Raw genomic sequence first — 72,089 nt, forward strand, 5'->3', positions numbered from 1 at the left:
TTTGTTATGTAATTGGACATGATCCCATTTTCAGAAGTATTAAGCTCCAAAAACATGTAAAATTGATTTTTAACGCTTCTAAGGCTGTGGTATAATCACAGAGACTGAGTAAGCATGACTTTAAAAGTTACATCAGTTAGAAGTTACCACTCTTTGCCTGATTTCCAATAACTGATAGTGCAGTCCTAGTTCCTTGCAAACACGAAGTAAAACAGAGTCATATAAACCATCTTTATGGCTTCAGTTTGCGGTCATAAGGAGTTAGAGCCATGTACACACAGCCAGTTAGTGTCTTTCTGTTGAGTGGTGGTGAAATCCAGAAACAGAGTATAATTTGTTTAGATGCACTTACTTCTAAAATAGGAATTCAACCCATTTTGTAACCTTCTTGGGTATTAAAGCAGCACATAACAGGACTAATCAGAGGACTAATAAAATGAAATACTTAATCAGTGTTATCTGGGTGGTCAGCTTCCGAAAGATCCTTTTTAAATCTCATCTACTTCTAACAAAAACAAGGCCAAATACCTTTGGTTCAGAGTTGGACAAAAAAGAAACACAATTAAAAAGTCACGTTCAGGAGGTTTGTCAGGGCCACTGAGAGGTATTGGGAAGGTCTAGATTCTACTTCTGAGTAGAGCTTGCAAAAAAGTTAATTGCCTTTTTTTTTTTTTTACTTTTCTGTTGAAAGATGAAATGCTGTAGGTGGAGAATGAAGATGCACCCCATTAAAATTATCTTGCTTATAAAAAACCAAATGCTGATGTTGAGCATTAAAGCTCAAAGTATCTGGTGCAAGAAGAGGTTATCTATTGTGCCAGTTTAATTGTCCCAGAAATTCTAGTGGCAAAGGGACTGATGCAATCAGATTTAGAGTTTAACTTGCACTCTAATCCAAATGAGCCAGGTTTCAGCAGATGATGACAATATGTGCAGGAGACAGGGAAGAATAAAGCAACTTGATATAAGAAAGATCAAATGTTGCAAAACCTATTTGAGTGAAACTTAACATCTGCCAACAAAGACTGCCTAAGGAATCAAAGCTCAGAATTGGAAACAGTTATGAGAATGCAGGACAAAAATCAGACACTGGAGGTCATCAGATAAGTTCTCACAGGCAGGTTTGCAAAAGTTGCAGAACACCTCCCCTGTAGGGATGTGCACTGAAATCACAGTATCTGGAGCACTGTTGAGCCTGTGAAGATGAGAAAAAAGGTGCACAAGAGGCTGATTCTAGTTTCACAGCAGTTTCAGTGGCAAGCACCTCAGTAGCCTCAAGCCCTCAGGACAGACACTACCCATGTGAGGCCCAGGGCTCCCAGCCAGCCTGTCAGCTTTACCCTTCTCCCACCTTTAAAATTCAGAGGACATTAATTAATCTTCTCCACCACTTCTCCTGGCACCCTCTTGATAGTTAGGGTAGACACCCTCTTTCTAAGCATTTGAGATCCCAACATGGAGATAGAGCAGTGTCTGAGGGCTGGAGCCTCCACTGATAGATCACCTGGAGAATGAATAGGAATGAGTAACTCGAAGTTAATTAATGATACCTGCAATTGATTGACGCTCACTTTCTGACATCTCTTTTGTTCTTGCTGTTGCCCAGCTGAGCTGTCTCAGTCACGTTGTGTTCTCAGGATTATTGCTTGGAATGCAATTGAAACCACTGAAGCTTGGGAAATCCTGCTTGGCAAGCGCTTTTTTATTTAAAGAAAAGAGAAAAGAAAAAGGACAAGAAAAGAAGAAGGAAAAAAACCTTTTTAGGTTTAAAGGAAGCTTAAGTAAAACAATTCAGAGAATAAAGGGAGGAGGTAATTGGAGTTGGGAGGTGTGTGGAAGTCTTTTTTATCAGGGTTATCAGGACTCTACTGAAGGTTTCACACATGCCTATGATTTTTTCAGGGAGACAGAATTCCTCACAGTTGCAGATATCAGTTTGTGTCTTCGGTATTACGACGGTCCTGGCATAGCCAGGAGCCATGGGTTTGTATCCTATCACAGTCTTTCTTTAGAGTTATCACTCGGTGCCATACCCATCTAGAACAGTTGTTCCTAAAGCAGTTTTCTTTGGAATTTTGGCATTTATATTTGAAAAATGATCCAAACCCTTCAGCTTAGTAACATCCTGACCTTGCTGAGGGCATCGCGTTGTGTCTGACCACTCCCTGAGGTTGCTTTGTGCTTCATTCCCAGTGTGTAAGTGGGGACAGCAATCCCTGCTCAGCCTCTCTGGCCCGCTTAGTTTGCAAACTCCTTGGTGCCAGGATGTTGTTTGTGAGTGCACGGCACCTCTCACAGCGTGGCCCTGAGCTGACAGGGGTCTTGGATACGCCAGTGTACAATAATTAACAGCATGTGACGGCCTGACTCTGCGTGGGACCTGCTTCTCCTCAGATGAGTGACATGTTCATGGCAGGGAGAGGATATCACCATTACCACGATTGACTTGAACTCAGCTGTCCTCTTAATTGCCACTATTATTAGGAAAATCGACCCCTTCCCAGCTTCTTCTGTTCCCCGCCAAAGGAGAAGATCAGCTTGTGTTGTCTGTCGCTGTCCTGGTTGATTTGACAGAAGGTCTCAAAGGTGCAAAGTGTTTCTCAGACCCACCTACTCTGCCCCAAGCAAACTTACAGCTAAACAGCACTGTGGTATTTTACAAATTGTGTTTAGCTTTTAATGATTTGCTATAACATGCTTGATTAAAAACCTGCCTAAATTCCAAACCTAATGAACCTTAAACTTTCACATTAGATACATTAATTATGGTGGTCCCAGTGGCGTGCTAGCACAGGGAAGTTATCCTGCCACATTAATATGAAAATTAAGGGTTGCTGTAAGAACTAAATTAAAAAAATAGACAAATAATAAGAGTCTATTGCTAAAACTGTTGTGCCTCTGAATTAAGTTACTGTCTTTTGTTTTTTCTTTTTAATTAATCAGATGGCTGCAGTGGTAGCAATGTTCCCAAAGGCATTGCTTAAAAAGCCAGGGGCTGATGGGAAGCAACAGAAATAACCGATGACTTTGCCATTGGTGCCTAGGTGCCATGGCAATGATGAACGTGAAGTGGAAAGATAGATAGATCAATTTGCTATTCATTAATATTACAGTGTGGTGTTCTATTTTGATTCATGTCTTTTCGATTTATAAGGAAACACTAATCGGTGCTTACAATCAACGTACTGCACAGAGATAAACACATCGATAGGTGTCGTCGAAGGATCCTGCGTGCTGCCAGCTCCTTCAGCAGCAGGACACCTTGGAGAACTGTCGTTCCTGGGTAAAGGTTGTCACTCCCAGGCTTCAGCCTTACTCACTTGTGCCAATGGAATTATCTAGAGGATTGCTTATGAACCAAATTGCTGAAATAGTGCAAGTTAAAAAAAAAAAAAAAAAAGAGGAAAAAAATGTTCTTGTTCCCTCAGAACTTTCATTTTGAATTTCAACCAGATTGTTGCAATGACTGTTTACGCTGCAGTCCCATAAACATTTGTATTGGCATAACTGAGAGAAACATTGAATAGGGTGAGATGTGGGGTAGGAAGAGCACATTTTGAAAATATTAGCAAGAAAAACCTTAAATATCCTCTTAGCTGCAGCTGTTGCTGCAGTCTCCATCAAGGGAAATTCAGGCCTCACAGAATGAACCCCTGAGTGAATTAAGAGGTGCTTAATGTAGATAGGAAGGGTTACACCCCTTCAACCCTGTATCAACGACTTCTGTCAGCTCCTAGCTTTCCGCTGATGTCTGTATGATCTGGGAGGTGTCCATCCTGGGGCTAACGGAGATGGTAGCCCTCACTTCGAACTCACAGCCACTTGCTCTCACCTGGAGTGAGGCCAGGACACTCCTTTCTCACCAGACCTGACCTGGGCAGCTGGACTTCGCCAGTCCCAGGGGAGGCAGGTCCTGCTGGCCTCAGGCCGTGCTGCTGAAAGGCAGCTAAGGAGCCCCTCTCCGTCCACCACCACCATGTTATAGACGGTCGGGTGGTGTAAATAGAGCCTTGCCAGTCTGTGCTGCCTGAAAACCTGGTTCATGCTGCTTAAAGCACATTGACTTTCACATGCACACTTGCCTGTGCCTAACAAGTGATGGCGGGTGTTTAGAATCCAATTACAGGTGCATTATGGCCCATTCCATGTGAAATTGATTACAAATTCCACTGCAGCCAAGCAAAAGACTGTTAATTAGCTAATTATTGCCCAACATGCGTTCAAAAGGCTCACTCAGTTGCTTGAACTTTCACTTCATATTTCATGCATTTTCTGCATTGAAATTCGGCAGCATAATGGGACACACATTGATTTTGAGCTCTCGCTTTCACTGAGGCTGAAGAGATGCCCAACTGCCAAGCTAATCTTCTGAAGACAAGGGGACTGGTGCCTTGCCCTTTGCACTTCAGCCTCCTTCGGTCCTTGCCAACCTCTTTTCTCTTCTTCCTTTGCACCTGACAAGTGAGGAAATGAAATTTGCCTTAGTTTTTCTCTTTTCTGTCTGTGGCTGCAGCCCTCTTTATTAAACAGTTGAAATCACACCTGCCAGCGGAGCTCCTCTTGACTTAAGCCTTCACTTCTCCAAGGCCCCATTCCTCAATAATGTTGAATTCCCCCTCCTCTGAGATAAACACATGCTGTTTGTAGGCCAGACTGAGCTGATACAAATTTGCATTGCCATCAGGGATAGAACAATTCTGAATTTACTCTATCTGAAAACCCAGCTCGACAAGGACATGAAAGCATTCAGCATCAGTCAGAAGCAAACTTGAACTTCTAGCATGTCAAATTTCCATGAGTTCTCAGTTTTCAGATGTTCCTCCATGCCTGGGGTAGATATCCCCACTGCTGCACATCTGCACAGCTTCACTGGCGTTGATGGCACCACTGCAGTGCCGTGCAGCATTGGGTTTGGCCCCAGCGAGTATCATCTGTCACCGCTCATGCCCTGTCCGAGGGCTCAGGCTGCCTGGGCTGTATCCTCAGCTTGGTGCCCGCTGACTTTGGTAGAGCTGTACAGACCCGCGCTAGGGGCAGGTCTCTCTTTATTCTCTCCAGGGAAGCTGTTTATCACCAGCACTTGGAGATGGCTGGATAGCAGCAGCACCTCTTCTTGCAGTCATGTGAGAATCTCCCACCACCCGGATGTCCTCAGGGCTCACAGTGATTGATACTCTCTTTCCGGGTTACTTTCTTTACTAATGAGTTGTCTCTGGGTTCTGCCACTGATTTGCTGCCAGGGGCTTTTCACAAAACTTCAGTAGTGCTCAGGATCATATATAATGAAACCTCAAACTGAAAGTTTCAGCCTGGAAGTTTCAACATGCCAGAGATCTTGCTTTGTCAAAAACTGGCCTAGTCCAAGTTCATGAAAGATCATGAAGTCACAGTGATGTTACTGACTTTTCATGTGAAATATTTGCTATTCTCTCACTCCTGCTTTGGGGATCCTGTACATAAGGATTCACTGATTAGATTGCTGTTCTCTGGCCTAGATACTGTAAATATTCTCACATTGCTATGGCAGAGACCTGCCTAGTCAGTTTATGCACAAAGGGTAATTTATTCATTAGCTAAATATGTAATTTTTTGGTTTCTTTGTTTAAAAATATTTCCACAGTACTGTCAGAACCCACAACAATGGAGGCTGTGATTCATCACTCACATTCCTCTAACCAAAGAGGACTGAAAAGATTCAGCGAATGAACCCACGCTTCTATCATTCCCTCTCCGAATGAAATCGAAGCAGAAGCACAAAATTAACTCAATGAGCTCTTTAAAACACAAAAAGAGAGGGGGGGAAAAAAAAACCCCATAAATGAGAGACAGGGAAAAAATGAGACCAGAGAAAAATAACAAAACATCAGCCAAGTGCCTAGGGAGATACAGTGACAGCTACACTGAGGGATGGATCCAGCTGAAAGGGGAATTTTCATCTCAGGTTTCTGTAATAGCCAACATTTTTTGAAAGCACAGGAGTGTTGACCCCCCCCGCATCTCCTCCCTAACAATTCAGCACATATTCTAGCAGGAGGTAGCCATTCTCATACAGAAATGGAGTGCAGGCAGAAATCTGTCAGGAACTGATTTGACCGAGTGAGTGGAAGTTTCCGTACAAAGCAGGGAGCAGACAGCTTATTGGGAGCAGACACCTCGTTCCACCTGTGCTGCTGAGGGCCAGTCCCTTACCCAGTGCTAGCTGCCCAAACTGTTCCCTCCGGAAAACCTGAAGCAGAAATTGAGCTGCTCTCTCATTTGTGTGTAGCTGAGCGGTTACAGTGCTTCCTTCAGTTGCCAGAGGTAAACACTCAGTTCCCATCTCAGCCTGACATAGTTCAGACCCTCGCTCATGTGGTGCCTGCACTGAGCATGAGGCTGCACTGAGCATGAGGTTAGATTTTACTGCAAACCCAAGTGCTCTTCGCTCTGCTGAATCTTCACCAAGGATTTGCAGTGGTTCCGAGAGAGACGTGGTGTTGCACCTTCAGTGGGTCCAGAGATAGGGAGTCCTGCATGTTCGTATCTGTTCTCCAGGATTGTCTTTATGTTTTGCGTGGAATGGTGACGAGATAAAACAAGCAGCTTGGGAGCGAGCATCCCTACTGCCTGCTACGTTAGTGTCCTTGACTGGAGCAAAGAGAGTGAAGTGACATGTCCCCTGTCACCCAGGGCAGAAGTGGCATGTAAGAGAAGAGAGAGTGTCCTTCATTTTAAGCAGGGGGTTGAGATAGGGCTGAGACCCCTTCTCTACACATCTCCCCCAGACCTACCCCCAGCCAGAGTCCTGCAGTGTTGGAGTGACAAAGATGTTGTGCAAAGTCAAACCAGGGGGTGTCAAAAATTTTTGGTGACTTCTAATATTCATCCCGATTTAAAAGGACTATCGTGTTACTGTTTCCCATGTCTGAGCAGGAGACTGGGGTCTTTCTAACCGGAAACAATAATCCAGTTCTTCATTGGCAAGAAATGACTGTCACTTCCCCCAAATCCCGACTGTGTCCAAAACGCATTATGTCAAATAGCTAACAGTGTTCTTATGACGAAATGTGTTTTTGTCTAATACCTAGATCATATCTGCCAGCAAAATGAATTCTGTCAAAGTCCCTTGAAGCCCTCTGTGAAATTAAAATATATTTTCCCCACCTGAAGACAGATCTCTTACTCTGATGGCAAAATTCATTTTATATGATCCCTTAAGCTTTTCTCCTGGAAAATCATCGTGTTAAAATTCCAAAGCCACTTTGCAGAGAAATGTAATTTCACCCTCTCTCCATTCTCACTGCTATTGTTAAAGATTTTTTCTTAAAAAAAAAAAAAAAAAAAAAGGCAAGAAAATTCAGGCATAATAACAACGATTTTGCTTCTCAGAACAATTTATATAAAAAAAGACATGGAAAATTACAAAGCCTTTTTTTTAATAGTCCTTGTTCAGGGCAAAAGGGTTAAAGAAGAAGAAAATCTCTGTCAAATAACAGCAGCAATAAGAATGAAATGTAAAAAGTATACGTATATAAGACTGATGCACAGAATATGCATTATTTGACAGGGACAATGTTTAGAAGGATAACAAAGAACAGTAAATTGTTGCAAGGACGAAATGATGTTTCTTTTCCTACGAATGCAAATGCAGAGATGGGCCTCCTACAGAGTCCGCCTCCAGTCATTCAGTACTTACACCTGGTTGTCATACGGATGTCACGGTCAATTATATTTCAAATAATCACTTTCAAATCCAACTCTGGATAGGGATAGCGTTGCAATTCAAATGCACTAGACTGTCAATATTTCACCCCAGTGGGAATTGGAATCCATAGTGAAGGGACGAGTTCATGAACTTGTTGGATAAATGTAGAAATGATGCCACATTGTGAAGCCACTCAGGAACAGATTTTTAAAAGTTTAGGACGTAGTTTGGGGTATTCTCCCTTCCCTTTCACCTGCTTTTCTGTTTGTGAAATGCCACTTCATAAGACAGTTTAAACAAGCATATTCTTTTACTTGGTGGAAAATGGTTAGTAAATGACATTAATTGCTGAAGGGTAAAGATACAGGGTGCAGCAAATACACTTGTATGTGTGCCTGTATTGGCTCTGAGCTGTATTCATTTTGAGAGGATCAAAACAAAGATCAGGGCTCTTTTGTGAAACACTAATACACACAAAGGCTTTGGTTTTGTATCTTTGATTGATTGGTACTGGAATGAAGGAGGAACTTCGTACCTGGAAATTGTGAGCTGTGTCTAGAATTGCAAAGCAAGGGCAGGAACCCAGGAACGCTTTCCCTTGTGCTACACTGCTGAACTAGGGAAGGAGCAGTGAGATGCTCTGAACTGGAGGGTGGTGGGAGATGGCAGGGCTGTACCCTGACCTTCTGTGTGACCTTGGGTCATAAGTGGCCAGTATGTACTTGTGAGAGGTTTTGGGTGCTGACAGAAGTAGTTTTTTTCCCCCAGAATTATGCAGTTGCATGACAATGTCCTGGTATTGTTTCAAGCAGTAGAGACCAAATTCTAGTCTCATAGAGGAGCTTCCATTAAACCAGTGCTCCCTCTCTGTATTCTCAAGTGCTGAAGGGCAGGTAGGGATTTAGCAAGTGATTTCAGTTGATCTGAATTCCCCAGAAGTGATAGGTCTTGCCTGTCCTTTCCTGGGTCTGGGGTTCCCAGCTTTTCTGCTGTGTAGATCTAACTAAACACCAGCACTCCAGGGCCGTGCGTAAGGGAACAGACCAGCTGAAAAACAAGAAAAGAAAAGAAAAAAAAAATTTTTTTCTTTTGGTACAGAATTAGATCAGCTTAAAGTGATTGTCAGATTTCAGTCTGACACCATGACCTGGCCAAAGCTGGGCTAGAACTGCCTCATCTTCCCATCCACTAGGAAAATAAACACAGACTTCTGATAAACTGGGCTGGACAGGTAATGGAGTGAATGAATCCTAGGAAACAGAGAGCACTGTCAGATGTGAGCCTAAACTACCCCAGCCATCCTTAAGCCAGGCTGTAGTGTGCCACAGACATGCTTTTACAGTATGAGAATGCAATAGGTGCACTTTCAGTGACCCCAGAGATCATCTGTGTTAACATCAGCTGGAAATTAGTCAGTGGCTCTTGTTATTAAACTGGTATTATCGTCCCTTCTGCCCCCACATTCCTAACAGCAGAGAGATACCGAGGACTGGATAACTGTTGTCTTTAGACTGCTCATGTTAAGGAAAATATCCTGCTTTCTAAAAGCTGATCATTTAAGCATAATGGGAGTGAAAACAGGGTGAAGTTAAACTGAAGGAATTTGGAACTGGAAATTGATCTACAGTGGATCTGATCTGGGAGAAAAGATCAGGTATTTCTGTTATCCATAATGGATAACTGATAATCTGCATAGTCCTCTGAGTTACCCAGCAAGTTTGTAAGGTAACTGTGAAAACTAAGCTATTTCCTTAAGTATCAAGTTTTGGCCTCTTAACTAAACAACCCATCTGCAGCAGGATTTGACAAGAACTCTGCCCTTGACAGTCTGCAAGTTCAATACCGTTTTATTAATCTTCAAATTCTCCTGCTCTAGATTTAATGATTTCTTAAACTGTGTGTGTGTGCGTGTGTGTGTGTGTGTGTTCGCTTTGCCACTTACACAATGCATAAACATCCTTTCAGTAATTGGTGGTGTGGAGCGCACAGTTGTGAACTGAGCATCACTGTGCTGTGCCGTGAATAGGAAGCTCATGTTCTTCGGCGGGAGGGGGAACAATATACAGTTATTTAGATAAGCATGTGGTAATTGCAGATAATTATGTTCTATATTTGTAGACGGATCAAAATACATTATTAAAAAAAAAATCCTCTCTGCAATTATACACCTACACATGTATCAGAGTTTAATAACTGCATTGCAGGAGCTTTGCCAATACACACATGGAGCAAAGTGTGTAGTAAAGTCAGCATACAAATTAAAAACTAAACACAAGTACAGCTGAGGCTTTGATAGCAGGAGGGCTAAATAAAGTGGTACTTTGGCAAACACTGCTTTTTCCTTCTCAGGATGTCTGTGCACCATGTCATTGCATGGGATTCTGGCCCTACAGGGACAGCTGGCCTGGCGATGGAGGCCAGTTTGAGATTAGCCACGGGTTCAGTTCTGAGGTCTGTGACCAATTTCCTTAATGATACTTCAACATGTAAAGCGAGGGCTGTCTGTTTGAACACAGCCACTCACTTGGGATGAGCTTACTGGGAGTTGGAGGACATTTGAGGCTGTAGGCCCAGTTAGGTCCATCCCAAGTGGCATATGCTGCTGCTCAAGATATAGGGGAGCCAGACCAACAGCCCTGTGCACTCCCCATCCCACCATGGCTGCCACATTTTGCTTGAAGAAAACTAACCAACAGCAAAGCCTGTGTATTTACGTGGGAAACCTTCCATGGGCACCAAATGTCTTTGGCTGGGTTCTGCTGGCAAAACAATGTACACAGCAAGATCTGTGTCATGGGAGATGGGGGTGGTGAGACACCCACAAAATACATACACACACGTGTGTGGACAACAGCTTCTTTGAGGAGAGAGCCCAAATCAGTTAATTTGCCATCTGCTGCAATGTTTGAACTCTGCATCTCTCAGCTTGCTCTCATCTTTGTGCAAAACGTCTTTTTGACTGTTGGGAGGATTATTGTTCCAGGAACCTTTTGGACGAACTCTTGCATTTACACACACAGACATTCCACCACCACCACCACACCCCCTCTTGTCTATTCTGCCTCCGCTTAGGAGAGCATTAACTTTGCACCTTCAGGCCTTTGCAGTATTGCTGTGTACCCCACACGGCTGGATTGCTATCTCCAAAGGAATGGGAAAGGACGAGCTCGTGGTCTGTGAAACAGCGTTTCATTGAGTTTCAATTCCTTTTTATGGGATAATCATGTCTTTGTGACTATTTTACATTTCTGTAGCAGCACAATCTTTATTATTTATGTTCCGATAGGGCCTCAAGGGCCCACATGAGGCTGGGGCCCTGCTGTGGTAGGTGCTGTGCTGGCAGGACATCACACAGTGCTCTGGGAGCAGAGACAGCCTGAGCCACAAGCGCAGGCATGGCCTTGCATGTGGACAGCTGAGATTCACATCTCACCCTCCCCTTCCTAACGGGAACAAGCACAATTCACTTGGGGTTGAATCCCATTATACTCCAGTTTCCATGGGACCATGGTATTCCAGGGGTGCATGTAAGTTATAAGGCCTGGGAAAAGTGGGGATAAAGAAATTTTAATCTGTATTAGCATCCCTCCCTCCCTGCCTCCCTCCCTCCCCACCATCATTAGCACTTTGCCTTGCCCCTGCAGAGCCATCCCAGAACAGCCCTGTAGCTTCTCTCTGCCTCTCTCAGTCTGTACCTCGGGAAAGGAGATAGACATGTCTCAGTGGACATAGAAGAAATACCCCATGCTGAATGGCTGCAAACTGCTCTGTCTCTTGGAGAGGGTTTACCTCCCCAGCGCCTGCCAGTGTGTGCTGGGTGGCCTGTCACCGTGCTGATGCTCAGAGGTAGCACAGGGGCTCCATCACAGCGAGCTCAGCATGAGGATTTATCCTGAATGGTTAATACTTTTCTTCCACTTTGTGGGACATGCTGTTAATAAACCATGTAAATCCAGAGAGCTAGGATTTTGAGGGACTTAGAACTGAAAGAAAGGACTTGTCAGTTTAGCCACTTTTCTTTTTTCTTTCTTCTTCCTGCATCCCATTCTATTACAGCAATAATTAGTATGACAGGAGAAATGGCCTGAATCTATTTGAATGACTCTATCCTGAGCAGCAGTCACCACCATTCCCATCTGATACTTCACAAGCATTATAAAAAATGTTCTTAACAGTGACAGTCACTTCAGGAAAGAGGACAAATCTCAAATAACCCTGTCAATTTTCCTTTTTCCTAGACCAAGTGTTTATTTTGTCTTTTTATGTCTAATCAGCTAGTACGAAAGCAGCTGGGTGGCTGGGTGATGCGGGATTGGGATTATGTGTGAGGGCCAGCAGTGAAGGTACAAAGACTGTAATGTTTATTGCCATCACCAGTAGCAGTGGCTCTGGGTGTGTTAGGCAGCTGGGCAGAGCGAGCTGTGGGGGTATTCTGAAAGCAGGAAGGGAAAAGAGACACAATATCCAGCCTCTGAAAGAATCAGTCTCTCCATTGCCTCTAAAAGGAGCCTAGAAACCTATCATTTAGTCAGGGGTAGTGAATCCCTCCTCACTGCTGGACTGTAGGACCCTGAGGCTGCAGACAGACAGACAGCCAGCTACTTCCAGTCCAGCTGTAGTAGTGCCTGCCTGGAGCAGTCGTCCCTGCCCTTCACCACCCTCCAGCTCCCGATCTCCCTCGGCTCTGCTGGCTCAGACACTCCTGCTAGCAGCCGCCCCCCCGTTTGTCCATGGGTTTCACACTTACATGCCTGGCTGACAGGCCTTGGTTGGCCTGGGGCAGTGCTGGGAACAGTTGCTAGCAGAGTTTTGCTGATAGGCTAGAGAAAAGACTCTGCTGGTGAGGACCTGTCCTGTGCCTGGTGTGGCTGGAGAGCAGCTCTCTGCCTGTGTTTTAGGAGAGTTAAACAGTTGTTTCATGGTGCCACTTCGAAGCCTCAGTGAGCGGATTTCACTAGTTACTATTTATGTAGGAGAAAGGCTGAGATCTCCCTGGGGGTGGATGAGTTGAAGGAAGGGGTGGCTTGTCAGTCCCTTCAATGCCCTTTTCTTCTGGCCTATCTTTGGGATATGACTGATGCAATTTATTTGTTCTGCTAGTCCCTTTAGCACATAAACAGCATTTGCATCTCTCAGAAGGTGATCTCTCAACTACTTTAAAGCTGATTTTTTCACTGGTTTTGATGATAGGAATTTTGACTTAGAATTTCCCGGTGCTAGGACAGTAAAGTCACAGCATGAACAAATATCACTCCTAAGTATTCTGGAGCTGGATTCAAAATAAATGTAATAGATTTAAACTGGTACAGTTATCGCAGCCATGGAAGGCTGTAGGAAGCTGTAAATTACAGTGTTTTTTAGCTCCTCAGATGGGCAAAAATCAAAGTACTGGGTCAGATCAAAGGTCTCTCTAGTTGGTATTCTGCCTCTGGCTGCTGGCCATCAGCAGAGGCATGGGGGAGCACAGACAGAGCAGTACCCGCAGGGCAATAAGCCTGCCCTGTCACCTCCCTCAGCAGTCAGTGCTTCAGGGGTTTTCAGCAGTGAGGGTTACCTCCAGAGTCTGTGGTGTAGCGGCCAGGAATGATCTAGTCTCATGTAACTTCTAGGTTCATGTAACTTCTCTCTTCACTGGTCCAAGTGACGGAGGCATTCCCTTTTCCTGAAGCTTTTTTTTCCAAAAACAGAGGTGAATGTAAAAAGATGGCAGTGGGGTTAAGCTATCCCGTATGAAGTCAGAAGGCCACCCTGGCAAGGTGCTTCTACTCCTGAATTGGTGTAAGTGCCATTGAAGCTTCTTAGATGGGTTCCCTGCTGCTTTCAGTTCTGTGCAGAAGCCTGTGATGTGACTCTGGTCTCGTAACCATGGACCAACTGGAATAAACACCCACAAGGACGGGGGGGGTCAGGTCTGGGCTCTGTCTTCTCTTACAGAGATGGTGTTGTCAGGGGGGCAATGCAGGAATCAAACACTAAAGAACTTCTACTTCTTTCTTCGCTCTTGCCCCTTAGAGAAACTTTATCACAACTCTAGATAGCCTGTTCATTAGCACTGATAACAAATGCATGCTGTTTCTCTTCCCAAGTCACTGCATTATGTGGCAATTACTTACTACGTGTTTCTCCTCCCTTTATATATAATCTCATTTTAATGTGCATGTCACAGTTTTAATAAACTGGAGTTCAAAGGATGAGCAATTATACAAATCTTTCATTTCACACATGAAAAGCATGATTTTAAAGTTGTCAGCAAAAAAAAAAAAAGGCATTTCTTTGATTCACTTCTCAATGCAATTACCTAATGTCTGTTGTGATTTTCAGCAAAGCAGAACTTCAGCTGCTGTAAATCCACAGAGTGTCTTTGATTTCAGTGTCTTACACCAGTTGAAGGTTTGGCTTCCAAGGTGGCTTACTGCAACTTTCAAGATAAGAAATGAGGTTGGAGTTTATCCTTAGCCAAAATGAAAACAGTGACGGATGGTGCCCTGGTTTGGTTTGGTCCTGTGGGATTTTTATCCTTTCTAAGCATTTTGTTTACAGTGTAAAAAAATTAAATTCTTGTGGAGATGTAGGGAAGAAATCATACCTCAGAAGATGAAAAGGTGAGAGAGCTGATTCTCGAGGACTCCATGATTTCTGTGGCTGTTCCCAAACTTGTAAAATGAGGAAAAATGCAAAAACATGAGGGAGGGACAGTATTAGGCATCCAGCTGTAAGTTCAAGCGGGTCCCTCTACCTGATGGCGGTACGGCTGCCTGTATGGGAAGTCAGGGGTAGTTGGGGTACCTGCCGTTCCGTGGTAGGAGCGCTCTTCCCCAGCTCCCGCACTTTGCAATGGAGAGTCATGACCTACGATACAAACCACGCAGCTTTCACCTCCAGGGCTGATTCACAGAATCACAGAATCATCTGGGTTGGAAAAGACCTTGTAGATCATCCAGTCCAACCATGAACCTCACACTGACCGTTCCCAAATCCACCAGATCCCTCAGTGCTATGTCAGCACTATGTCACATCAGCTCTGAGAAACCCGCAGTTCTGTGGAGGTGCTTCCAGGGTTTCAGAGCAGAGTATGCAGCCCCAGCATATCCCTGGGGCAGCTGGTAAAATTTGTTTTTAAGCAGCAGGTTGTATAAAGCCTGTCCTTGGTTGAGATTTTACCAGGTGCCTTCAATCCCATCTGCATTAGAGGCAATGCAAGACTGTAGTGTAAAGTGTCTTGCCTAGTGTCTGGGAAGTCCTTGAGCAATCTGCAGGAGTCTGTTTCGCCCTTCCTCAACCTTCCTGGAGCAGAATGAAGTGACATCCTGGGGGAACAAAATCACAGTGGCGTTAAAGACGTCACTAAAAAATTGGCTGGAGTTGATATATTGAAAACTTCCTGAAGACACAGTACTGTGGAGCTCACTCTGTTAGCATTTGCAAAGTACTTTAAGATCCTCTGATGAAAGGTGATAGTGTAAGTGCAAAGCATCACACATTTTTTGCTATCATGAGTTCCTTGGGGGGTGAAATCCACCATGCACGCATCCTCTTGAAAGCAATTTTGTGAAATTTCCATCCATGTCTGGGGAAGGCATCTAACGTGAAGACTGCAGTGCAGGGCACGGCTGACTTCTCAGAGGCTCGCATGCAATTGCAATATTTTTAATTGTAGCACTCCACTGTTTTTCAAACAGAGCATTTCACTTGACATGATGGGTGGCAGTTCTTAGAGGGCTTTACTTTAGCTGGGATAAGTGACTGGGAAAAAAACCTCAGCACCAACATCTGCGGGAGAGCGGGTAGGGAGGTACGTGATTGGTACAGCAAGCATTTCCCTGTGCATCACGATGAAACTATTTAGTATAACCCTTAGTTAAAAAGTAAATTGGCTAAATGGCTCCACTCACATTATCCCTCTGTAATAAGCATTGTGGCTGATCCTGTAGTGCTCCTCCCCTCCTTTTTTGTTTAAGTAAAGGATGCTACTGTAGAGGCCTAATTTTCATTAAAAAGTTCTGGGGAGAGGGAAAAAAAACTAAAACTAAATATACCCTGCAGAACCTTTTGCTTTCACCCAAAGAAACAATATTTTAAATTATGCAAAATGATTAGAACTTAGTTCTGCATTAGGGGAAATTACAGCACAATGCAGAAAATTGGAGGTGGTGGTATTGATATGGAATTATAAAATAAGACAATACTGCCTGGAGTTCAGTGCTTTTAATTCTCATGTTGCTCTGTTTCTTTTCTGTTTTTCTTTCCCCTTTGTCCTTGCATAAATGTAAGCAGCCTTAGGCTGGGTGGAAAGTTCTGTCCTAAATCAGTTACCTGTGAACAGAAACCAGCCTGGACTCAGGCCGAAAAACTGCCGTGATGTGTGTGGTGCTGCTCTAGACTCTCCATAAGTCATAAAAGCAGATAACCAGAGCCAGTCCTCCGCAGAGACCCACCACAGCCTGGCTCTCAGCCTTGCGGCACGGGTTGTTTTGTTTAATCCGTCCATCAAGTACACAAGGGAGATGCAATTGAACCCTTCACCTGCTTCTCCAAGACAAGAATTTTGTCTCTTCATTCGAGCCATTAGGTCGTAGGCAGGTTTTATTCTCCTGTGCATGAAGGCTAGAAACTCAGCATTACAAAAAGAAAGGCAACACTGACAGCAATCACAGGGTTCCTGGAGCTGCAGCCTCAATTAAAGCACCAAATGCTGCCCGAGCTGACAACACAGGAACTACATCCTCCTGTTTGTCTTCTGCTCCTTAGTTTGGCCAGCAAAAACTCACAAGCTGCTTCTTCAGAACATTAGCTCCAGTTGTGGGGCCTCTCTTGCCACGCACAGAACAGGGTGCTGACCAGTGTGTCTGTGAGCACTTAGCTACTGGACGTGGCAGAGGGAAACCTGCCTGTGCCTGCTGGCGCCAGATGCACGCCCGGGCTCGTTCTCAGTGTGTTGGTACGACACGCGGTCTTCAGATTGAGGAGATAAAGATGGAACAAACAAGTCTGTGAAAGAGGCAGGGGTTTGGGCGGCATCGTAAATCAAGGCAGACTGGACTGCATGCCTGTTTTCCTTTCCCCAGGCCAAAAGATAATGGATTTAGGTCTCTAACATTGTCAACTGTTCTTTCTCCTCTCCTTCACACCATCTCTTTAATTCTTGTATTTATCGATGGCTGTGCTAACACAGATGTACTCTGGTTTTTGAACTGTGCGGATGGTCGGATGACACTTAAATCAATATCATGTGGCAGTTTTATTTTCCCAGCCTTAGACACAATCTGTCCATTGTGCTAATGCTATTTGTGACTTAAATGAACGCAAAAATTTATAGGTGCATCTCAAAAGTGCTGCTTCCTTTAATCATGCCAGATAAAGGAATTCCTGCCTTATGCAAAGCAGGAGTGTCATCTGGTTAATGGGAAGATACTTAGCAGATGCAAGCTGCATGAATCCTTCATTTAAATGACTGCATTTACAGTCCTAATCGGACAAAGGAAACCATAGACTGGCACGAAATAAAGGCTGCCAAAAAGAAAGAGAAAATGTCCTCCATTGGGTACACTCTGGCAGGATGAGGGTAATTTTCATAGTCTGTAGTGTAACAGTGCAATATTTTATTCATTTCTTCTGCCATTGCTCGCTTTACTGCCACAGCCTGACACCACATGGTGGCCTGGCTGTGTAGGGACATCATCAGATGCTGCAAAGATCACGGTGCCAATCACCCTCTCAATAAGAAGTATCAGAGATGTTGTTGGGATTACAGTGGGTGTGTGAACCTTAACTCCGTGACCAAGAGATTTGCAGATTAGTGTGCAAAGTGTGCAGATCTCCTAGGCTCTCTCAGTGGGGAAATGCCCTTAACGTAGCCTCCACTCTCAAACTGCGCAGTCACCAGGAGCTGGGAGACCATCATCTTCCTTCCCAGGAGATTCTAACAAATGCATCAGCAGAGAGATGCTGAGGTACTCACCCCGTGACTGTATAAACTCAACCCTCTCCTGGTGAAGAGCAAGTCTACTTTTGACAGTCTTCCATATTCACTTTTTCTGACAGCCAAGAGAAGGACTGTTTACAAAATGCGAACAGTGTCAGAAAGAACATCCAAATTCACAAGCTGGTTCTGTTTCATAGGATTCAAAATGAATTTGTGAAAGAACCAACATGCTAAAATATTCTGATGATCTTTTTCCTTAAATGGAAAAAATGAGGATATCTCAGGTGTACCAAAAACTGTGTTTTATCAAACACATTTCTTAGAGCCATTCAAGTAATACTTCGGTATATCCAACAGTAGACCCACAGCTACAAATAATTTATGAAATACCTGAGGATAAAAAGTGTTCTATCAGTATGAAGGTACAATGTAAACAATCATTAAGATATATTCACTATTGTGCTGTCTGATCTCCAGACGAGCCACTTTAAAAACACTGAGCCTCTCATCTTCCAGGAAATCAAAAGCTCATTTAAATACCAGGATCCACTGAGAGCAGTTCAAACAACATACATCTCTTGACAAAAAGAGGCTCACTCATCCAACGCAAAAGAATGCAGTTTTATAAAACTACATGTGAATTAAATCCACAATGCAGCATGTGCTCTGTTTGACAAGTGATAATTAACTGCTGACAATATAATTTTAGTTTTGATGCAAACTTGTTTTTCATTAAAAACTAATCAGGGAACATTTCCATGGGGTGGGACGGCCTCCTACAAGGCAGGAGTGTTCATAGTTCAGTGACTCTGTTCACACATTTACCTCCTGCTGAACATGCATCCTACAGGGGAAACCAAAGGGTCAGATCTTCTTCCCAGTGAAGTTGGGAGATTTTTTATCAACTCCAACAGCTTTGGATCTGATGGATGCAATGCCCCAGGCAGTGCTGTTGATAAGGAGGTGCTTTGTCAACTATACTAATTTTCAGAAAATGCAAATTGAGGGACTCAAGACAACTCCCTGGAAGGCAGCCCTTCCCTTGAGAGGGGGAGGTTTAGCTCTTTCCAAGAATGATCATGTGTATCTTGTTTTAGAGTGACCAGGGTACAGTATTACTGTGCTTGTGTCAGAGAATTACACCCGCAGTGTAGTGGGGGCAAAATAAGAAAGAATGAAAGCAGCTGCGTTTCCTTTGAGAGTCTGGGGTACATCTTGGCATGACTTGGTTGACATTCAATGCATAGGTCAGAGCTCCAGCTTCCAGAGAGGAAAACAGACATCCCAAAGACCACTCTGAACCTTCAAATGACTGCAAAGGTCATTATCCTTGGGCTCAGCTTTAATGCTGTAACTTCTCATGGGATGGAGTCCTTCTCTAGGCTGCCTGCCTCAAGGTGGGAGCACTAAGTGTAGAGCTGCCCTCCCTCCCTCCTGAACCTGGTCTTGCTGTTCACGAGGTGTCCTCTGCATCGGAAAACATTGTCCTGCTCTTCTGAAGGATCAGAACAGAATCACAGCACATACAATCCATTCTGCTCGTAGCTGATGATGATGCTCATTCAAAAGTGGAAAGAATACCATTAGGGTGATGTAGAAAGTCAAATTATCCAGATCATAGAGAGAGGCTGTGGCAGAGACTTGAAAAGAATCAAAGACTCATTAACTTGCAGATTTCACCACTAGACACTACTCCTATCTTCTGGGTTTCCCAACGTGCAAGTGTTGCTATAGTAAATTACGATTCTCAAAGGTTAATTTTTAATAAGGCAGCTAATGTATGTTATTTAAACAATTACTATTAAAAACATGTTTGAGGTTTATAACATAATAGGTAATTATCTTTTCCAGAACAGTAACAAGAATGCAGCACATCCTTGTCTTCAGTGATCTGCTGGTATTTGTTTAACCTATAACAACATTCTTATTAAACCTAAATTAAATGGATGTAATTCAAGGTATCACAGCAAATTTCAAGAAAAACAGCTCTGGTTGAACTGAGTTTCTCTCCGTGCTAGTTATAGCTGCCTGTTATGTTAATGTGATTTGACCCAAAAGTCTTGAGGTCCACCAGAGCCTACTCTTCAGCTGCAGAGAGCAGTAGTCAGGCTCAATACCTGTTAGACGTAAAGCTCAAGCCCAAGCCAATGTAATCACCCACTGTCTGTGCAAACAACCAGGTCTCTGCATGAGCCATGGTGATATTTTCCAGAAGTGCAAGAAGTTGTCACCAGCTGCAGGACTTTGATGGATCTCTGAGTGTCTAAATTTTTCTGATCTAGCTATGATGATGGATCATCACTCCATTCAGAGACATCTGGAGGGTGTAATGCTATTGCAGGGAGAGCGAAGCAGTGGCAAAGCCCTTCTCCCATGCCGTGGCATAGAACATCCACCAAACAAGCGGTTGCTGATGAGGGGAAGGAGTCAATTTTTTCCAAGTCCTGCCTCCCACTTGTTTGTCCTGTGGTGACCCCCATCAAAAGCTGTCAGTGAGACCACGACAGTTTAAACTAGCTGATATGGTGTTGCTTTCTCAGTCTGAAGTCTTTCTAAGGTGTTTTTTTTCCCACAATAGTATCTCTTTCATGGGTGATTTGTAATAGAAGTTTCATTAGAAGATCACAAAACACTGGGGAATATGTTAATGTGGTTCAGCGTGTAATCCAGTATAATATTGAAAAGAATTGCATTTTTGTCTACAATTGAGGCTGCAAATGGGAGCTCCTTCGTCTGTATTAATATCCATAGCTGAATTAATATTTCCCTTCTTATAATCTTGTGTAAATTTACCAAAATGTGCATACTGATTAATAACAGCCCCATTTTCTACAGTGTGCATAGGTAGAGTTTTTTTGATCTTTCCTATATATATTTTGAAGAATTTGGGTTACTGTTCGAATCTCAAACAACTAATCAGTTCCCTCACATTTACATGAATCAAAGAGCACTTGTAACTCACAATGTTTAACCTGTTTTTCTCCATATGAACGAGCACTTGGTAGCTGAAAGGGAGTGCTGAGAAGTGTCACAGCTCACTTCTGACCTCACTGTCCATCGGTGGTGTTTCAGTGTCGTCACTGCTGGTTTGCAGTCTGGATCTACCCTGGGCCAGACACTCCAACCAATGTCACATGAGGAGACATGATAAAGATGAAGTCGTGTGCTCTCCTTCCTTAGTCTGTTGTGTGTTAAATTTAAGATATGCACCCACTCCTGTGGCCGTTGTGAGCCTGAGGATGCTAAATTAGCCCACACTGAGTTCTGTACAGACAGCTAGACTACTATCGATTTGTTAGGCTCTGTGACTAGAGAGTAGACATATCCTTTGTCCATAAATGATGAAACACTTTCAGATTCTCAGCTGGAAAGCATCCAAGAAAGACTAAAAGGTTTCTCGGGCATCTTTTTTTGGTACCAGAATTTCCACTCCTCCTTCCTAAACTGCTTCTCGTCTCTCTAATGCAAATCCTATCAATCCACGAACTGTCCAAGCCAACATTCATACAGCTCTTCCGTATTGATTCATCCTTGATACTGTAAGGCAATCCAGTGATATATCAGGTGATCAGGGAAGACTTTATTCTGTCCTTGCTCTAAAAAAGCAGAAGGATGTTTTAAATTTCTCATATTCTGTGGAAAAAACAGTTTGAATTGTAAGCCAAAGATGCTCACTTGACAGATGGTTTCCTGGCTATGTTGCAGTATCTGAGATGTGTTCAAACTCACCAGATTGCATCCTGTTGACTAACAGGTTCCCACTTAGATGCCTTGGGACCAAGAGATACGGAACTTGATATTTAAGGATCTCTGAGCAGAAACAAACCTGCATAAATCTAATTAGCAACAGGCAGGTTCTGCTGATAGAAAAGTCTCTAGCAATTGCAGGGAGCTTGTTTACTGAAAGTTGCACTGCAAGGTCTGAAAGACAAGACTTTTACTGAGGTAGGTCCAGGAAGCATGAGAGCTTAGTGAATGCCAGCGGCCAAGCCCGATGGGAGGTTACTAATGTTCTGAATGCATTTTAGAGGAAAGCCTGGAAGTCTGCAAAGGTAAGGAACAGGTAAAGGAGGCCAGACCAAAACCTTATTGGTATAACCTTAGGTGAGACCTGAAGACAATGCAGTTTGGTTGCGGAGATTAACTGTGCAGATCTTCTGACACAAGGTGGAGAATTTGAAAATACAAGGAAGCAAGGAAGGTTTCTTATGTATCTGTTTTTATACATGTTGAAATACCAGTAAAACTTCCTTATGTGCTTTTTTGTTGTTTAGTTCCTTACCTCTTACACAAAAGTCTCCAGAAAGGTTAAAGCGGAGCACTTTCCTCAATCTCAGTATCCCCTGGAAGGTTACAGCTATGTAGACTGAGGGATGAGGATGTGTAGAGCAGGCAAGAATCAATAACTGAAAGTTAATGAGAACTGAGAATATTTAGGATTGAAAATCCCAGCCCAGACTGGCATGTAAGCAGCAGTTAATTGTATGTCCCTGTCACAAGCTCCCATTGCAATGGGAATTTTTTCTGGTCAAAGCTGCAGCCTGTCTATTAAGTTTTAAAGCTTTGCTACTGTCTAGGCCTCCTTAGCTGCCTACAGAAGTCAAACCTCTCCTTCCATAGGATCCACCAGCAGAGGGGATCACAGTTCTTCCTCTTTCTCATCCTCAATTCAATTAATATGCTTTACAGAGTCAGACAGATTACATGTGTTCTTATCCTGGTTGGCCAGAAGGAAGTTTCCTTCCTCCTTAGGGAGAGATACGTATCTCTGAAGGAAACATGAAACGAGGTCACTTAGCTGCATTCTAAGAAGGTTGCTAAAAGATTTCCAAAACGGATCAGGATTCCATTGGAGACCTGGGAAGTGGCACGAATATTTATGCACAGGAGATCCTTTTCTTTACAATGCTGTGTGCTGGATTGTGACATGCTAATAGCAAGCTTCAGTGCTAAATTAATTGGAACAAAGATCAGTGAGAAAGTCATTCTTGAATTGTAGGAAAGGTTATGTTATCAGAGGAGGTAATTCACAAATTAAAGCCTATTTTTCATGCCAAGATCTCCATCAGACTTTAGTTCTGAGCAAAGGGAAAGTTTCATGTCAAGTTTCAGTATCTTCCCCATGCATTATTCACCCTGTTTCTGAGCCAGCAGTCAGGCCAGCTTCACTAAAGGGACTGATCTGTGGTTAATACGGAATTCTGTAAGAGTATTCCTGAACTCAGGAACTTGGTGGTAAAACTCTGCTATGTCAGACCTTTCATTCTCCAAGAGCCACTGGAAAAAAACAATGTCAAAACACACCCACTGCATCATAACTAGTGGCACCCACTGCATCATAACTAGTGGATCTCAATGTACTTAGCAAAGGTCTTACTCCTTATTTTAATTACAGAAGAGTAGAAGTACAGAGAAATTCAGTGGGAGTCAGGATGCCACGAACAGGTTGATGGCACATCCACAGACAGGACATTTCTCTTGATGCAGAGGTGGTGGTGTCAGCCCGTGTGCTGAAATGTGCGGATACACGCAGTGCAGTGGGAGGTGGGTCTGGCTTCTGACCCCTCGGCGCGAGCGTTCTCAAAGGGTGCAGGAATCTTTGTTTCAGTAAGAAAATAAAGATGGCATTTATCCATGGCAGATTAACTGTAATGATTTTTGTATTTGGCAAATTATATGTGAGTCAATTTAAGAAAAATAGTTTCTGTATCTTTGTGATATAACTGTATTAATATTGATGCTGTTCACCCTATAGAAGCCTTTGGATGCATACTGCAGTTCGGTTTTGCAGACTAAAGCAGCCTCATTTTGCTTGTTTCTCTCCAAATAACCTGACATTTTAAGGAAGAAAATTCACATGCTTAATGATGCAATGAACTGGAAACAAAAAAATACCATTATAAGAGATCCTAAGGGACAGTTTTGTTGCTCCTTATGTCCTCTTCTCGGTACTGTCCACAAATATCCTCTTCATCTGCAGCCAGTCCTCTGTGATCTCTTTCGAGTTTTGGTCCCTTTTTAAAAATTCTTGGCAGGACTTATGCACACATCTGGACGTCCTAAAAGAAACAGCAGGAGATGTACTAGTCAGACAGTTCAGTCTTATTTTAGCTGTCTCAACTTCATCCATACATTTGTTTCTCAGTTTTCTGTTTATGTATTAAAGGAAACTCCTTACAGGCTTGAGGAGTTAATTTTGTTATTTGGGCTATGACATTACAGAAAATACCCCAAATTAATCACAAAGAATAAATTGTGGTATACTAGGAATGAGAAGGTATTGAACAGAACAAATAGAAATCCTTGCAAGTATTGATATAAAACTTATAACTGTTACATTGTTTCTGTAGTGAGGGTGAATTTCTATAGGTTTATAGTTTTGTTTGGTCAGGAAGTGGAGGGAGATTGAACCAAGTACAGAATCAGTGTCTCTCTAAGTCTGAGATATCACTCAGTACAGAAAGCTAATACAGGGCACGCACTTACTTATCATTGCATTACGGTAGCAGAACTAGATCTTGGTTGTCAATGACTAGCTCTGGCACTGAAACAAATCCTAAGGTCTACATCTGAGTTAACTGTTTAGTAGAGCACAAAGGCCCAAGGACAGGATTCCCCTGTTTGAGAGGTGTCTCTTTGACTGAGATGAATCTCACCTGGGGTCCAACTTTGGCTGCCTACTAGTTAGAGAGCTACATCTAAGCTAGTATTCCAGAGCCTGAAATAGGAAATGAGAGACAACAGATGCTTTGCATGGGGAGGGGGGATGGGGGTGGGATGTCTGTGCTACCAGGCAGGAACTATAAATACTTGGTGAAGCCCAGAGTCACTCTCTATCCCTCTACAGGGATCCTGGAGAAACATAATATTCCAGACCAACCACTGAAATAAATTTATATCAACTGAAATTTAGACCCCCTGCAACATCTGCTCCACACTGAAAATTGCTCAGATTTACAATCAGAGCAGTGTAGGAGTAAGGTATGTACTTACTATGGGTGCAGTGCAGATATCAGAGCCTGGAACATCCAAAAGTGAGGCTGAGCCATGGAGTTTTAAAACATCAGAAACATCTTTGTATCAGCTGCTGGCAGTCAATAAACAGGACCAGCTAATGCAGATATTTGTAGTATGTCAGGACTATTCGTTCAGCCCTGGACATGCTGCTGGTGACCCTCCTTCCAGAATCAAGTGGGGAGCAGATTTAGGACCAGGCAGGTTCTTCCAGCAGTTTGGTGCCATCCCATTCTTCCTGTGTCTCCTGACAGGCACACCTGTGTCTGCTAAGGCCTGCTCTGCACAGAATGTGCTTTTTTGCTGGGTTCTGAGATACATTGAGGAAAATGTGTGACCAGGAGAGGCTGCAGGAATCACTCTAGCAGCACCATACTCCTAGCTGCTAATTTTCCAGGGTACTCCTTTAGCCCAGAGAGAGGATTGCTGCAAATCAAGCTGGGAGGGGACACTTTAAGTATGCCCTATTAATCCATCAGATTTTCTAATCTAATCTCTTTATAATGTTAACAGCCTTAAGGGAACACCCTTTTCCATCTGTTGCCTATAATGAAAATCAGAGGGAGCTAGTACAGAGTTTGACATCTCTTGTGTTAGTGTGTAGATCAGGGTCAGTGCATCGGTCTGTGGTGTCCATGTGCGGGTGGATCATCTGCTTTGCATCTAGCCAGGGACGAAGGGGAGCGTGGTGCAAAGTCCCCTCCTGTAACGGGAAGGAATTCAGGAGTATATCCCTGTACATTAGTGATATCCCACTTTCTTCATTTTGGGGAAGGGTTGGGAAAAAATTTCTGTGGCTAATACATAGGTCTGGATTCATTCAATATATCATTGGAATTCCTCTGACCTCCAAAAGATCTTGTAAAGTTTTACTTAGGTCAGAGATTTCATGGGGTTGGGAGAGAAGCATTAGAGGAAGCAGATAGCCGCTGACAGAAATAAGTTGAGATGTGCAGGCAAGGAGAATGTGTTTTATTTTTCTCCATACTGTCAGAAATGATTGCCTTTACTTGGATCAATCGAAGCATACTTCATAACCTGCGCAGAGGAGTTTGTTAGATTTATTTTCTTAGCCTGCTTGTTCAAGCCTGTTATTAATCCCCTCGTCAGTTGAACTCACTGGAAGAAAACATACCTTCTTAAAGAGTTTTTAGGCTGAAAATAAATGCCTCATTAAGTTAAACATATTAACCTGAAAACAGTATTCATGTCAAATAGACTAATGAATGCCATTATGGGAAACACACATTGGAACCTGCAGGAGCTCAGGTGGTGGTTTGGTGCCCTTCACAACACCTGCGCACCCACACACTCCCACCCGTGCTGAGAGGTGAGGAAGGGGAGGGCAAGGCTCAGAGCTGTGCCTTCTTCACATACAGTTAATTCTCATGGCATGTCAGGTGCTAGGCAACTCTTTGCTGAAAGAATCTTTAGGCAGCACAGGTACTTTGTGTGTTAGGATAGCTTTCTCCAGAGACTGGGAGCTACACAGATTTGCCCAGTCTCTTTTGGGCAGTAGGGGAAAATCACCCTGTCATTTGTAAAAGCGGTTTTGCTACTTTTGCCCTTCCTGAGGCAGATGAGCATTCATTAAAAAGGATGTTTCTCACTAGCACATATCCTTGCATAATGCTTCCAAGCCCACCACCCCCCTCCCAGACATGCATTCAAACAAGTGCAAATACTGTTACCACCTGCTCTAGAAGTGTGGTCCTGTGATCCTTGTAGTCATGCAGAGAATGCACAGGCTACATTTAAGCTGCCTTTATGCACGACAACACAGGAGAGGAATCCAAAGCTCAGCCAGGGTAACTGCAGCACCCGTACTACCCGTCCTCAAGCGATTGGCAGGACAGAGCAGAAAAGCACAGCACAGTTCCTGCCTGTGACAGTTGCTTGTAAAAGAATTTTTCTGTGCCTCAGTTTCCCACATTGTTTGGTTAAGGTGCTTAGAATGGGACTAAATCTGTAAACTACCCAGTGAAGGGGCTGGGATCTCACTGAAAATGTCTCAGATTTACCAGATTAAAAGACTTACTGGTGACTGGTTGTTTCCCTGTTCCAGTACAGCTGGGGCGATGGTTCTTGACATGGATTTGCTCCCCCATATGGGAGCTAAGCACCTCACAGGCATAGCTAGTCATATTTTTTAAGAGTTCGAGGAGTGAAGACAAACTCACTTGTGTTTTCCAGAGGTCGGGGACATCACATATGCCCTTGGCTACAGTCCTGAACAGTGTGGTGAGTGACATTAGAAAGCCAGTTTCAGAGCAGGGAAAAGAGCCAGCACAGAGCCCTAGGTTAGTCAGTACACACACAGGTAGCCTTCCCTTCTCTGGAGCTGATGTAGCACATTAATATTCCAGCCACAGCTCCTCCGGCCCATCTTCCCTCCCTAACACTGAGCACTTTTCTTAACCGAAGATCTGATTTGAATGCAGCTCAGAAAAGTCTCGTGTAATTCACCCAAATCAAGATAGAAGTAGCCAGGAGGGGATGAAGAGAATGACAGCAACAATCTCATACTAATGAGCTGTTGTCCTTAGAGGTATTTAATTGAAGGCTTCTACAAAATATGCTTGAAACGTAATGTTTCATATAGGAAAAATGCAAAGCTATGAGTTGGTAAAAGGTTATGTGACATTTTAATAGGGAGGCAGACTGGCCGTGATCCTTCCCCTGAAAGGTATGAATGACAGTCTTCACTTTCCCTTCGTGTCAGAGGGTATGACCCTATAAATTAATAGTGAAGTGGGCTCTGACACAATGTTATGAAGGTCTCTAAAAATCAGCAAGTAGCCACAAGGCACTTTGTGCTCCCTCCAAGTGGTTCAGTCTCTGATCATTCCTCTGCCACAGCAGAGCTCTTCTTGTAAAGGGAAGGGGTCATTAATATGCCTTGCTCTTCCAGGTCCCCACAGAAGCAAATCGACAGAGCCACTTGTCTGAACAAGCTTCAAGCGTCTGGCTTGTGTTTCATGAAAATCTGGGTAATTGGATAGTGGTGGTGCCATACATGCACAGCTCAGCCCAGCTTCACGCCTGCTGTCTCTCCTACCCCTCTCGGCAGTTTCCCTCTCTTTGCTCTGTGTCATGCAGTCAGCAGGAGCTATAAGGAAGCCACAGAGCTGTGAAAATCTGGCCTGAAGTCAAGGACAAATTGCTGTTGATTTTATTCAACGAATCTCTGACCAGTGTGCCAGAACCCAAGCCTGCCCTCTTCCACAGTGCTTTTCCCTCTGGACCATATGTGGAGTGGGATGACCAGAAAGGCTGTGAGGGTTTGGAGCAGACAGAGGGACTCAGACTGACCCGTCTCTAGGGCCAGCAGCAATGTAACTGGCTTCTGCCAACTGGCATGCCAAATTTAAATACTGTCTCTTAGCACAGAGCAGATATATGTATCTCCATATATCACCATATAGATGTCATTGTCTATGCTTATTACCCAGAAAGGGCCAGGGGCCGTTCCCTGGTCTTGACCCCAGCTGAAACATCCATGAGGTCAAACTATCGAGGTCTCCAAACTGGTGGCTGTATCGAAACTGCTGTCAGGGAAGGGGGCAGGACATTAGGTAAAAATGCTTCACTGTGCCATGTCGCAGGAGACTGAAACTGCACTGGGACTGTACGGTTGAGTCACACAGTGCAGTTTCAGTGGTTCAGACCCACACCCTCATACTCGGACTGACGGGTGTTGAGGTGCTGATGCCAGCATCTCACCCCACCTCTCTAGGGAGCTAAACCAAGAGAACAGGGCCGTCACACTCCAGCCCCTTCTGCAGCCATCCCTGGGATATCCACATGGGCAACGGGAGCTCTGCTGGGCTTGTGTGTGTGGTGGGGGTTTTGGCAGTGGAGGAGGGGGGTTACAGTGGTGGCCCCAGGTGAGAAGCTTCTCAAAGCCCTTGCTGGCTCCAAGTTGGACCTGTCTCTGTTCCAAGGCCGAGGCAATTAATGACGGTGGCTGCGCCTCTGTGATAATGTATTTAAGAAGGGGAACCTTGGAGGAATAGTTGTGAGTTGTGAGGAAGAGTTGTGAGAAGAACACGTATGTGAACACGAGGTCAGTGGAAGAAACAGGGGGGGCGTGTGCTGGAGCAGAGCCCCCCTCAGCCCATGTGGAGAGGGCAGGCTGTGCCCTGTGCCCGCGGAGGTCACTGATGGAGCAGGTGCCCTCCTGCAGCCCGTGGGGGACCCCACACCAGAGCAGAGGGCTGCGCCTGGAGAAGGCCAGGACTGTGAGGGAAGAAGCCCTTGTTGTTGTAGTTCGGCGCTGGGAGGACTGCAACATGCAGGGGGGACCCACGCCAGCGCAGAACAGGAAGCTGGAGGGAAGGAGGTAGAGAAATGGGGAGCAAAGCTGAGCCTGCGAAGAAGGAGGGTTGGGGGGAAGGTGTTTTCAAAATGTGGTAATGCTTCTCACTGTCCTACTCTGTCTGTTAAGTGTTGTTGTTGTTAGTGTCTGTATTAGATTGTTCTTCTTCTTCCCTTAACGAGTCTGTCTTTTGCCCCTGACAGTCATGGGTGAGTCATCTCTCTCTGTCCTTACCTCAATTCCCTAGCTTTCTGCTTTATTTTCTCCTTCCCAGCCCTGAGGGGGAAGGGGCGAGTGAGCAGTTGCCTTCTGAGCTCAAACCAGGGCAGGAGCCCTGTTGGCCTCAGTGTCCGGATGAGCGTACACACACGTGTTCATCCCACTGGAGGCATCTCCTCTTGCCAGAAGGCCGAGAGCGGCCAGTCCAGCAGCCAGAGATGCTGGCAGAAGGGACGAGCAGGAGGTGGTTTTGCTGCAGTGTTTCCTTGGTTGCGAAAAGGCATTCACCTGAGCTGCTGAGCTGATAGAGGGCCCAGTGGAGCTGCCTAAAGTGGCAGAACATGACTTTATTACACATTGAGTTACACAACTCTTTGTAGTTAGGCAAAGTATTGCTTTCATCCCACCTTGGTTTAATTTACCCCTCGCTCTCTATGTGATTAGCCATTTATTACTTGCTAATATATCTAATTTCCACAGGCTCTAGGTGATGTTTTTAAAAAAAGCAAAAAAAATTTGAACCTTCCATGCAAAATATCCTTTTGAGAAATGAAATAACTATCTCCAAGGCCTAACTGAATTACACTCTTATCAACTGAAGGGAAATAATCCACTTGAAACATGAAATACAAGTGGAATGAAAAGCCTTTGCAAGTTGCAATGGAAGAAGAACACAGTGTGAGTCTCAAATAGCTCTGCTTTATCCATTTGCGAAAATACATTTTTCTTGGAATCGTTCCTTCTTTCAGTATATAATGAAGTTTCTCAATTACTCACCCTTCCACCCCCCTTCTAATAGAATAAAAGGGAAATAATCTCTCTATTTGCAAAAGTCCTGAGAAGAGAGTTCAGATTGTTTGGAGCTCAGCAGGACAACCTTCTACAGATGTTGATGAGATTTCTTCTTTGTTTTGTGGGAGAACAGTTGTATTTGCTGAATTACGCTTTGGTGTTTAATTCTCATTATTTGGACTTTCCAGCAGAGCTATGTAGAAACCCTCAGTCAAGATATTCTCAAAGCACTGCCCTTCTCCATGATTTTGCTTCTCCTTGTAAATACGAAAAGCCTGAAGGAAGATATGGGTTTATAAGTAAAAGCCACAGTCCACATGGATTCCCTTCTGGGAAGGTTAATTCAGGTTTCTGATTAAAGACTCTGGTTTCTGTCTCTTCCTTTCTCTTTCCTGCTAAAGAGAGTCTTTTATCCTTTGTAATAGAGCTATTGAGTACCGACAGGTTGAATCACTGGAACAACTCTCCTTAGAGCAAATAGAGAGTGAAAGTTAGTCCAGATAATGACTCAAAACTGGGCAAAGATCTGCCCTGCCTGGCCAGCCAGGGCAGAAGAAGTGGCAAAGCCCTTCTCCAAAAATGAGACTTACATCCACTGCTGAGCCCAGTATCCCTGTGCTCCCAGAGTTCATGTTTTAATTAACAGTATAGGAAGCTGAACAGGGTGGGATTTGATGCTCGTCTCCAGATGGCTTTTGTGGTTTGCTTTCCTATTTAATTTCTTTTTGTATTTCATGTAACCAACATGAAGCAGTTTTATCTCATTTTCAGCTTTCAGTCCAGAGATCTGGAGAAACTGAGAATGACATCACTTCTGCAAATAGAAAGTGTAATTCTGTAGCAAAAGGTGGTCAGAATATTTCTTGGTGATAGTGTCAGATTACACCGGGCAGGTAGGAGACACCCCGCAGATATGTGGCACCCAGCAGGTCGGTGACACCCAGCAGGTGTGCAGCACCCTGCGGGTACGTGGCAGCTGGGAGCCATTCACACCCCACCCCGTCCCGGTTCAGCTCACAGAGCTGCAGCCCAGCTGCCCTCCCCAGTAGTCCCTGCACATGCTGCTTTTCTTGCCGCTTGTGACCCTTTTTTAAATTTCTTTCTTTTTAAAAATTAGTATTATTACTTACTATCCATATGAGAACTGCAAAGGTCTTTGTGACCCAGAGTGGAAGGTAGAAACCATCTCCTTGCCGAGTTTTCAGGATGCCGAGATCACAGCACGAATTATACAGGTTTTGTTATTCAGGCAGAAAACGAGGCATAGACTGCAATAAGCCCACCCAAGCATCATTGCAACAGGCGGTAGATCTTGAATTAACAATAACTTGCGTTGGTTTTTATGCCTAGAACAAGGAAACTAAATTCACAGATAAATGAAACTGATTAAACATGCTACTATAAAAATTAAAGCTTTCCTTGTTTCTTTAGGGGTTTTTTTTGATGAGTGAGGGTTTTTTTGTAGCTTTGGTTTGGTTTTGTTTTGGTTTTTGTTCTTTTTCAGTACTGCAGCAAATCTGCAAACAGATTTGCAAACTGCTGCTGTGTTTAACAACAGCACTGTAAACTACAGCGTTGGCCTCGCTTTTAGCCCCACATGTAACAAACTTTTATCACTGGACTTTTAAAAGGCTCCAGAGGAGCATGTGCCAAGAACTGCACACTCCAGCCACCCTCACGGCCAAGTCTCTTACATCAGCAAGGCGTGATAGGTGTAGTTGATGGGAGCCCTCTGGTATCGCACCCCATCTTCCCCTCGGCACTGCAGAAATTGTCCTCGCGTGGACAAGACTGCAAGACTTGCAGTCTGCGAGACCTTTGTGCCCACTGAAGGACTTCCTGAGGCACACGTGAAGAGAACCCTTCTCCAGGGCACACACATCAGGCCGTGGTGGCAGCTGGTTGCATGAAGATTTTAAAGCAACCAGTTAGAGAACTGAGGTCCTGCTGAACCTCCCATACAGCCAAATTCAGTGTTTGGTGTCTGAGGTGTGTGGAGGGGACAGATCATCGGGTTTGCTGTTGTCTGCTCCTGAAGTCAACCATCTCAATGGCCTGGACAGTCCCAGCAGGGAGCAAAGAGCATTAACCCTTACTAAGATGGACTCCACTTAGAATGTCTTATATTGATGCTGCCCAATTGGCTATAAATGGTATTTATCACTTGGGTTTGGGGGATTTTTCTGCTCCCATAAACTGATGCACACACTTTGGGTGTTTGGCACACAACTGCCTTATTCTGTGTAAATATATAGCACATAACTAAGGAGCAGTGGTGAGATCAGTCAGAGCCAAGCCTTCTCTGAGGTAGCTTTAATGAACTGAAGAGCTCCAGTGCTCTCAGATGGCAACTGCTGGTGCACCACAAGACATCTGCTAATGAAATTTTAACAGCTGCAACTGGAATCTAAATGACAGATTCCAAGATGCACCAAATGGAACGTGAATGCATCGTGTGCTCGGGACTCCACGGTCAGCTGTAATTCCTAAGAGCTTTTCTGTTGTAATAAAAAAGTGGTGTTTCAAGGCACCTGGGATTACTAATGAAACCTCTCAACACAAGACCCATTAGACTCATTTACACAGAAGTGGAGTCTGCAAACCAGCGCAGCACATTATCGCAGGGAGGGATGTGTGCACACAGACAGGTTCTGTGTATGATTGCAATGCAAATCAGTGAATAGCTCTGCTCCAAGGAAAAGCAACGGGATATGGGGACGCCACAGGGACTGCTGTGCAGGGAAATTGCATGTCAGGGAAATCAGAACAGATCTCCCAGAAACGCGGAATGGCTGCCTCGTCTTTACTCACATGCACAATAAATAAACGGAGGGCACGGGGAGATTTTAAAAAGCTGTAAACCCATTATCTGCTAATGTTATTAATAGCATTCCTGACAGATGCCTTTAGGCAGCAAGGAAACATTGCTAAGGGCATTCAGCACTTCAGGAGTTGGACATATTTAGGCCATTTAAAACAATCTATTTTGGCACATCTGCTGCAGATGGTCCAGTAGAGAAGGCATTAGTCTGGCAGCCTTGAGGAGTGGTTTTTGTTTGTTCTCTCTTAATTTTGTGATACATGACCTTGGGTTAGTCCTCAGGGTGGTACCTCCATCAACTCTGAATTGAATAGAAGAATGTTTACCAGCATTTATTAACTCTTCAAGATCTAAGTGTCATCGAGATGTTGTTAATGAATGTCACTGTGATAAATTCAACCTATTGCCTATGTGTGTTTTTGCAGCTCTGCCTTTAGAGACTGGAGCTGACAAGGAATTAGACACTGAAGATGTTAAGGCTGACTCAGGGCTCTTTGTACCATGCTCTATTCTGTAATTTAGCTCATGCCTGAAGGCATGAATAAAATCCCCAAACGCTAACAAGCTAATCCAGCCGTGCTGAGAGCAGAGCCCTACTCCAGCACCACTTTCCGAAGGCTGATGGGCTTCCAGTAGCCAGTTGTATCCTCTTCTGCTTTAGGACACTGGCGCACACCCTGCAGCAGTGAAAAAGGTCGATGTTCACAGCTGCCTGGTACTTCTCAGCTCTTCAGGAGATGCCAGTTCCCATCTCTCCTCTCAGAGTGATGGAAGGGAGCCTGTACAGGTACCTGCTGTGCCCCTCGGCACACCTGCAGTGCGAGGTATGACCAGCACTGACCCAGCCTGGGTGGTCACAAGCCTTTCATTGCACTGACTGCTGTGAGAAGGGAGCAGGCTTGTGGACATGTCCGAAGCTGATAGTACATCCATCAACACCCTTTGGTGCTTCTGAAAGTAATACTTTCCCTTTCAAAAGTGTGTAATGAGAATTTACCAGAGTGGATATGCTAGTCCTCAGGTTTGGACTAGAGTTCATGTTTTAATTAGCAGTATAGGAAGCTGAACAAGGTGGGATTTGATGCTCGTCTCCAGATGGCTTTTGTGGTTTGCTTTCCTATTTAATTTCTTTTTGTATTTCATGTAACCAACATGAAGCAGTTTTATCTCATTTTCAGCTTTCAGTCCAGAGATCTGGAGAAACTGAGAATGACATCACTTCTGCAAATAGAAAGTGTAATTCTGTAGCAAAAGGTGGTCAGAATATTTCTTGGTGATAGTGTCAGATGTAGCCATTACAGCTTAAGCTGAAATTGATTGCTTAGCCATTATATAGATGAAGTGCCCCATAGGTCTTTGTAGGTAATTCTGCTTAGATCTATCCTACATCACAAACAACCCATGCACTTCCCAGCAACCAGTATTTTCGCTCTTGGAGGGTTCCAAAAGTTGGGACAGCACCAGATGTTGCAAATTGGATTTGTAGGGAGTAATGGATGTATGACCCCAAAACCGAACACCAGGAAATGCCCGAATCAGTCGAGGCCTCAGAGAGAGACTGCAAAAAAGCAAGACTGAAAGAGCTAGAGAGGGAAAGAGCACAACTGGTAGGGCTCTGTGCTGTGGTACCATTGCCTGCCCTCCCATGTGATTTGGAGGAGACAAAAGCTTCATCTCCCAACTGCAGCCTCGCAGCAATGACACGTGTCAGAGTCTACACACAGATTTGTGCAGGCAGGGTCAGGTTAGGGCAGTGTTATCCCAGGATATCACCTGCATCTACTTTTCCCTGCTGCAGCCACACAAATGGTGGCAACTGGCAGAGAGACTGGAGTGTTGAGTTTTGCCCTAAAATAGTCAGTTCTCCATTTATATTCTGCAGGCAGTAAATTGTACCCAGCTGCTCAACAACATAAACGTTGCCTCTCTGTTCTGCTGCGTGTCACTTATTGCTTTGCATAATGTATTTCTCACTCATTTCCATATTCCTCTCCATTGTAGTGATAAACTAATAAATCTGGGAAATTTGGAAGATGTTTTGTAAAACCCATTTGCTGACTCCAGTATTATTCAGAAGTTGTTTTTTTTTTTTCCTGAAAGAGACAGCAAATAATTGAACAAATAGTTTTCAAGTTCTTTCTATTTGGCATCTTCTGAAGTGGGGGCATTTTTTCACTTCTTTCAAAATGTTTGTGAACATTTTCATTGGCAATTATATGAAGACATCAAAATAATCACTAAAATTTTTACATTTAATGAAAACTTAGTTATAAGCAAACGAAAAATGTCAATAGGATTCTAAATAATAACTCCCAAGAAAAAAAATACACAAATTTAACAGCTGTAAAAAAATAACAGTATTTTCCTCATATTTTTAGAAACAGAGGCACTACTTGTTAAAAAAAAATCAATGAGGGCAACTAGTATTTCAGCTTCTGATTATCTCATTATGTAGCCATTTTTGCAAGTGTAGAGCTGCAAAGTGCCTTCAGTTAATCATGAAAAAATCCAGAAGACTTTTAAAAGCTTCAGGGCTAAATGAAGTCATTATAATTGCAGACAGACCTAATCACTCCCTCAGTTGCTTAGCTGTGGCCAATGTGCAAAGTTTGCAAGCCTAATAGCCTGTCTGCCTGGACGTGTGCTCACTAGCTGGCTGCTCGGGGTCGTTCTCGTGGTTGGCACCACTGACCCGTGGGCCGCCAGCGCTGTGAGCACGAGGGACCGAAGCTTGAGCAAAGGTTCCACCCTCACCACGCTCTTCCTTACAGATCACCAGAGGGCAAGGAAAAGCTGTGCTTTAATTCTCAAAGACTGTACTAGTTTCTCAGTACCTATTCAGTCTTTTAAGACCTGTTATCTATAAATTCTGTTCTTTCTCCAGCAGTATCTCTAAGGATGGCAATCCTCCACCCTATGTCTAGCATGCTTGTCTTTCCTTCTACTGCTCCTTCAACAGCTGTCTGGAAGGAATTAGCTCTGGCTTATGTTATTTCTGTGGTCTTAATTCAGCTGTCTAAACAGGGGAGTTTCTCCTATTTGACACACTCTGGCAAATCCTGCTGGCCTCAGGCTGTGGGTCCTCGTGGTCTCAGGTCTCCCACAGACTCTGCTGTAAGATCTGCCAGATCCTTGCAGTGTCCAGGATAGCCAAAGGCATCTCAACCAGAACTGGATGCCTTCTTTTAGGGAAATGAATCAAGCCCCATTTTTCTCCATTCCCTGTTGCTTCTTGAAGTAGTAGTGACTAGGGAACTGAACATGTGTTCACCCTTCAAGCAACCTCTCTCATTCATCTCCTAGAGCCCAGACTCAAAATAACCTTTCTGAAGGCCCATCTGAGGACGTTCCTCTTGAATGAATTTGGAGCATTTCCTCTAAAGGAAATTCAGGGACAACCAAAATGGACGCAGAGGTTCTCAGGCACTCGCTGGAAATATGGCCCATGTTCTCACACGATGTGAGGCGCCAGACAGGATGAATTACTGCTCAAAATGCATTAAGCCTTTTACGTTCCAAGCGAGTGTACGGTGGGAGCCACTGGTGTTGCTGATTGAAATTCCTGTAACCGTATTAGGGGAGGAAGCGGGTGCCAGACACATGATCATCCATATGCCCAGCTAAATCTACTCAGAATTGATTAAGTTACGCTGAAGGAGACCTAGAAATCAATCTGTTCAGGCTTGCTTGTAGAAAAATGACACACTGGAGGTGACACAACTTAATTCTATTTTCATCACTCTCTCTCATGCGAGCAAGATGGGCACATTGCATCTCACATGTCTTCTCCCCAGGTAATTATATTTGCAAAGATAATAAGCTGTCATAGTAATAACAGTAAAATACTTTTCACCAATCACATGCCTTTCAGGGGCATTTCAGGCAACTTAGACTTTTCAGCCAGATACAAGCAAAATTGAACCAGGGAACAGTTTTTGTGAGGAAAGGAATGCACGTTCCCATTGTATAGATGGTTCACTCCCATTAGCAGTTTGTCCACAGCAGCATTTAAATTGTTCTAATACTTGAAACTTTCTGTGATTTGTACAGTGCTGAGCACGAAAGGATCTTGCCTCAGGACTGCATTTCTAGGATTTGCTGAAATAATGTAATTATTACAAGCTAGATTGATGTAACACTTTTGTCATGGTTTAACCCCAGCCAGCAGCAGAGCGCCATGCAGCCGCTCACTCACTGCTCCCCCCTCCCAGTGGGATGGGGAGGAGAATCGAAAAAAAAGTAAAACTCATGGGTTGAGGTAAGAACAGTTTAAGAAAATGGAATAAAATATAGCAATAGCAATAATAATAAAAAATAATAACAATAGTAATGGAAAGGAATAGAACAAAAAGCGAGAGAAATAAAACCCAAGAAAGGACAAGTGATCTACAGTGCAGTTGCTCGCTGCCTGCTGCCCAAGCAGCGACCTGTCCCTCCTGGCCAACTTCCCCCAGTTTCTATACTGAGCCTGACACGCCATGGTATGGAATATCCCTTTGGCTAGTTCAGGTCAGCTGTCCTGGCCATGCTCCCTCCCAGCTTCTTGTGCACCTCCTTGCTGGCAGAGCATGGGAAACTGAAAAATCCTTAATTTAGGATAAGTGCTCCTTAGCAACAGCTAAAACATCAGTGTGTTATCAACGTTATTCTCACACTGAATCCAAAACACTGCACTGTACCAGCTACTAGTAAGAAAATTAACTCTATCCCAACCAAAATCAGGACAATTTTTTAGATAAACTGCATTATCCAGAATCTGTCCTAAACTGGTCACACTGAAGCCTAAATTTTATTCCATTTTATCTCTCCCTTGATGAAAACATGTTAGTCATAATAAGGTAGCTGTTGTGTTCCAAAATCAGTATTTTAGGTCCTATTCCAGGTGAAACCTGCATAGATAAGAAGCTGATTCCTGATAAAAGAATCCTAATGTGACTTAATTAATTTTTCAAGAGGTTATTCCTGTTGCAGAAGCAAAGGGAGACTCCCTCCTTTACAGACTGCGTCCAAGAACATCAGTGATAGTTGATCTGGAAATAGAAAGTGAAGGACAGATCTTCATCAGTACCAAATCAGCTCTCTGGAGTAGGTCTGCTCACTCCAGCTAAGGACCTGGCAGTCTCAAGTCTTTCAGTATTAACACCACGTGTGTTATGAGAGCAGCTCTGCAAAGAATTGATTTTTTGGCAAGGCTGTACAACAGTAAAAACCATGAGAGAATCACTGGAAACTCAACTTTCTATTTTGCCCCTTCCTTTGTCTCTAAGCGCATGGCTTTCCCTTCCAGGCAATAACTGAGATTAACTCTATGGAGTATTATCTTTCTAATCTGTCTCTCAGTACAAAGTTTTCTTCATCTGGATTTGAATTAATTAAATTGTGTTTTCATTTCAATCATGAATTCTCTTAAATTTGCAGTCCATGAAGATCTCTTTTATCTTTGCCTGCTTATCCTCATTTCCACTCCATTTAAAAAATGAACAAATCAGGAAACATTTTTTCACAGATTTTTTTTTTTTTTAATCAATTCTGTAAAGATTGGGATCTAAGGTTGTATTTAGCATCATAGTGTTCCAGGATTCCTACTAACCAGGGCCTTTGGCAGGCATTTACCTAAATGCAAGTCGAGTGGCTGGGAGTCATCAAGTTTTGTCCAATTGCCGTGGTAACATTTTACAACTGCTGTTTGCTGCTGTTAACAAAAGCTTGCAAGGTGGTGGAGAGTTGTCCTCCATGTGTTTTCTAGCTGTTCTGACTTCATTTGTTGAATTATCCAGTAATTCATTACAAATAAATTTCATTGGGCGTTTTGCCAATATTTTTCATCAAAAATGACATGAAGACAAATACTGTCATTATTTGTCCAGCTGTGCAGCTACATTTATATTCTCTGCAGGACTGAACCCATTATCAGAGCTAAATAACACTGATAATAAAAGGGATATCTCTCCACTACAGTGCATCCAGTGTCAACACATGCACCTAAGCAATATCAAAACCCTTCTGTGTTGATTTAATAACCCTCCACACCCACTTTGTTCAGATGTAGACTTGCTCTATAATCTTCCAATTGAACATTTTTTCAGCAAAAAACAGCCAGTTTTTTTAAAGCAAAACGTTTCACAACAGCATGCTGAATTTGGTGAATTCATATTTGAGGAGGGGAAAAGAAATAGTCAGGCTGTTGCTATAATACATCAATATCCTGTTCCCAGGTTGTCAAAACAAAACATTTTTATTTGTATTTCAAGTGACTTTTTGTTTAGAAGTATCTTTGTTTTACAACATAAATATTCCTTTAAAAATATGTAACCAGCTTGGAACATTTCTCTTTCATAAAACAAAATAGCTTCATTATCCCCAAATGCCTTTTTTTAACACTCGCAGGACTGGCATTTACATTTTTACTTTTACACTCTTCAGCAGCAGAAAACAAACTTGCTAGGAAATGGAATACATGAATTCAGCCCATTTCTTGCAGCTCTGGGGAAATGCCTGCAGAAGAAACTGTAGCAAACACAAGTTGAGTGTTAACACAGCAACTTGCCAGTGCTTTTCCTTCCTGGACTAAGAGGAGTAACAGCTCACAGTTGTTGCCTTGTAGTAGGCTGGCACTGCAGGAGGAGGAGAGGGGCTGACCACAAGCTTGTCCAGCACATGGCAGAATCCACCTCGACTGCTCAGGTCCTGCACTGCCAGAGATGAGAAAGACACAAGACACTGCAGCATCCTTAGTGGTTCTTTGTACCATGAGACTATTCAAGAACCTCTCCAGCCTCTACTCTGATTTACCCCTCTAATTTACAGCTCTGCTTCCTGTGCTCCTCCTCAGCACTGGCAAGCAGAAAAGAGCTGTAAATCAGTTAAGTCCAAGGCTGTCACTCTCCCAGCCCCAGACAAGGACTGCTGTTGCACTTAGGTAACTTGTCTGTGGACGTCTCTTCAGGTAGGGAATTTTGGGAGGTTCATGAGATAATGGGAAATTTTAATATACATAATCCTCAAAAAATAATCACCTTCATTCTAAACTTTAATGGATCTGCTCCCCTACCCCCCACATGAACATCCACCTCCCTAGATCTGTGTGACTCCAAGGACAGGACATTCCAGCTCCTGCCTGGTTACATATGACCAAAGCTGCCTGCTTTGGCTCTGATTCAATCAGCCTCTGAGATTAGACTGAGATTAAATATTTTGTGTGTGTTTTAAGGGGAAAGATTAATTGAACTTTATTATAGGTTTAATGCTTCAGTCTCAATTTGCATTTTAAAAGGCGTGATCTCATCCACTTGCAGAATACTGCTTTTCGTGTTTACCACTTAGAATTGATTCCATGTTTGATAGGTTATAATTAAAGTAGGCACATTAAGGATTTAATAGTGCTTCTTATTGTTAAGAAGGATTAAAGGAGTGTTAGAATTCATACTTAAATTAATGACTTTGATTAAACGAGGGCTTGAGGGGATCCTTTGATACTGACTCCTGTTCTGACCTTGGGAAAGTCACCTGGGCCCAGGACCTGTTCTCAGTAAGGTAAAGCTCCCTCCTAACTAAGCATGTTTTACAGATTTGGATTTAACTCCTTTGCATCTTGGTCAGAGTTCTCTTCCTAAAAGCTGGTGACTAGGAGATTCCCGCTGCGTGAAGCGAGGCCTTTTCCAGCCCCATTAGAACAGTAGTTTGGCAGGATTGAGCCCAGATTCCCACGTTTTGTAAGCCTAACTAACTTCGGATTTCTTACATTGCTCCTGTTTGAAGAAATCTGACCCTCTGTCACAATGCACACATTTCTTTCTGAAAGTCTTTGATCCATATTAACAGTGAATTGCAAATACGTTCTGGCTGCGGAACAGGGACCTGGGTTTTAGGGTCAACGTGCTGGAGATTTCTTGGAGTTTTATCTTGTAAAGTACTAAGTGCATCATCTGACTTGAGCAGCAGTGATGGGAAAGAGTTCATTTGTGTCTTGGTGCCTGATTGCATCATGAATGTGCAACTGTTTCATTAAAATAGGGAAAATTTCAACTTTGCTCCTTTAGAAGAGAGTTCTGTGAACTATGAACCATGAAATATTTCCTTGCTCAGTCATTTCTGGTACATGCTACATTTTCTGCAGGATTCATCCAGAAATGGTGGCAAATCTTCAGCTCTGATGTGGCAGTGTACCACAAAGGGGAAAATCCTGCCTAACACTGAGAGCACTGAAAAGGGAATGTTTTAAATCAGTTCAACAAAAAGCAGTGAAATCTTTCAGCTTGAAATATGTCAACCTGTTTCTCTTCATTTAGAAAATGTCTCACTGAAACGCTTCTGGAGTTTAAGTTCAATAACAAACATTCGCTTTCCATCACAGTTTCGGATGAAAACAAAGTATTGAAACATGGGGATTTGCCACAGAATAGGAATCCCATATTTTGTTCAGCTTTAACCATATGGCTTCTGCTTCATACTCAGAGAATTTGAATTGTGCAATGAGAGAGTAATGAATTAGGAACTGCTACTCCGTAGAGTGAAGAGCAAATGCTCTTCTTTCCCTTGTTATCCCTCTTCTGTAAATGTAGAGGTGAAGAGTGAATGGTGTTCACATCATGAGGACGACATGGTGTGGAGCCGTGGGCTGGCTTTCTGTGCATCAATTTCTATGGCAAAATGAAAATCTAGCCTGTAGAAACAATGACTCAAACAGCTTTTCAGAAATCAGACAAACATCTGTAGCTCTGAGTCACCTCTTGTTTAGGCTGGGGTAAATCAGGAATCATTTTTTGAAATCCATCTTGTATCATTAGTACAAGTCAGAGGTGTCCCCTGGGAAGATCTCTGCTGATTCATACCAGGGTCTTGCTCAGGCCAAGAGCTGGAACAGGGAACTCAGCTGGGGGCAAAGATATATGAGCTGGAGAGGTTTCTTCTGTTGCTGGTCAAGCTGCCCCTGTCCATAGGCTGCCAATCACACACCTTTCAGGCAATTGCCTGAAAAAGGGAAAGCTTTGCTGGTGTGTAAGTGGTAGCTACACGTGATCGAAGATGTGTTTTGGGTCAAAAAACCCCATTTGCCAATCCCCAAGTAACTGATGGTCAGATCAGCTCCCTGGTAGAACACAAATTGCCAGTGCTCTTGCTCCTAGACCAGTATCTTCTCGCACGTGCAGACTAGTCTGTCAGCTACAGTAAATTGGTGCAGACACATGGGAGTTGACTGAGTGATGCTGATTTACATCGCCTGAAGACTGTCATGGTCTGACATCCTTCTTTTTTTCCTTTGAGGGCCATAGGCTGGATGACCGTCTATTACTGTCTGCCATTAAATTATTCATCTCCAATAAGGGTCGAATTAAAATTTCATAAGACAGTTGTATAATACTGGAAGGCAAGCTAATAGCAGAGAATGTCTTTGCTGAGATTTGTAAGGGATGTAGCGTGATCCTTTATCTGTAACCAGTCTTGTTAACTCTACTGATCAATTTTACCATGATCATCTAGTTTGTGGAACTAATCTTTATGTCTCTACCTATGAAAAAAACAGTTGCTTGAGGACTATAGGATTTGTCCCTGTTTTAGTCACAACCTGAGCTATTTGTCACTCATCACAACTGTTCAAGTAGACGAAGAGTGTTATTAAAGTTTCTTGTAAAAAATGCACCATAACCACATATGTATTAAAAGCAGAATGCTAAGCATGGTTATTAATTAACTTATTAAGTTATGGTACAGTTAATTTTTAAAAGATATTTGCCCAGTTTTACCAGTGCTGAATGTAAATATGTCTCTTCTGCAGAGCTACTTAACTTTAATTTTGTACCTAATATACCTTCAGCGTTTATTCAAAATGCAGTCGTTATTAACTTTGATATGAAGTATGCTTTTGGAATTGCAAAGAAAGAAATTCATTTCACCTGCCTACACAAGCCTTCCCAGCTGACTTTGTGCAGATGCTGGGTAGGCACGTCTGGAGTAGGTTAAAAAAAAAGGCAGTTGCCACCTGGCCAAGAGCATAACTTTCAAATGGACATGAAGTGAAACTTCAAAGGAGACATGTGCTGGGGCAGCAGCCAGGTTCAAAACATGCAGACAGGAGCAGCTGCCTGGCCGTGGGTCCGAGGTTGTCCCTGCCCCCAGGGACACGGGCTGTGTTGGAGTAAAACCCAGCAGCACATTCGGACCCAGGAATCGCGAGGTGCTTCTTTTTTCCCCCTAGAAACAAACTGATCCTTTTTATGCCCTAAGCCATGCCAGAGCACCTCCACCTTTTAATGAATGGCACCATTTTCCTTCCAGGTTCTCCACCTATTGGTTGCCAGCAAGAGAGCCCTACAGCAGCATGATCCATTTCTAGTGCCAGCTTTATAGCCTTACAGATAAAACTGGCAAGCCAAAGCAAATACCTGTCAGTACCATAAAACTGTTGACTCTGCAATTCTCCTGAACTGCTGTTTGTGAAGAGAGGGGAAAGAATAGCTCAGGCACTATTTCACAGCCCTGTAGATTCATGAGTTAATATGTAGGATCATGAAATGGAGTCGTAGTAGAGTCCTAAGAAAGACTGTGCAAGAATGGGGGGAGTTGTAACCCTGTCTTTTGACGGAAAGATAGCACAGAAAGGGAAACTCAGCACTAGGACCCATGCCGTAAAGGTTTGCTCCTTCGCTTCATAAATCAAGATGGCTCCAATCTCCATAAAGGAGATGTAGTTCAAATTCAGCCTTTGCCGTGAATTTTTTGCCAGCTTTTCTTTTGATCTAATAATTTCCCCCCAACCCCTCTGTTTGACTGTGTCTCTCAAATCCAACCAATTCCTGTTCAGTGAGGGGACCATTTCTCCGGCACAAAGCTGAGGCTGCCTTAATCCCAGGGAAGCTGGTGATGAGGTGCTGAAAGGAGCCAACAGAGCTTTGTTGGCAATGAGAGTAAAGAACAGGCTTAGTCAGCCTCCTTAGTCATTTACCCTCCCCCTTGCAGCTATTAGCTGCACCTTGGACTCAAAGATGAGATTTTTCTAATGAAATTTTAGATGACAAAGAGCTGGTTGCTTGATTCTGAGTTGGACACCTCTGCATTACTGCCAGTGGGGAGAAACAGGCACCTCCAGGGGTAATTCATAGAATAGAATCATAGAACAGTTTGGGTTGGAAGGGACCTTAAAGATCATCTAGTTCCAACTCCCCTGCCACAGGCAGGGACACCTTCCACTAGCCCAGGTTGCCCAAAGCCCCGTCCAACCTGGCCTTGAACCCTTCCAGGGAGGGGGCAGCCACAGCTTCTCTGGGCAACCTGTGCCAGGGCCTCACCACCCTCACAGGGAAGAATTTCTTCCTTAGATCTAATCTAAATCTCCCCTCTGTCAATTTAAAACCATTACCCCTCACCCTATCCCTACCCCCCCTGATCAAGAGTCTCTCCCCACCTTTTCTGTAGCCCCTTTCAGTCCTGGGAGGCCGCTCTAAGGTCTCCCTGGAGCCTTCTCTTCTCCAGCTGAACCCCCCCAACTCTCTCAGCCTGTCCTCACAGGGGGGTGCTCCAGCCCCCCGAGCATCCTCGAGCAGGTCCGTGTCCTTCTGATGTTGGTGCCCCCAGAGCTGGACCCAGCACTGTAGGGGGGTCTCACGAGAGCGGAGCAGAGGGGGAGAATCCCCCCCCTCGCCCTGCTGCCCACACTGCTCTGGGTGCCGCCCAGCACACGGGTGGCTTTCTGGGCTGTGAGTGCACATTGCTGGCTCACAGTCAGTTTTCCACCCACCAACACCCCCAGGTCCTTCTCCTTGGGGCTGCTCTTAACCCACCCATCACCCAGCCTGGGTTTGTGCTTGGGATTGCCCTGACCCATGTGCAGAACCTTGCATTTGGCCTTGGTGAACTTCATGAGGTTGGCACATCCCACCTCTCCAGCCTGTCCAGGTCCCTCTGGATGACATCCCTTCCCTCCAGCGTGCTGACCACACCACACAGCTCGGTGTCGTTGGTGAACTTGCTGAGGGTGCCTCGATCCCACTGTCCATGTTGCTGACAAAGCTGTTAAACAGTGCCAGTGCCAACCCCAACCCCTGAGGAACAGGACTCATCACCACTCTCCACTTGGACATCGAGACATTGACCACAACTCTTTGAGTGTGACCATCCAGCCAATTCCTTATGCACTGAGTGGTCCATCTGTCAAATCCATGTCTCTCCAGTTTAGAGACAAGGATGTCATGTGAGACAGTGTCAAAAGCTTTCATCTGACCTGCCTTAGATACCTGTCATAGGATGAGATGAATGTCCTGCTGGATATGTCCATGTCCCTCCACTGAGTGCAGGGGGAAGCTTGGGACACCAGCTCAGTTATAAACACCTTCAGTTAGCCAGCTCTGTTAGGTCAGGCTGTTCACAGCCAAACTGCTCAAGGTAGCTGTCAGCGGAAGGGGCCATGGGCTTCATGCAGAATAGAACCACTCCAGTCACAGCAGTGACAGCTTGTGTTCATGGGAAGGTACCAGCCACATTCTCCTTCTCCCATGTCAAATGGCTTTGGAGCTTGTGCTAAGCCAATTCATACATACCTGAGAGTCTGTCTTATGATGATATGCAGTCTGAACTTCAGAGCAGAGTTGAACCTAAACTTGAGAGTGTAGACCCCCAGAGGGGACAAGAAACCTGTAACAGGTACACTGGCTTCACACTGTGCTCTGCACTAGAATTCAGCAGTGAAAACATGAGAAAAAAGAGCTGAGAGGTACGTGGAACTGGGAAGTACACAGAGCATCAGGTTATTTTACGGTGATATTTTTGTTCATTAACTCTCTGATCTTTCCACATGCTGCCATCTGTAGAAAGCACACATTGCACATATGGGATTTTTATTCATGCTGTCGGGGGAGCTAGATTATCTCCTGTTATATCAGCTCCTTCCCTTCAATATTCAGGAAGAAAAACAGCTTTCTGTAGTGCATTCTTGCTGGAGTTTCAAAATAATGTTCCTTTTCCTGTTGTTTTTCTGCATTTCTGTTTCATAAACATTGTTTTTCATCACCCTTATGTTCCCCGTTGCTTCTATCCTGATTCACACCATGTAGGCCCTTGCTGGAACCACTGTTGTCAATAGAGCTGTTCAAATAAAGATAAAACCAATTTGGGAGTGAACATCAGGCCAGACTCTGCTGAGGTAAATCAGAGCTGAGCCAGCCTGTGGATGTGTGCCAGTGGAGAGCCTGGTGCAGCCTGGCTTTGTTACACTTATGTTACCCCCTATTCTAAGGAATTCAAAAGACTGCAGAGACTCTCTGTCCAGATGTAAAAATGAAATGATGATGTGTTTCAGAAGGGACAATTATTCATCCAGGAATGCGACGATTGGTTCAGTGGTGACTACACTCCAAGCTTAAACTGTTCCAGGCATTTAGAAAAGGAGCTGTGGAAATACCAGGCAATGCGAGGGTGAACCTTCTGAGAAGGTGTGTAGCCTACAAGAACTTCCCCATCTTGGAAATTGAAACAGTGATGGGAATGGATTCTTCTGGGCACCTCTGGGAGAAAAGCAGCTAGACTCTCTGAAAGCCATTGTCTGCTTGGGTTTCATCCTCTTCCCACGAGTGTTCAATTGCACTGCTGCGAGGCCAGACCACTTTTCCCACCCAGCAATGACACAGAGGAGCAGTAATCTTGACAAAATCTAAATAGAGGTATTTCTAGTAAACTGGAGCAGAAAACAATGACCAAGACAGCTTTTTCAGAGTCCATAAATTTATGTGCTGATAAATTACTTCAGAAAGTGCATTGCACAGACACAGAATCCTAATTCACAAGGGGGAGCTGATGATAATGACTTCACAGGTTGTTGCTACCGGGGCATAGCCAGTCTATTTTTCTCTTTTATGGCTATCCGTTCTCAGGAATGCATCCATCAGGAAAAAAATCCTTTTTAAACGTTGAATTTATTTGATGGCCAGCCAAGTGCCAGTGCCACATTGGCTGAAGCATGTGGCTCAGTAGCTAATATATAGATTAACAAAAGCTTCCTGCTCTGTTTCTTCCTCTTTGCTGGAGACAACTGGTTGAGCTCTGGACAGCCTGCCATTCATTCATAACATACTTCTTGGCTCACAGGGTGACAAATTCCTTTCTGCTATCCTTCATCCCGGCTCTTCCAAGAATTAGTAGAGAAACTTTCTGGTGCTTGACTATGGTCCTCTTCGAGATAATTTTAGGTGATTAAATGGTAGATGAGCAGTCACTTCTGATTATTCAGACCTTCTGCCACTGCCTTGGATGGTATTCTTCAAAAGATATCCTTGGGGACTGGGAAGAATGTTGGCATTGCTGTTGCATTCACTGCTGGTTTTTCTTAATTAATAGCTCTAGTTTTGGACTCGTCTCCACAAAAAAGCCCTCCAACTTGAGCAAAATGGTGTTTAAGACTCAAGATAGTTTGTTCATCAGCAGGGTGTAATGTCCAAAAGCACTGAGAAAACAGCACTTCTGAGCTGTTAATCAGACGGCTCTGCTGATGCTGTTATTTTGGACTGCTGATCCAACCCCCCAGCAGCACGCAGCAGTGGGTCACCCTGTGTGAAGCCAGCCCAGCTTCACGCCGTGGCATGAGAGAAATACCTTCAGCCCAGCGCTGCAGTGGCCTCTCCTCCCCTTACTGCTAAGAGATGTAACAAGCTGGATGTGCAGCTCTACCAGCTGAATGCATCCAAAATTCATGACTCAAAAACCCTAAAATTGGCTTTAACAAATCATGAGTTTAATTTTTCTTTTATCTGGTTTTTCAGCGGTAGTTTGACATTTTTCTTCTTCACCTTCTCCTTGTGTCTGGTCACCTGTATAAATTTTTCTGCTGATCTGGGTGGGCTGTGAGAAGCTTGTCTTTTATAAAGGAAAGCTGAGGCTTCCATGTACACAGAGAAATGAGGAACTGAGGAATGATGATATGTATCATTATCAGGAGACTTGTAAGAAAATAATGGTAGCTGACAGTGGTAGATTTAAGAAGATGTTTACAAGATAAATAACAGCAACAACGTTATTAGATCCACTGACTTAGAAATAAGAACAGATATATTTTCTCACCCAGGAGATGACACACTTTATGTCAGCTTCCAGTTTCGTGTACACATGGCTACTTGTCAGCACTGGGTGTGAGGTTTATCTCTCTGCCTTCCACCTCTTTGAGCAGGGCTGCTTTGTTTCATGCATTTGCAAGCCAGGCGAAGCATTGGTATTAGCTCCTGCTCCTGCTGCTGCTTGTCAGGATGGGGTGAAGGGTGGGGTGGAGACAGGTGAAGAACAGAGCCAGGGCTGTTGAGCCACAAGCCCAGTTCCTACTGCTCAGTTGGTGGCCAGCCAAGCACAGCCTCCGTAGCGCAGAAAACGGACTGTGGCGCTCCGCTGGCCTGCTCAGCACTTTGTGCTTACGCACAGAACTCTCTGTTAATAGGTCAAGTAGGTCCTAGATCTGTGCCCAAGCCAATGTTCTATTAAATCACAGTTGTATGACAAAATGAAATCGCAGCTCAGCGTGAGCCAGAACTGAATTCTCTTGTTTCAGAAAGATCAGAACCTCAGGCTATTTTTTATCGTTGTTGTTGTTGCTGCTTCTAAAATCTTTGAAGCAAAAGTCAGTGACCCATCATCCTTGTATGAATTCCTTTGCTTGCTGCTGTTCAGTGCTAACATAGGACTGATTTCTCAAGGCCTAAAAATTTCTGAATCATCCTTGTTTTGCCTGCAGCCTGCTCTTCTCCCCAAAAAACTGTCAGGTAAATGAAATTATCTCCATTATGTGGATGAGCAAAGAAGATGAAGATTGTTCAAATGTTGTAGAAATCGCTAGTTTATTTATTGCTACTACGTCTTGGTGATAGGTCTATACTTGCTGGAGCAATAGGTAAGATTAAATATGTATTTTTAACATAGCAAATGCGTTATATGTATGTACTGTATCGACTTTATGTGGCATTGTTTTGCTCTGGTCCGTCAGCCACTGGACTCTGGGATTGTTCTGTTCCATCCTACTTTCTGCCTCAGCTCCTTTTCATTAACTTGACCACCATGGGATTAAAAAACTTGTGAGATTTCATGATCACGCTTTTCAGCCTCACAGGGTTAGCCTGAACAAGAAACTGCTCTTGAAAGGAGTAGAACCTCAGGCTTTTTTTACTGTTTTTGCTAAAAAGCCTTGAAAACAGACTGGCAGAGTCAGAAGGGCATGCTGACCTTGGGCTTCAAAGAGAACTTCTCTCTGCAGGGTCCTTCAAGGGTGTGCAGAGAGGGGCATAGCAGGACTCTGCAGTTTGTGATGGTGTTTTCACCACTCACTGTAGGCCTGCAGTTAAAAATGTGTGAAAAGAATCAAAGTACAACCATCATAAATAATTTCTGGCAACTCCTTTCAGGTACTCCGAAGTTCATGGGATAGCCTCAGAATTCTCCAACTTGTTTAGATTTGTCTTATGTGTTGAGTTTTGTGTTACTTTACTCTAAGACCAACCTCTGGAGTTGGATAGTAAAGAGATTAAAGTGAAATGCAAGTTGATCTTGTGCTCAGGTAGCCAGAATATCTGAACCTACTCTGTCTTCTGACATGTTACAAATACTAATTAATCCTCACTTCAACACGATCAGCCTCATTGCTCAGGTAAGAAAATAGTGGCAAGAAAGTTTAAGTTCACATGGAAGTGCCCGTCATAACTGACTTACTCCAAGGATTTCCAGTGGGCCTCTGGAGCTGAAAGACCTCTGTCATCTCTGGCATGACTTACCGTGCTGGCAACCAAGGAGGGACAGATATTTTCAAAGGTCTGAACAGGGAAACAGATATTCCACTCCCACAGCTTTTCAATGGGAGAGAAGAGAGATGTGAAAGGGACACACAAATCAAACTGTCCAGATTTTTAGAAACTGAAACTAAAATCACTCACTCTCTTGAGGAATCACATGCAATTTCCTTAAACTTTCAGACTCGGTCTTCAAAGCAACCATGTTGGACCCTGTATATCCACCTGATGAAATTAGTTTCTTGCTAATATCCCCATAGGGGACAGAGGCTCCTTAGCTCACAGGCATCACTGCTGAAGAGCCATATGAACATCTTTCAGAAATATTTAAGCAGGGAAAAGGAAGAAAGGAGGCCAAGACATTTTGAGAAAACTGGAGCAGCATTGCCTGGCAGACTATGGCCTCAGTGCCGTTCATCTACCTGATTTTATAGCCTTGCTTAATGATGAGCTGTGATGTTTGATGAAGCCGTGAATCGATCTGAGATGACAGACTGATAGGGACGTATCAGGTGGAAGATAAATCTCCCTGACTGGCAGTCCTCAAAGTGGAGAGAGCTCTTCCTTTTCTCCACACGTTGTGCCCTTGCCAGCTGCAATTCAGGCTCGGGCTTTGATCTTATGGATGTAAAAGTAGAAAGCCCTGATAAATATGTGAAAGGGAGGCTTCTTAGCAATCTCTGGGCTTTGTGGGCAGTAGCAGGGCTGACTTGGTGAGTGAGAGGCTGACTGTGCATCAGCACAGAGGCCGCATCCTACTGAGGTCTTCACATTCAGTGATAGGGAAGTGGTGTATCATAGGAAAACAGGCATAGGGAAGTTTTGGATGAAGCATTATCAAAGCAGTTCGTTTCAGCAAGATCAGAGCTCTTTCATTTCAATAAAATAATATTGCCATGAGAGTGTAAGAATTCAGAGCAATCAATCCGCATTTCCCAGTCTTATCTCCAACAGTGTTTGCTGTCAGAGACTTAATCATGTTGTATTTTATTATGTTGTGTTAGCGTGACTCTTCAAAGTAAAATGTACCACCTCTAAAACTCAGAATATGAGAATAAGATACAGAATTTCTGAATGCCATTATTATGGGGAAAGATGGTGTAAAAAGCAAAACAAATTAAGATTGTTCAATTTAGAAGGGAGAATGGAACCAGCAAATGGAGTTATTGGTTATAAATGGGTTAAAAAATCTGAAGTTACAGCTTTCATTTTTATCTGTGCGGGTTGGACCATCTCACTTGGAGTCATGTGAATTATCTGGCTTGTTGGAGAAGGTACTTGTGAAAGTCTCTCGATCCTATGAAGCAGGACTTGAACAAAGTATCTGTAACAGTCTCCTTTTTCTATGAAATTGCTGAACTAGAACACAGCCAACAAATTCTGAGGTAGTGTCGTAAAAACCAGGATCAGATTATTGTGCTTAAGAAGTCAAAGCAAGAACCTGGGGTGTGAGCAGAGGGGAAAATATCTCCTGAGAGTGTCTGCATTATGCAGCCAGCCTGGCCTGAGTCAAAGCAGAACCGCAGCATTATTCTGCAGTAAAAATAAATGACTGAATATTTTCTCCATGGCTCCAGATTGTAGCCAGACAAGCCTGAAACACCCCAGAGGCCCCTCTTGCCAGACACCACAAAATGACCCCTCTCTGAAAAGCCGTATTACTCCACCATGTTCTGAGCTGAACACTTAAATTAGTTCAGGGCCCTTTTGCAGTTTCGTATTTAACTGCTGGTCTGAAATGTTTCTGTCTTGCAGCCCGTAGATATATAGCTGATATTCGGAGAAATGTTAGTATGTTGTACTGCTATATACTGCCCCATTTCCACTGCTGATAAATAAACAACAGTCTGTGTTATATCATATAAACTCTCATGTTTATGGAGATTGTGAGAGAGATTGGTATGCAAAGTCAAAGGGAAATATCTCTTTCTAATAATGATCCAAATGTCTCTCTCACACATAGTTTTACAATCGGCAAGTTATTAGCTACTTCAGACAGAATTGCTGTCAGTGTTACATGGATGTTGGTGCTGGGAGACAGTCGAACACCCGTTTCAGTCCACCAAGAGGGACTGTTATCTTACAGACATGGATTTGTTCCTTGGAAGGAAGGAGAGGAGACTCTGTGGAATGCAGATTAACTTACAGCATGGGTGAAATAGGGATAGTAGGTGGCAAAAGAAAAGGAAGGAGCAAAATAGTGTCTGTCTTAATGCACCTTTCTACACCTGTATTTTGAAAGGTTTTCCTGAATATTTTTCCTTTAATATTTTAATATTTAATTAAAAGCATCATCATCATCATAACAACCGCAAGATGGGGGTGTTTCTGGCTGACTTGGTAATAACTCTATGCTCAGCTAATAAACTTCAGTGCTGAATATTCCAACACCGTCTTTTAGAATTTATTTTGTCTATGATATGGTTATTGCATCCCATAAACAAGAAGCATCCTCAAGTTACCATTATAATAAAACTGTTACAATGCACTGCTTTTTATATAGGAATTACGGAATGTGCTTTTGCATGACTGAAAATTTATATATTTAGTTCACAGATTTATATGCAGGTGTTTTGCTGGCATTTTCGAGTGCAGAACTACCGTGCTAACGTATGTGAACACACCTTAGTGTGCCATGATGGTCCTGTACTAGGCAGATAAACGAAGTAGATGCCGTATAGTTAGGTAGGTACTTTGGAATCCTTTAGGGAGAAAGCCTTGGTTTAGAGATAATGCAGATTATTATTATTTCCTGAATAAACAGCAGATTTCCTCCACCCAGGCTTGCTTCCTTCCAGTGAGTAAGACGAGAAAAAGTAGAACATGTCCTATTAGTAACTGTTTGGATATGTTGAATGTTTTTCTTACACTTTGCAAACTGAGTGCTAATGCTGTAGCTGCTTTATTGCCCCAGATGGCTTTTATTTAAGCCAACTGGGAGAAAGAAAGAAGACAGAAGGGAAAAAATTATTCCAGCAAGGAAGGAGTGTGTGACCTTTGAACTAATTTTGATGTGCCAGGTGGCCTTCACTTGAGACTGTGAGGTGAATAAAATCATGGGGGGAGCCTTAGGGCCCCCATTAGAGCTCAGGAGAGAGGCACTGAGGGTGTGTGCGGCGGAGGGGCAGCAGTGTCCTGTGAGCAGTCCTGGGGTGCACAGCGGGAGAGCAGAGCCCTCTCCCCACCACTCTCACTGCTCCAGCCATCTGGTTTCAGAGCCTGGGAGGGGACTGTGGAGCCCTTTGGCCAGCCCTGCCTTCCCCACCTGCTGTGTGCAAACACCCTCACCCACCCTTCACCTGAGGATCAGGCTGCACGGTATCCATACGTCCTGCCAGCTGTCTAGGGAGCTGCTTTCTACAAATTCTCAGCCCGTGGGAGGAGCTCTGGGTACCAGGGATGAAATTGGTAAGAGTTCTGGACAGGAAAAGAACAGCCTCCCACATTCACTTGCACCCCTCTCATACACTTTGTGACGACGTACATCAAACTCAAAATGTCTGAATTCAGGAAAGTAAATTCATGGGGATCCTCCAGTCTGGCAGGCTGTTCCAGTGGCAGGGCTGCAAGGTGGGTGCTGAGGCAGAAAACTGCCTCATGCACAGAGGGTGGAATTGCTGTGACAGTGGAGAAACCACCAAGAGCTTTGTGCCCCTGAGCTCTGCTCCTCATCGCTCTCAGGTCCTCCACGCCAGACACAAAATGGGGCCAGCACCTGGCCAGATGGGAGACCCTTCCCACTTGTACTGGTGGGAACAGCAAAATGCGAGGCTGTGGAAACCCCCGTCCTGGGAGTACGAGGGTGTGACGTGGAGCGTCCGCGCTGCACCCAGCAGTGTCACTGGGGAGCAGAGGGGAGCTCCTGGCTGGTCAAATCCTGGAGCATCAGTGATTCCTCTGTCATCCGCTGAGGAAACTGAGGAATAACTCAGTCTCAGCATGTTTCATCTGCATGAGGTAATTATTTTGCAGAGAAGTGCTCCAGAGGGAGAGGAAATCTCTGTCTGCTGGTGAAGGAGAGAGTGTATAGGAGCAGTGAGAGCCTTATTTGCATTAACCTTTCCACCCAGGATTGCTTGAGTGACATTTTATGAGTAACCACAACTTACTGTGAACTCAGAAGTGGTTAGAGAGTAAAATTGAACTGAGCAAACAGGAAATCAAAGAGGGTCAAAGAGAGTTGCAAATGGGAAAGTATTGTCTGTAAGGGCACCCCAGGGAAGTAATTAGACCAAAAATTCTGGGTGGGATACAGCTGATGGCATTATTTTTTATTGTGAACAGCCTCAATTATTTGATCCCAGGCTTTGTGCTGCCTGTGTACGTACAGTTACTTGAAGTTGAGTGAGCCCACTGGTATTCAAATTGTCTTCCAGAGTAACACAGTATTATAAATTTGCTTTGAAGTTCAACACAATGTTTTTTCCCAACATTTTTTTTGGTATAAAATTACCTTTTCTTAAAAAAAAATAAATCATGAAAACCAAAAGCTGGGGCGGAGGGTGAAAAAAGTTCAAGGTTTTATTTTTCCTTCCATTTTCACTCCTCTGCAGCCTCTCTCTATCACTTTCTGTCCATTTTAAATGGAAAAATGTGTAAAGGAAAACAATGATCAATTAAAAAGGAGACATGAAATGGAAGATATTTGTGAAATTGTGCAAATGTTCATTATTTTTTTCATGACAGTTTATGGAATTTCGCAATCCCCTCTCCCTCATCCTCTTTTTTTTTTTTTCCCCCATTAACTGTACATGTGCAAGACCCCCAGCCCCCAGAAAGATGAGGTCAAGCAGTTAATTCAGTGTCAGAGCAAAGAGCACCATCAGCCTATTTGCCAGGTGCAGGAAGGATCTGAAAGTATCCCAGCTGCAAGCAGGGCCCTCCAGCTGTAACCACCCAGGCTGTGACCGACAGCAAAACTCCCAAGGAAAGCAAAATTATTTGTTCTTGTCCTCCGTTTGCTGTGTCAATTAATTGTGTGTGGATAGAGTGCCTGGATGTGTGTTAGAAAGTAGTCAGTGTGTCTAGAGATACCACTTTTAAACTAGAAATCCTTGGGTATTCATCCTTGCAGTATTCATAAGAAAGACTCACCCAAGTGGCTACTGGCTGTCTAAAGAGGATTTATTTTTCTATAAAAAAAAAAGCTCTGTCTCTCCTGCAAACACTGTATAAAATAGTGGCCTGCCACTTACCATCTTGCTTTACAATGCTTTTCTGGTATACTTTACACCAAACAATAAAGAGGGCAAACATGAGAAAAAACAATAGGTGTGAATGCCACTGCTGCAGACTACAGAACAGGCAGAAGGGAGACGTGGAGGGACTCTGTAACAGGTTAATAAAATCCAATATGCTACATGATGTGTTTTTAAGTACACTGTACAGGAGAGTTGTGGTCCAGTGGGGAAAGTCTGGGATGGGGAGTTCAAAGGCATCATTCTGTCAGCCTGTGGAAGTGCTCTGCAAATTCAGCAATTCATGTAACGTTTTTGTACTTTGTTTTCTTGTGCATGTACATGGTTTAGTGCTGCTTAGTCTCCTTTGAGAGGGAGCAGTGAAAACCACAGCATAATTTAGGGTTTGGAGGAAATATTTCAATCAATATTTCAAAACAAAGTGCCAGTTTTCGTTTAGTTGAGACTTAAAATGTCATTTTGCATGTTTTTTGTTCCATAAAGCAATATAGAAACTAATTTGAACAGAAACTTCATGATAGCTAATTTGCTGTCATTATTTTCATAAGCCATGTAATTTGACTTTTAAAATTTCATTTACTTAAAAAAAGGAAAGATAATTTAAAAAATAAATTCAAAATGGAAATAGTAATTTATTTTCATAATTTCAAAATTATACTGAAAATACATATCTTGTGTCTAGCATTATCTCTGAGAGGACTGAACTGTTTCATTAGAAATTGTATCTTCCCATAACAGAAAATTTAAAAAATGCTTTAATATATGCCTTTCACAGAAACCACAGCTTTCCACGGGAGCTTTTGCGATTCAGGACCCCAGTCTGCACTGCCGTAAGCATTGTTTCATTCCAGCAGTAAGAAATGTTTTCTGGCTGTGAGAATGGTCACACACACAAACATATTTCAGGAAGGATTCTTCCACACCCTCCATCCATACACAGAATAGTCTGAGCAGAACCAAGAGCCGCCTCGGTGCATCCATGGTTGCACACATAGGGTGGGGGCATCATCCCTGATTTCAGGGGGCAGCAGAGCCTGTATTTCACTCCTAATCCCTCCTCCATGAAGTGTTACAGACAGTAATGTGCTGGCTCCGCTCCCTGCTGTGTCCTCGCAGGTCTAGATAGGAGCTTCCTGGCACAAAGGTTGTTTCTCTGCTCCGTGCATGTGCAGTGCCAAGCACAACTGCACATGAACATGCCTCTGGAGCTCCTGGCTGTGCTGCAGGAACTGGGATGCTAATAATAGTCTTGGTATAACTCCACATCTGTTTTTGGCCAAGAGAAGCAGTACAGCCTAGATGATAAGACATCCGTCAGTGGTCTAGACTATACTCCCAGTTCTGAAATTACTGTGAGTGATTTTTATTCAAATTAACTCGTTTCTCCTCACACTTAATAAGGACCTTCTTAAAGTGTATGGGCAGTTCTTTAAAAGTGCTTGGGTGTCTGAATACAAATGATGCAAAACTGGGAGGAGCAGTTGGTACACCAGAAGGTTGTGCTGCCATTCAGAGGGACCACGACAGGCTGGAGAAATGGGCGTAGAGGCACCTCGCGGAGTTCAGCAAAGAGATTTTACTTGACCCTTCCTGATCCTCATGCTTGACATGAAGTGTCCATAGGAGAGGTGGAATAAGGAAACAGAACAGGCCCTAGGAAAACAAAGCAAGGTGAAAGTTTTGGGTGTCCTGATGCCAGCAGTCGAATGCTGCCCACACTTTGGTGTTTGGAGGGCGACGGAAGAGCCTGGCATTGCAGATGAATCATGGCAGGCTAATATTGCTACAAATCACGAGAGATGTGCTTTCAGCACTGATGGTGTGATGAAAAGCTTCAAATTGATTTATCACATGGTGATCCATCTCACCTCCCTTGCTCTTCAGCACGTAAATCACTGTAGCCATTCAAGGGGACAGGCAGCTTCAGTGTTCAAAGTCATTCACGGCTGCTGAGGGCACATCCACCACCAAGATCAGCAGATGTATTAACAGTCTGCTCAGAGCAACCAGCTGCCTCCTGCCTCCTACTGTACCTCATGCACATTTTTCCCGCCCTCTCATGCACACACCGAGAGTTTATTGTAGGTATGGAGAGCTTAGCAGTAGTAGCTCAACTCCAGGGAGAAGGACAGTTATTGTTTATGTTGTTCTGGTGACTCTTTATAGGTGGGAAGTAATGACACTGGAAAGCCTCAGAGCAGTAGGTATGTGCACGGTGGGTTTATCTAAGAATGTAGTGACTGTCACGTTCCCTTCTTGCCATGTCTCCCATCAGCTAACACATTGTGTTCTTGTACTGTAAGATGCACAATTTTGTCTGTCCATATATAGAAAAATATGTCCCTTTGAGGGGGGATTCCTCTGCCCTAAGTAACATGTTTATTTTTTAGGTGTGTAAACGTGAGCTAATCACTGTAAACTTGTTGTAGAGTCAGTGGGAATAAATAGGCTCCAGCAATGGGAAGTTGTTCCCATAGTCAGCGAACTGCCTCAGTTGGGTCAAAATAATTTCATTTTGAAGATAGCACTGACTCCAGAGGAGGCCTGGAGTAAGTAGCAGATACATAGCCAGGTCCCTGGTAGGCATCTAAAATGAGAGGAGATTAATTCCGATTATTTTCTGAATGCTTTTCTTGGACTTCACTTGTAATTTTCTACCAGTGTTTTTCAAGGAGAATGAAAACCGACCCAAGGAGCACTACACCTGCTAAAAGGGTGCGTGAATAATGATTTAATTACTGCCAGTGCACGGTCTGTACTCACTTGAAGGCAGCACTGGAAGGAGTTGCCAGCTGCCTACTTTGGCTTCCCAATTAATAAAGGGTAAATGATACTTAGATAGATGCTGCTGTGCCTTGGGTTGGTCCTTGGACGCTGACATTCCTTGCCTCGCTGTTGGTGGTTCAGATATCCAGCCTTGTCTTTCAGCAATGACTATCCCAGAAGATAATTCAACTGTTGCTGCATAGACTCCTGAATTTTTAAAGGTACATGAAAGCATTGTGCCCTCAACAAACACATCTATCACTGTGGCTACAGCACAGTGTGATGTGATTCATATCAGTTCTCATTAATTTGAAAAAAAATAAGCTTTGAAAACATTAGGGAAAAGTATTAATCAAATAATCATTTGAAAATGTGCCGCAAAATAAATCTAAAGCATTTATATGACTAATGTTATTTGACCAGTTTGAGTGATCAGCTGCAACTTCGCAGATCATCATAATTATTAACAACTGTAGGAACAAGCAGGGAGCATAATCAATATGGCTGAGGGGACAGCAACAGTAACGAAGGGTTGTGTTTCTCGTGTGCGGATCTGTGTGAGGATCTCACAGGCACACACAGCGAGCGCTCGCTTGGCACTAACTGCTGGGACACAAGGCACAGACCTGTAAAGAAAAGGTGCACAGAGATGGGGAAAGATCAAGCTGTTTACCCGAGGTCATGTAACAAATCGATGAAAAAAAGACTGGAATCATTCTGTGCCAGGTCAAGTTTGCCCAGGCGTCCTGCATTCCTTGCTCTCTCCTCTGCCTCTCTTAAGCAGACTGTTTGGCTGGGGAACAACACAAAACAATAGGATTTATAACTTGCCCCAAATAGTACACTTTACTGGCAGATGGTTCGCAGGCAGAATGGGTCAAAATATTTAGTGCAGCTGACAAGCTGGAACAGTGACTCTTATTTATATTTGTGTCAGCAAAGGCCCGTTGGAGCCATGAACTGCACATGCATAAAGGTCCTCAGCTGTCTTCTATCAGCTTCACTCTTACCTAAGTGAAAAGCAGAGTCATCACCAAGATCTCATCATGCTCAGTGGAAAAAGAACCAGGGAGGGATCTTAAGAGAGAGGGGTGAGATGGAATTCATCTGACCCACAGCAAGAGACAGCGCGTGGCCTTGAGACAGGCTTCACACAGCTTCAACAACTTCAAACCGGAGAGCAGAGAAAGGGAGTGTGTCCCTGCCCGCTTCCAGGTGGGGCACTGAAACATGAGATGTGTTGCTGTAAATAAGGGAATGATGCGGAGCACGCAGGACACTGAGCCAATCCCAGTAACTGTAACCAGTCCGTTATTTCAGCGTCGCACCCACCACATCCCGGCAGGGACCCGCGAGCTGCTCGCCCGTGCTGACACGTGTGCTGTGCTGCGCGGGCACCTGGCTTGGGCCCGAAACCCCCCTGACTGCTCAGGTTTGGGGTCACGTCCAGTCTTAGCATCGTGTTGATGTGGTACCGATATCAGCTGAGCTGGCAGTTTGAGGGCTCTCCTCACCACCCTCTGGAGCATAGCATGAGGGTGCCCAGCTAGCTGAGGTCCATAAAGCAAACCTCCACCACAACAGTGGTAGAGAAATTTGGTGTGGGGGAATAATCTCCTGTCATTCAACCTCTCCCATGGAATTGCTCATTGTTCAGGTTAACTGACACTCAGCAACAATACAGGTTGCAACGGCAGCTGGATATATTGTGTCAAAGCGAGACACCTTCCTTTATTAACTCTGAGATAATCTCTGACTTTACCCTTCAGAGACATGTATTAATATTCTACTTGGAAAGACAGAAAGGAAATCAATAGACCGGAAAGCTCTGCGTGTTGTTTGTGGCAGCCAAGAAGGATTCATTTGCCTTATGACGCTTTGTTGTGACAGATGGTTACTTTGTGCTGTTCAGAGGAGGCCCATCCAGCAAAATTAAGATCTTTATTGGGAGAAGTCATGACAGATTTCGTGAGGGCAGCAGTTTTAGGAGAGGCATCCAACAAAGATGCTGCATTTGCAGCACCTTCTTCTTGCCATTACAAGCTGTGGCAGCTCGTGGCTATTCATTTGCTCAGTAGCTCTCCGCCTGTGCTCCAAGTCCCTGTAAACAGTGGTCACGTTGGCAAGAGCAGCAGTTGATCAAATCCAATTCAGTTACTGTAGCTTGATGAGTTACCGCTTCTCCGCCAGAGCGCGGTGAGTGACTGCATTTGTACTCTAGTCGTTGCAGCTCCAAAGTAAAATCCATTGATTTAACCCATTGCTCATTAAACCGTGCTGACTTGATTGCCTGTCAGCGTCCATACACGCAGAGTACAGTGTATTGGTTTTGGTTTAATGGATGACCCGAGTTGTCCTTTCTTTAATGAAACAGGACCAGCATCCTTCTCTGGACCCTCTGTCAGTTGTCCCACTGCTCCGTACACAGGACTACAAGTGAACCCTGTAAAAAGACAAGGGTGAGGTGCAAAACATTTCTTCTTCTAATATGAATTTGAAAGCTGAGAAACACACTGGCCTGTGCATTCCCGATATCGGTGCAAAACAACTTTTTAAACCACTTCTACTTTCTGCAGCCCCTCTTGTATTATTTCCTATTATTACTCATTGAGAAAATTCCAGTTGAATCGTGCCTGAATTCTAACTAGCGTAATTAGGTTCAGCCTCCTTCTTGCAGAGAATAAAGCAGCCTCTTCAGTTCTTGATCTAAATTCTGAGGTGAGGTTTTACTGGGTATTTATAAAAATTTGCTTTTCTCTACTGAGGCAGCCCTGTTTGAACATTAAAGAGATGATTCAATCTAATCTAATCTAATCTAATCTAATCTAATCTAATCTAATCTAATCTAATCTAATCTAATCTAATCTAATCTATCTGCCTACATTTCTTTCTTTCTTCAAACCTGCTTTTTTTGTCAATTTGCCTGTTAAAATCAACCTTCCCATTGAAACAATGCAGAAAATACTAAGGAAGTACTTTCTATTTTAGAGGAGCAAACTACACAAAGAAAGCACCAGAAGACTATGCTGTCATTCAGCTTTGTCTGCCCCTACCTGTTGGCAGGGCAAATAATTCCCAAGTCAAAAGCAAACCACATTACATTTGAGAAATACAGTTGCTTAACAACTGGAGTCACCGTTTCATCCCCCTACCCCAAATACAGGTGTTCAGTCATTGGCAAACTGCTGCAGGCTGCAGTGATATACTGCATAACACAGTGCATTTATTGACCAAAACAGAAGACCATGTCCAAGAATACGAAGTTTTATTGATTTGTTTTCTTGTAGATGGTATTTTCCCCTGAAAGCTGCAGCATGATCATGATTTGTTTTCATCTCTAACTTTTATATATCTATTGATTTAGGATGGGGGAAACAAAAAGGAGAATTGAAGTTTGGTCTTCAGATCTGTCCTTTGTTGTGTTTGCCAAGAACTTGAGAGCTCTGAGAAAGAATATAAATTCATAACCGCAGTTATTTGGGTATCATTCCTAATGTACGGTAGAAAATGCTCGCAAGCAATTCATTAAAGATGTTTTGCCTATACCAAGGAAGGGAACACATCATATCCCTTTGCCAACCAGACATTTAGTTAAGGTCACCTTACCCGCTTACAGATCTAGAGAGCAGCTTAGGCCTCTCCCATCTTGCTTCTTTGAAGTCCTCAGTTCTCTAGGAATTGTATGGCCACTGAGAAACACGGAAGAATATGGACTTGTAATACGTATATATACGTACACACAAAAGTCTTATTATTAGATCCTAATCAAGGTCATGGTGCTCCTGGGAAGGTAGTTTATTTATTCAGATCAATGCACATAAACCAATGCATTGATCCAGTATAGAAAATTTTGCCCTATGATTTCTGCTGTAGATGGCTGGAAAAAGAAAGCTGTGTCGAGGGTAAGAATAGACTAAAACATCAGACTGGAAACTGCCTTCAGTGGACTCAGATTGGCTGTTCAAGTTCTAGAGCTCCTGCCCAGGAAAAATAAATAAACCCTGATTTTGTTTCACAAAGACCTTTGAGGTTTCATATTTTCTTTTCTTTCCAGTGAAGAACAAATCCAGAATATTTTCTTGACACACAATTTCCCAAATTTTTCTTTCTGCCATCTCTCTCTCTTTCTAGCACTTCTCCTTCTTTGGTGAGAAATGTCAAGCTCCAGAAAATTTCCCATCAAAACCCATCCTCAAAACCAATATAATCCTACAGGAGAAGCTGGCTACAGCAGCACAGCATGTTTTGATGCCAGTACATTGCAGCGGAAATGTTCTGACCAGCAGGCTTCCTACTGCAACTTCAAAATGACGTAAGCAGCCTCAGGGAAATTAAATGTAGGAATTTTGCCAGCTGGTGGCCAAGTAAGTGAAACACTCCATTTTGGCCTTTGCTTCCATTAAACAGTGAGCTAAAGTTACCAGTCATCAGCTGGAAAATCAACTCTTTAAAAGAAGTAATGCATTCATGGAACAGAACACCTAGGTACGTTGGGCAGAGATGGGTGATTCAAAGCCCAGAGGAAACAATTACAGTCATCACAGCCGGCCTGCTGGAAAACAAAAGAACATCCCCTGCCTCTGTCTGCATCAGCCCAGCAGCTCCTTGTGCACCAGAGCGGACTGTTCAGAGCTCCGACTCTGTCAGAAGCAGCAGCAGTAAGGACTGGTCGTGGAGGAAAGCTGCATCCGCGCGTTGGATGCCTGGAGATGAGAAACAGGCGGCTGGTGTGCGGGGCTGGCTCAGGGCACCTCAGCAGCACGGGCTGTCCCGTGTCTTGTCACTTTAGCAATGAGGACAAAGCAGTTTCCGAAAGCTAGCTATCCCTAATGGGACAGCTCCATCCTGCTGAAACAAACAGGGCTTTGCTCTCACCAGCAGCACGTTTGCTCTGTACAGGGCTTTCGCCATCCCTGGACGAGGTCTCTAGGGCTCAGGTTGGGGCTGAGCAAAAATCCAAAAGGACAGCTCACATTTTTACTGCCTAAGGGAGATGGACACGCATCTCCTGTTTTAAGCCAGATAAGAAGTGATGTCCAGAACTCATAGGCAGCCTGGAAAACCTCATCCTTAGAATGAAAACCTCCCTTAGAAGGCTTTGCAAATGAAAATGTCAGCTATTGTTTCCTGGGCTGGCACATCCAGGGGAATGTCTGGGTCCAGTGACTCTGCCACTGACCTGCTGAGTGACCCGCGGCGCTCTGTTCTGTGCCACTTTCTGTGGGCAAAACAACCTCCCACCCACGTTCATGGGCCTGATAAATAGCTGGGGACTGGCACCACTCGGTGTGGTACTGGTGACCTTCTAGTGTTGGCTCAGTTGTAATGAGATGCTGAGAACGTTGTTACAGCTGTGACCAGAGGTGAATACTTGCATTTTTTTAGTCAAAGGTCCCAGCTTTGAATCCTAGAGCCAACAGGCTGCTGAGGGACAGGATGTAACATTTTCAAAGAGCTCAGAGATCGTCTGATGGAAGATGTTATTTGAGTATAAAGCTGCCTTATTATCCTCTGCACGGTTGAGAAGCAGGTGCACAAACCTCCATCCAAAAAATGTTTGCATGTAATTGGCATCACCTGTGGAGACAAAGCAATCGTTTTGGAGGTGGGAACAAAGGGAATGGAAAGTATGCCTTTCTGCTCACGGAGCAGCTAGGTGCATCTCTGCAAGAAAAGATCATCTTAAGCTATCCAAATGGCTACTTTTGATAAGCCCTCTTTGCTAATATGCTGCATACGATCCAGCAATCAGTGCAGACTCTGTTTTTCATCATTATGCTTGATGCAAAAAAAAAAAATAAAAATTAAGTGAGACAGTATTATATTTCAATTAAAACTCCATGAAAATTTTGGCTGTGTTTTTTAATGTGATAATGTTAATTAAACTGTGCTCTCATATTCTGAAGTCTTATAAAATGTCTTGGAAAAGGATAAAAAATAATAGTAGAAATAAAATTGGGCTATCTATCTACCAGGAGATTAAAGGGCTTCTTGTTTCCTTTGTGAATTTAGATTTCCAGAATTAAATGAGTGTGAAGTAATGATATTTTTCAGCAGAATCATTATCATTTTTATTGCAATGGAAAGTATGCCGCATTTCATTGTTATTGTACTTAAATCACCTAATTGTACCTCTCCACTCACCAAGCACAGCCGCCTCACAGCGACGGACTCTGCGCCCATGTGGCGAGCAGAGCACATAATCCAGCCCTTTCCTTCACGTTATTGCCGATATGGATTTTTCTGAAACCTGTTCTGTCAAGGGGTTGCTTCAGGTAGTAGGTGCAACACTATTAGCTACTTAATATCCATCAGACTGGCCCGCAAAATGCTTTTTTTAAAAATCTCTACAAGACCTGTTCTTATAGAATATACCATACATACGAAGTATAATACGTTAAAGATATACTTAAGAAACACAATTCATCATACGAATATATAACGTATAAAAGACAAATGCACTCACAAACATGGATAGGCACAGGTGTTGAAGCAGAAATATGGATGTTCTAGTAAAAAGCCTGTAGATGTCCTTTTGATAAAGTAATTACTATATTGCAATTGCATTCAGAAAAGTGACAGCAGAGAATATTGAAGGGATGGTGCGTGCTCTGTCTTTGTGTCTGCTGGCCTGTCTGTCTGTACAAAGGCACATTCACCTGCCACTTCAGTACATCTGTAATAGAGCGTAGCAGCTGTTTAACCGGGCATAGTGACACCACAGAAAAAGCATGGGAAGAAATAAAAGACTTATGATCCAGATCCGTAGCTGATCAGAGCGAATGGGTTACCTGATAACGATGTAGCCAGCCACTGCCCACTGTCCAGCTGGGACTGTTTTCACAGTCTGGCACAGGGAGATGCCCTGGGTCAGGGCACCGGCATGGGCACACCTTGTTCTCCTGAGTCAAAGCCACGCCATTTGCTGAGTCTCTGACAACAGCTCCTGATATGTTGCCAGCCGAAAGCACCCTGGTAAGGACAAGTAGTGAGCATTTTCCAGCCATTTTATATACATTTTAAGGCTACTTTCCCTTACATTTGAGTAGAGCAGAGAATTACTTCAGGACAGCCCTGTTAGAGCTAATGGGGCCACTCAGCAGGGCAGAGCTTAAATCCGACTCCTCATCACACATTAATGCCTCCCTATTCAAATGCCTGTTTTATGGAAGTAAAAGGAGACAAGGAAGACTATGAAAGGAATCTTAGTCCCAGTGACAAGAATGAGGATTTTTCTATTACTTTCCATGTGGTCAGGCTTTCTCCTTGCACAGCAGCATGTTCACAGGGCTCCAACCACTGAAATCTCTGCCTCTCACTGCGTCTCCTGTTACCTCCCTGTAGTATTGGGGGTAAGATGGACAGTCAATGAAGTGATCATACAATTTATGTCAGCCTGGGGTTAGGGTACCAAGAAAGGGAAATCCAGAGCCTACTGTAAAAGAGAGGAGCTTCTGTTTTCTTAGCCAAACACTTGCCTTCAATTTTCTATTTAGTCATCAATTCCTTGAGACAGGTACTGTAAGTCTGTATGTATTGGGTTGTCCTGGTTATTGTTTGGGGACTTTAAAGAACAACTGAGAAATGAGTAAGAGTGATGATGATGTGATAATTCTCACCATGAAGTATAGTGAGGATTTTTCTGCAAAATTCCAGATTTCTAGAAGCATCTAAAATTTGGAGTGGTTATAGCAATATATATGTCCTTTTGCTGGTGGAGATGTTAATTTGTCACAGTACAGAATGGTGTTTGGAGCAGTCATTGTACAGCTCCACACCTTGAATTTTGGCGGAATTTATGGCAGAATTTGAAGTTTTATGTCCAAGAAGTATGTATCCCTATTAGCCTGAGTCATGTATATTTTCCTTCCTTCTTAGCTATCTGCTTTGATTTTGTCAGTCATTGACCTTTTAAGATTTATCCATTAAAATTTTTAATCCTGGAGTGACAGTTACTCTGGGCACAAACCTAATAATAAGCTGTTTGTTCATCTCTCAGAGTAGGAGCAGAAAAATAACAGCACATAGTCTGGGACCTCCAGAGAGGTGCAATAAAACTGTGGAATCATCTTGTAAACTGAAGAAGAAATCTCTTCTGATAACATATATTTGTCAGCCTGACATTCTTTATTGCTCTTCAAAGTCCAAACTATAATGGGGACTTTGGGGCCAGGAGACTTTATGATGGCAAGTCAGGGATGGGTCAGAAGTTCTCTGCCCTCAAGGCTTTTGATGCTGCCGTTCCTGCCACTCCATACACAAAAGAGAGGAAATGAAACTGAAGAGATATTATATTATAAAGAATATGCTTCTTGGGTTTCTTCTGGCTTTTCTCTGATAAACATGCTCCCCTACTTCTGACTCTCCCTCCATGCTCCTTAAATTGTATCGCAAGATGAAATATTTGTTTAGAGGAGTGGGGACTGGCCCAGAAATTATGATTCAAGATCCCAGTCTTAACGGTGGGCTTTAATTGGTTTGGCAAGGTGCATGCAATGAGTTTTAGTGACAGAGGCAGTGAACCAGAACGGATTTTCCTGTAATACCAAGATTTTAAAATCGTTTTGCAATTCATGAAGCTGTAAGCACTGCTCAACATAAAACGTGTTTTATAAGACTAGGAGATTTTTTTCCCTCTCTCTCTCAAAGTGTCAAAGGCTCCTGAAATTGAGCATGCACAGAGCAGGGAAGGGCTGGGACTGATCTCAGTGGTCCAGCTGTAAATCAGAAGTGACAGCAATGAAGTCAGTGATGTGACGCTGGTGGAGGTTTGGGGTTGGTGAAGGTGGTGCTGGGTGATGGGGGTGCCTGGGGAAGTGCACGTGGCCGTTACCCCCATGCAAGGCTCAGCTCTGGCAGCAGCGTGTCTGCGCTATGGGAGTGCTCTGTGACACAGCTGGGTGAGGTGGAAACCAAAGTCCTGCTGAGAAAGTGCTTCTCACGCTGTTGGCAGGTGAGAGAGCAGGTGGGATGCGCCGTTGATGCTACGGGGTATTGGTGGCTGGGGATCTGTGCTGCCTTTGGAATGCGAGTACTGCGAGGGAGCCCCGCTCCGAGCTGACAGCCGTGGTACGCAGGGAGGGGGACTCGATCCTGGGGAGAGCACAGGGAGCTTCTGGGGGGCAGAATCAGGAGCTGGCCAGAATACTGTAGGAAGAACTGTCAGGATGTCCTGGGTGAAGCCTGTGGGTGAAGGTTGCTGCATTAACCCTCTCAGGACTGCCCCTGCACAGCCAGCGATGGACCCCGGCAGCCTTTCGCCTCGACAGGGCAGCACAGGGCTCGGCCATCCTCATGGGGCTGCACGGCCGCTCCCTGAGTCAGTGGGCCTGGAGCTGTGGGACACCCGAGCTCAAACCCCTCTCTCCTTCATATTGGAATGATTCTACCTGGGTAAGGCATTACGTGTAGCAAGAGCCTCCAGGACAGACTTCTTCCCAGCGTCTCCAAATAATTGAAGGATTAACTGGGGCTAAGGGAGGGTGGGCTTCAGCTCTCTGCTGCAGAGGGTGGTGAGCCTGTCTGCCGCAGGCACGCAGGGGCTGTAGCCCCCATCCTGATGGCTGCACTGGCAGCGGGTGATTTTGTGTTCTTTCCTTGGTCTGAAGGTATCTTGAATGACAGCCAAGCCATAGCCACAGGATGGAACTGGTGCATGTTCCACCTTGAAAGAAATGTATTCTTCATGTCCTGGAGAGCATGCCTCCAGCAGGGCAGGAGGGCAGGATCTCCTTGGTATTCCTGACCTTCCTCCCCAGAGATGAAGGAGTCTTCCTCTCACCGCCAGCCTCAGAGGATGGCACGTACCCTTTGCTCATTATACCTTAAAGTGCTATCAGCATTCTTGGAAACCTCATTTCCAGTGTTTTCTGTGGTGATATCTGTGCACCAAGCAACGAATAGCTAAAACCTTATATCCACTTTTAATCACACTAAATCAATGCACCATAAGGGGGAGGTTTAAAACCAATTTTTTATGCACCGCTGCTTACATTGAAAAGACTCATTACAACCAAAATCAATCCATACAGCCTGTAACTCTAAAGTAACTCCTGGATTGAATCAATGACGCTGATGAAGACGGGGGGGTGGAAAGATAGAACAATGAAAGGGAGTGGGAAGGTGTTAAACAAAACAAAGCATTTTTGAAATATTTTGCCTTCCTCCTAAGACAGAAACAGCCTCCTTCGGTGTGGTAGGTTGTAATTTAGAAAGAATTTTCCGGGTCCGTAGAGGTCTGTTCAGATGAGATATTGCTCAAGGGCCACAAGAGGGCAATGGAGATTGGAGACAGAGCCCTGCCCAGGCTCTGGAGCACAGATGTTGCCTCCTTGCTCTGCCCACGTTCCTTTACAGAACCCAAAAAACGCCATTCTCTGCCATGCAGAGAACAAGATGAAGTGTGACAATAAGAGCGCTTGGGTTTCCAGGACTGCTATTTTGGAATCAATGCGACATTATTACAAATAAAACATATGTCTGCTTTGTAGCTAATGCTATCTAAATCGCATTAAGCCCCTAGCAGCCTGTATGGTCTGTATATGTATTCTCAGAAAGGTGCGTGGAAGCAGTATTGATCTTTTGACTAAGTGTCCTAATGAAATACAAATCTGCTATCATTTAGAGAGCCATCTGTCATGATGAGACATAAAAAATGCTACAAGCAGAACAGTAACTATAATTCAATTTGAGAATCCAACCTACTCTCAGCAGGCACAAAGCGCCTGGCCCCAGCCTTTGGCCTCTGGGATCGATTCTGTTTACTGTGTTAAACTTCGTCGAAGGGTAATAAAGAAATCCGTCAATAAAGTATTAAAGAAATTTCCAATTATGGGTAAGGTACTTGTTGCAGAAGACGTCTTTAGCCCAGTGTGGTGATTTAAAATCCATCTACATGGCTCAAACTTCGCTGGCGAGTGGCAGAGTAATTTAATGCTTGTGGTGTTATATTGTCCAACATAATGGTAAACTGCTAAAAAAGGAGTAGTGCACAACTGCTGAGAAGGAAACTGGTGACAGCAGGTTAATGGAGAGGTCATTTTCCTAATACTCTCCAGGCCACTGGTGATGCAGGACTCCCCTACTTGAGAGTTTTCAGGAAAATTAATCCAAATTAACTTCTCAAGTGGGTTGGTTAAACCATATTAGCCACCTGTGTGGACATGCTCGTTCAGAGTTAAAATGGGCTGTATTCAATTTAGCTTTGTTCAGTTTAAGCTCTGGTTCATCAGAGCGCTTGAGTATTTGCTTATGTCTCTGGTACACGGCTGAGACACACATTCTACAGAACTGTTTTGATTAGGGCTGGATTTGAACAATCCCATGGTGGTGAGGCAACAGGTGATGGTCCAACGATGGCCCTGGGCTTCATTTTTCAGTCTTTTCTATTTTAATTGCAAGTCTTTGGGGCAGGGTCTTGCCTTAGTCCACAGCTGACAGCAGGCAGCGCAGTGATGCTCCTCTCTCAGCCAAGCTGAGATGCGGCTGTAACGCATTTTGAATGCACACTCTGGTGGTACTTCCATGGCCCGTTGTGCCTGTGTGTTTCAGTTCCTCATAATCTTTCTTACTGTTTCTTCACAGGTAAGGCTCCCACTTGTGAGGGCCAGGCCAGCTTCAGCCCAGGAACACAGGCAGACAGAGCAACAGGCTGCTGGGGGCTGCAGAGGGGCCCTTGCCTCGGTGCCCCCGTAACAGGGTGCTGGAAGGGGAGTAGCTGGTTACCCCAGAGAGGGAGAAGGCAGCGGGCAGCCGCAGGAACAGGAAAATCTCTCCAAGATCTCCAATACCCTTTCCTCAATCCCTCCGTCACTGCTTTGTCCCTTCTGTCTACCTCTCCCTTTGTGCAGCAGGGGCAGCCAACAACACCCCCCCCAGTCTTAGAGAGGCAATAAAACCACGTTTCGGTCAATTTTTTTGAAAAGCCTTTGGCAGTCTATGTGGGGGAAATACTGTGATTGCCAGGAAAAAGGGATCTATGTCCTCAGAGCTGAGCTGTAGCAGGCAGGAACCAAAACACATTGAGAGCAGCGTCTAGTGACTTGGACAGAGTCTCGGGGAGGGACCAGCGCCGCCTTCTGCAGCCCCGCACAGCTCCGAGAGGCCCCAGGGGCCCAGGCTGGTGTGCACATTGTCTGCAGCACGTGGGCACTGACGTGACTTATCCTCTGGTCCATGCTCAGGTTTATTTTGTGAAAAAAAACCAACTTGTTTCTTTTTGCAGAGGAGCCAGATGAGAGCTCGTATGTATACGGTATTGATAAACAGGGCACCAGCAACACTGCAGAAGGGGGAGAACCAGTTTGATTGTGTCACACACCCAAAGCAAACACACTGTAGTCACAGGCTGATTCTTCTCCATTCTGTACATTGTTTTATTTCTTCCCTAACCAGATATCTGTGGTTTGCAGTGGTGCTGCTCGGACCATGAGCCCCCCTCTGAAACCACCAGCTGGGGTCTAGTGAAAAGCCATGGCTGTGTGCACTGCTGTATTGTCTGAGATAATATATGTCCAAATTATTTTTTTGGAACCTTTTCCTAAAGTCTTTATCTGCCAGGCTTCAGGCTGTGGGATCGATGTGCTACTGTGTACTCATTCGCTTTCCGTCACTGCAGCTTTTCTCCAAGAAAGGCTGTGTTGGAGCTTGGCTTGTCACAGTCCCTGATAAGCCAGGTTACTTTTTTCTTTGACAGTTGTTTCTCCAAAATGTCCTGTGTAATTTTTATGGCTATCAAAGTTTGGAAGCCCTCATTGAAAAAAGGATATTTTCATACTAATTGAGGGTCTTTTTCATCCAGATGATGATCAGTATTAATAACCCCACATCTGGTAGCAATCTAGGCTCTTATTTTTGAATGAACTAATTACTAAAGGCATATTTCATTAATCTTCCTCTGACAGAGGAGAATCAGGAGCGTTGGATTTTTGTGGATTTGTGTGATCTGAGCTATGTGGGTACTGATGGGGCTTCAGTCTAGTGGAGCTTGCTGTGAAGTGTTCCTTCACTGCCTGGGATATTGACAGGAGTGATAGAGCAAGTATAGAAAGGCATGGAGCAAAGTGGGGAAAAAATAACTAGAAAGACTCTTGGTAGAGAGGGACTCCTCTTTCCCCAGTCCTGGCAGAGAGGAGGCATTCCTAATGAGAGACTCAGCCCAACTGCCTTAAAGCTCAAGGACGAAGCACCTGGAGCCCTGAGACACTGATGCAGAGGAGAAGAGAAGGAGCCCGGCTGCGTCTGGGAGGGAGATGCTGGGAAGGGAAGTCTCACACTGCATGAGGACGAAGGCCTGGCGGTTGTTGAGACGTGCCAGGCTCCCAGTGTAGCTCTCTGTCTGACCCCCAGATGATGCTTTTTCCTGACAAGTCCATCATAGGAATAGCTGCTCTTAGGTGGTGGTAGTAGGTTCTTGCCTTTCGTGTGTGGACCGCGGGGGTGAGATATCAGGCCAGGCTCCAGCGCCTCATCCCCCTTACAGGAGCCTCCACCAGAGGCAGAGCTGGAGGTACAGCTATACCATGGCTGCAAACTGAATTTAATTCCCTGTGTTGTTTGTAAATATTTTACTGTCTGGTATTAAGTGAACGTAATTACTGCAGCTTAAAGACGAGGGAAGCTGTTTAATGGGGATGCTGTCAAAGTATTTTCCCCTAAGTTTCAAAAGCTGTTATTTTTTTCTCTCCTGTCATTGGTAATAATCCCTTGAAAGCTTGAAAGTGAAATGTGCTGCCTTCTTTTGCAATTGTTTTTCTTTGTTATGTTTCTCAGGCAAAGACTAAAACATGCACTTTCAGTCTCAATGACTTTTATTTTAAATTAAGGGAAATAAACAAAGAATGAACAAATCTTAAACTCTCTGGGAGAGAGAGCAACCACGTCCACTTGAGCCACACTCTTGGTTTGGGAACAGCAAAACCTGATGCCAAGCCAAGAGCTCCTACATCAGTTGGCACTGCCCATGCTGCATTCAGATCCCCCTGCACTGAATGCCGAAAAATGAAACACCCCGTAACGTAACTCCTGCTGCACTTTCCCTGAAACAGGATTCAAACCAGCTTTGGTCCAGAGGCACACGCTCTTCCACTCTGCGTTTTCCAGGTAGAGGCAGTACCCAGCAGCTCACCCTGTCGCAGCCTGCAGCAGGGAGGGCAGTAACTCAGACAGGGTCACGGGTGCCTCTCAAGTGACCCCCAGACAGGGTTGCTTGGCCCTCACAAAAGCATGTTGAGGGCCAAGTTTGACGTTGCTGACTACAGGGAGAGTATGGTTTCCTCTCCCACCCCTGTGCTAAGCAAGGGCAATGAGATGCCTGTCTGGTGCCCTTTACTAACAGTAATTCAACCCAGGTTAAAAATGCTAACATAGGAGTTTAGTTTGTAAGTATTAAGTATGAGCTAACCATCCCTTATTAGAGGTTGACAAGTCTGTCTCCCAATCTCCTGACAGTTTATTCTGAAATCCCCACAAATAGTCCAAAGCTCTCATTTCTCGTACTTGGTTTTCTTTAAACAATGTTATTTCCATTATTCTGCTGCTAATAAGCAGTTACCTTGCTTTCTGGGTGCCAGTGGCAGGGACAGGCTTCCTCCATTTGCCAAAAAA

The sequence above is a fragment of the Strix uralensis genome, chromosome 25 (genome assembly GCF_047716275.1).
Source record: "Strix uralensis isolate ZFMK-TIS-50842 chromosome 25, bStrUra1, whole genome shotgun sequence".
Lineage (NCBI taxonomy): Eukaryota > Metazoa > Chordata > Aves > Strigiformes > Strigidae > Strix > Strix uralensis.